This window comes from Engystomops pustulosus, chromosome 7 (assembly GCF_040894005.1).
Source record: "Engystomops pustulosus chromosome 7, aEngPut4.maternal, whole genome shotgun sequence".
NCBI classification, from domain to species: domain Eukaryota; kingdom Metazoa; phylum Chordata; class Amphibia; order Anura; family Leptodactylidae; genus Engystomops; species Engystomops pustulosus.
The window spans coordinates 118,056,558-118,121,350 of NC_092417.1; the positions used below are offsets into that span (position 1 = coordinate 118,056,558).

A 64,793-nucleotide genomic window follows, 5' to 3' on the forward strand; every position below is an offset into this window, starting at 1 on the left:
GTGAAGCGGGTGTATGTAGCGGTGTTACTGTGTGGATAGTGAGCAGCAGGACGTGTATGCACGCTGCACTCAGTGGGGGCCTCCACCAGATTTTGCGCCCAGGGGCCCCCACCAACCTTAATCCGGCCCTGTGTATAACGCACATTACCATACCTTTGGGGGGCTCTAGTTTACAGCCAGATTTACGTGTGAAATCCACATAGTTTATACAGTGATTTTTGCTGAAATTACACTGTCAGTTGTGGCATATCTGTATAATGCACATTGCCATACCTTATTGTGGCTCTAGTTTACAGCCAGATTTACATGTGAAATCCACATAGTTTATACAGTGATTTTTGCAGAAATTACACTGTCAGTTGTGGGGTATCTGTATAACGCACATCGCAATACCTTTTGGGGGCTCTAGTTTACAGCCAGATTTACGTGTCAAATCCACGTAGTTTATACAGTGATTTTCGCTGAAATTACACTGTCAGTTCTGGGGTATCTGTATAACGCACATTGCAATACCATTTGGGGGCTATAGTTTACAGCCAGATTCACGTGTCAAATCCACGTAGTTTATACAGTGAAAAGAGTCGGGGTTCTAACTACCTGCCTCAGCTACTATTCTGATGCTGCCACCCACCTGATGCCACACATCTGCTGCTAGTTGCACCATCTGCCTCCTACCATCTTTACCAGGGACTGGAATTGTCCGCCACCTCCACACAATATCATGGTGCCACTCTGCAGGCTCCTGCTGCTGCTTCAGATGCCACCTTCACACTATATCATTGTGCCACTCTGCGGGCTCCTGCTGCTTCTGATGCCACCAACACACTATATCATTGTGCCACTCTGTGGGCTCCTGCTGCTGCTTTTGATGCCACCTTCACACTATATCATTGTGCCACTCTGCAGGCTCCTGCTGCTGCTTCTGATGCCACCTTCACACTATATCATTGTGTCACTCTGCAGGCTCCTGCTGCTTCTGTTGCCCCCTTCACACAATATCATTGTGCTACTCCTGCTGCTGCTACTGATGCCTTCACACTATATCCTTGTGGCACTCTGCGGGCTCCTGCTGCCACCTTCACACTATATAATTGTGCCACTCTGTGGCTTTCCCTGTTGCTGCCATCATGTTGCTGACACCTTTGGACTCCTGCTGCTGCTTCTTCTGTCGCCACCTCCACACTCTTATCATTGTGCCACTTTGTGGCCTCCTGTTGCTGCTGCTGCCACCTCCACACTATATAATTGTGCCACTCTGTGGGCTCCTGCTGCTTCTGATGCCACCTTCACACTATATCATTGTGCCACTCTGTGGCTTTCCCTGTTACTGCCACCATGTTGCTGCCACCTGTGGGATCCTGCTGCTTATGCCACCTTCACACTAAATCATTGTGCCACTCTGTGGCTATCCCTGTTGCTGCCACCTATGGGCTCCTGCTGCTGCCACCTCCACACTCTTATCATTGTTCCACTTTGTGGCCTACCATGTTTCCTCCACCTCCATAATTTGTCATTGTGCCACTCTGCAGCCTACTCATGCTGCTGCCAACTGACCGCTGTCTCCCTGTGATTTCCATAATGCTGTTTTCATCCTCCATCACTCTATGACGTTGCCACTATGTTTGATTTTCCCCTTCATTTCATCTGTCAGAAGTATGAAATGCTTCAGGATTAATAGCCAAAAGCAGGAGTGGATACAGAACACAGAGGACAGACGTATTTGATAATAAGATACAGAGGTATTTTAGTGAATCTTAGGTCTAGGGCTTCGGGGATCTCCTGGTCCACCAAATAAACTCATCTATGAATAGTGCCCTATAAATCAACCATTTGAAACCATTTTTTTGTTTCATCAAGTTTTACTTCTTTCAAATATATACATGTATTTACATCAATTCATTTTCATTTTCTTAAATCTTCTTATATATTACAACATTTTTTCGGCTAGTGTACGTACGTCCTAGTGAGTGTGCTATCACATGAATTTTAGAGATATAAAGAAATTCACCTCATTTGGCGTTCTAGTAGTTTTTTTCTTCGCAACACTCACATGTTTGGAGGCCCCAGGGCTGAACACAGAGGACATGCAAGTATCCCATTTGCTGCTCATCTCTATTCTGGATCAACTCCTGTTTGTTTTTGGCTTTAGCAATACTGATGATGGATTATTTACCGATTGAAAGAGGACACTGACGTGTGAAAAGAAGGGCAAAATGATCAGTGACGTCAATGCAAAATTACTGCTGACACCCTCTGCACTCTTTTGGGGGGCTTTCCACATGTATCCGCGTTTAACAGAACGGGTTCTGTCGTAATCTATGGAATCATCTGATGTCAGTGTAAGAAGAGTGCACTCTTTGATGTTATAGTGGGATCTTGGCCCTCAGCTCGGTCCTTTCGAGTTGGCACAGACATTACCTTGTCAGGCTGTGTTCCCACTTCGCTTATTTGGTGAAGTTGGCCTATGTAAGTGCACATGGAAGTGAAGCGATTTTAAGAGCCGCGGCTGTCATGTGCGTGTCATACTAAAACACAGCATTGTTTGAAGACCAAACCATGCTCCCTATGCATATTTAAGCATGGCACAATGTTCTACAACACCCTATAGGCTCTCTGCAGCCAGGAAATGCCTGTTTTTTTAACGTGATTCATTTTGATTAGATTCGGGTCGAATCAAATTTTTTCGAAAAATTCGGCGAATCGGGACGAAACTAATTTTAACAAATTCGCCCATCTCTACTCACCGCATCGTGCACAAAGATATGTAGAGAATGCTTGCCTCTCTATGGAGAGGGGAGGTGGCTAGTCTAATTCAACAGGTAGAAAATGTCATGATAAATTCTACAAGAAATTACATGTACAGGCAGTCCCCTAGTTAAGAACACCCAACTTACGGACGTAACGGACCTCTGGATGTTGGTAATTTACTGTACTTTAGCTTTAGGCTACAATAAACAGCTATAACAGTTATCACGGGTGTCTGCAATTAAGCTTTATTGTTAATCCTGATGACAATCCAACATTTTTAAAATCCAATTGTCATAGAGACCAGAAAAATTCTGTCTGGGGTTACAATGATAAAATATACAGTTCCGACTTACCTACAAATTCAACTTAAGAACAAACCTACAGAACCGATCTCTTATGTAACCTGGGGACTGCCTGTACTGCAAATACCACACTCCTTTACAATAAAATGTTCCACACTGTTTTCCTAAATAAACACAATAATCATACACCTTACATACATACACTATACCAAATACACTATTAATACCAATACACTATTTATACTGTGACCCCTTAATATATTATCATTTTTACTGCATTCTCAGAATAATTGATTATATAATGCCTTTTGAATGAATATGTAAAATTTTCAATAAATTAATAGCATTAAAACCTCCTGAATTAATTACAAACAGTAACTTAATAACTTTATTTAAAGGAAACCTAGGATTTGATTGCATGCATTATAAACCAAACATACCTTGGGAATGCTATATCTACACTGATGCAGCAGCATATCTTGTTTAATCTCTGAGTTGAGTGGTTGTGCTGAATAATAAATTATAACATTCAGGACCTTGGGAAAGCTGGGTTCCATTCACTATGACACATTACACTGAGTTTCCTGAACTGTCCAGCCAGAACTAATGAACCTGTACAGGATCACTCATACAAAGCAGCTGGGGGATGGTGCAGCATTTGATTACTTTTTCCTGGCAAGCACAACACAGTGATTACATCATTCTCTGAAGCAGTGCTGCTTAATGTGAGATGTGAAGAAGACCTTATACATACTTACCTCTCATCCACGCTACATACTCTATTCCTCATGTGGCTAGCCTTTTAACTCTTTGCTCCCAATTATACTGTGTTTTCTTCACGTTTATTCACAGCACGGGGTTTTTGCACTGCATGCCACCTTCACACGTTTTTTAGCACTTTTCACCTTATTTATGTATTTATGATTGACTACTGAGAAGTTACATTTTATTAATCATGCATTTCATATATATTGTCACGTTGTTGTTACAAGACTACTGAGATGATGCACTTTATTAACCATGTCTTCTGTATATATTGTCACGTTGTTTTAACTGTTTTTAACCTATACGATTGAGATGTACTTATAACATTCACCTTTAAAAGGTTTTTTCAGTCTTATTTTAGGCACACTGAGTTTTCTAGCACAAGCACTTTATTATTGTACAAGTAGGAAGTTATGACAACCTTAAAACGTCACCTGGAGATATACATTGCAAGTGGGATCACGAGCGAGATCTCGCGATAAGTGACGTCACACACTTCTGGGATCCCGCGGGAGATAGCACTTGTGATACAGGCCATCACCAGCGAGATCTCGCGGTATCACTCACATGACTGGTATTCGGCGATAGGTAACATGAGTGTCACGGGTGGACCCGCGACCCACATCGCGGGTCGCGGGCTCACCCGTGCCTCTCGCTCCCCGCAGGCGCCGCGCCAGCGTGGTTCACCTCTCCCGAGTCCCGGCCTCGCTCCGTGTTCGCGCGGTCCCGCGCCTTAGGGCGCGCACGCGACACTTCCAGGAAATTTAAAGGGCCAGCTTGCCATTAATTGGCGCTGGCCATATTGCCCAAATCTTTATAAGCCTGCCTCTTCCTGCAAGCCCTGCCGGATCTTTGTGCCCCACAGCCTTAGAGAAAGCTCTGTTGCGATTTGCCTGCGTTCCAGTGTCTCCTGCGTTCTAGTGTCTCCTGCGTGCCTGACTCCCTCCGTGTTCCTGTGTTGCCTGACTACCTCCGTGTTCCCGTGTTCCAGTGTCCCTCCGTATTGCTGTCGTGAGTTCTGTGTTCCCGTACCCTTCTGCTTGGACCTCCTGTTGCTGACCCCGGTTTGGATTCTGACGTTGCATCTCTGCCGCCTGCCCTGACCCTGTGCCTGGACTGTTACCCCGAGCTTGACTGCTGTTTCTGTACCTCAACCTTGGCCGCCACTGCAGACAAGTCACGCCTGAGGAACGACCTGGTGGTACCACGCCGCAGCTTGTCTAACCCGCTTTGCGGCGGGCTCTGGTGAAAACCGGGTACCACTTAGACTCCGGTCCCAGGTAGTGGCTTGAGTCATCGTCTGCAGTGGTCCAGCGGATCCACATCCCGCAAGCCTGACAATGAGGAGATGTTAGCGCTCTCAGATTTATGGTAATTTAAGGTTAATTGCGTCCAGACATGTGATTGGCTGATCGGCGAATAAATTAGTGAAACACTGTGTATGTGGCACTCCCCCAGAAGAAGCCTTGGAGGCGAAACACGTGACGGGGTCCCTGCACATCACCGTGGTCTGTATATTTCACATTAGTGGTCTATCTTTTTCCTATATACATAGAACCTTTTTCCCTGTTTTTTCCTCAGACCAATGAGGCATGTAGGATATATCCTTTATCAGGAGATTATGTACTGTGATGCAAGTTGTTTGGACGGATTAGGTCCTTTTTGACAATAGTGATGTACCATTAGTGATTGTACCACTTTTCATTATGTTTTTTATCCGGGTCTTGTGCATTGTGTATTAGTCTGTTTGTTATCCTTGTGTTCCCATATTTTATCCCTACGGGAAGCTTTTTTGATTATCTAATAAAGTATATTGAATTTTGTTAACCATCCTTTGGTACTTGATTACTCACTCCACTTGATAGGGGTTAATGTGAGATTAGAAGCAGGGAGCACCAAGACAGAAGCAAAATATTCATATCATAATTTTATAATAGTTTTTTCAGCAAAACCACTCAGCAAATGCTTAGGCTGATTTACATATTATAATGTGAATTCAAACATTTGTTGATAGATTGCTTTATATCCTTAATGTTGCTAGTAAAGGTTATTGAACCAGTGGAAGGGCAATGACCGGATTATAAAGTGATTAGGTGAACTTTCCTCATAGTTCTTAAAATCAAAGAGGTTTTCCGGGAATTTTGATTAATGGTTCTATGTTAAATTTACACCATCAATCTTTTATCAGTAAGCGTACAACACCAAGCACCCTCAATGATCATCTATTCTGGTTTGACAAAATACAAAGCACGTCAATCATATTGAAAGTGAGTAACTGTCTTTGTGTCTTCTACATATGTAATTACTTAGACTTTAGAATTCATCCTCAGTGATGGTGATAAATGATTCTCCGTTATTACCTAGGGTAATATACAATAAACTCTATTTGTAACAAAGTGCAACATTTAGAAAATAAATTTAGCTATTTAATATGAAATATCGCCATCATGTGATCAAATTTATATTGCAGCTGGAACCCACTTTTTGCTGCAATAAGCTATTTCTGAATATTTTGTGATTGGCATATAATATACTGTTTGGATGTCAGTTGTCAGCATAACTAATCTCAAAACAAATGCAACATCCCCCCACCAGGGCCTAGCCTTTTCTCGGGGCCTGTAAGCAGCCTGGCCCCAGAATACCAGAGTGGCTGGCAGTTGCGGCCTAGGCCCGCTGATGTCACAGTGCTTGGTATGGGGACTGGAGGGCTGTCCTACAGCCTGGAAGGTCTCCAGCAGGTGGTGTGTGCAAGAAATATGGAGGGAGAGGCTGATGTACTTACTGGTTCTCCCTGGGGCAACCCCTTAGTGTCTGTAAGATATGTCCCTGGGTGATGGATGGGGAGCCCATGGTGGTAGACAGCTGAAACAGGGATCAGGCGGAGGCAACGTTGTGCAAAATAACTCACGGTTCCTTATTGAACAACAGCAGGCAACGGGCCTAAACGATCTCAGAACAGATGAAGGTTACTGGAGTGGTCATGGAGAGGAGTCTTTAGGAATATGGCACCAGCCTGGTAGTAGATGCCGTCTGGGATGGAGCCATGTCCAGTTGTGGATTCTGCAGCTCTGAGTCTCCTGACTCTGGTCCTGTGATTAGCTGAGTATTAGCCCTGATGGTGGACTGACAATGTCTCTCTCTCTCCATTCTGACTCTGCAGACAAACCATGCGGTCTAGAGGCCTTTTCGGACAGTGTGGTGATGGTCAGCGGTGGCATAGCATTTTTGTTTCAGTGTGTCAGCTCAGACATAGTCACTGCAGCATCATAGGAGTGACCAGGTTGGGGAATGAATGATGACCTTAGCTGAGATGCATCAAACTTAGCTGCATCTCCACCAACCAGAGGGAAGTAAAGAAAACCCATGCAACTGTGCACTGCTGAGGCTGGAGCCCAGGGTTAGGGGCTCAGGAGAGGTGGACAGTGTAGCACTAACGGTTAGGATCTTTTAGGGTGTGATGGGCAGTCATTGTGACTACTGGGGGCAGCTCAGTGACTACAGGGATAACAATTTGGCTACTGGGGGCAGCCCTGTCAGTACTGGGGCAGTAGTGTGGCTACTGGGGGACAGCCCACTGACTACTGACAAGGCCGTATTTAGTGTTGATGCTGCCTTAGGCACTTTCAGTGCACTGTGCATGAAGTGTATTCCTAAATGTAATTTAAGTGCAGCATGTGAACGTTACCACCAGGAATCTAAGTGTTTCCACTAAACCTAAGCCAATTACATCTAGTCCCACTAACCCTAAGGTAATGACCCACTAACATATTAAGTTCCCTACGTAATTAAATTGGTTTGAAGTTGTAAGAACAAGAAAGCAGTTGTACTACTGTGCTCTGGTCCAGCGCTGTGTGACAACCAGAGCTCCAGCTATTGCAGGTCCTTGCTGTGGTCTCTGTAACATTCAATCTTCGTCACATCACACTAGAGAATCTTATTTCTTATAGTCTATTTGTGTGTTTTTTTGCAAACTGTATACAGGCTTTCATATGTCTTGCACTGAGGAGAGGCTTCCATCAGCATACTCTGCCACACAGCCCTGACTGGTGGAGAGATACAGTGATAGGTGACTTTGTGGACTTTTCTCCCATTTCCCTACTGCATCTCTGGAGCTCAGCCACAGTGATTTTGGGCTTCTTCTTTACCTCTCTTACCAAGGCTCTTCTCCCATGACTTAGTTTGGCTGGATGGTCTGGTCAAGCAAGAGATGTGGTCTCCCAAACTTCTTAAGGAGGCCACTGTGCTCTTAGGATTCTTGAGTGCTGCAGAAATTCTTTTATAACCTTGGCCAGATCTGTGTCTTGCCATAATTATGTCTCTCTGCTCCTTGGGCAGCTCCTTAGATCTCATGTTGCTCACGAGCTCTGACATGCACTGTGAGCTTAAAAATTGGATTTTGGCTGCACACTTAATCAAGTATTCAATGCAGGTGCACTGGAGAGGGTCCCAATCCCATATAGTGTAAGAAAATCTTGGACTCCAGTCACACTGTATAGGTTGCAGGGAGTTTTTTATTGATACAAACTATCATACGTGACGTTTCGGTCAACAATAGACCTTTATAAAACTCAGTCTGTAAAGTGGAATCAGTAAAGGGAGGTATGCTTGTAGCAATGTAGCGCTGCCCAGGAGGAATAGCGGTCTGTGCCGCTTAGTGGAATGTGAGCGCCACATTCCACTAAGCGGCACAGACCGCTATTCCTCCTGGGCAGCGCTACATTGCTACAAGCATACCTCCCTTTACTGATTCCACTTTACAGACTGAGTTTGATAAAGGTCTATTGTTGACCGAAACGTCACGTATGATAGTTTGTATCAATAAAAAACTCCCTGCAACCTATACAGTGTGACTGGAGTCCAAGATTTTCATGCACTGTGAGCTGTGAGGTCTTATAATGATGGGTGTGTTTGCCTTTCCTAATCAAGTCAGTTTAATTGGACTCCAGTGAATAAGTAGAACCATCTCAAGGAGAACCAGAAGGAAATGGACAACATGTGAGGGTCTGAATACTTATGATCATGTGATATTTCAGTTTTTCTTGTTTAATAAATAATAATTAGGAAAAATATCTACATTGGTGTTATTTTCCTGTCAATATGCAGTGCATTGTACAATATTGGTTTACCTATGAAAGAAAAATCACAAATTTTAATCCCCTAGTGATGTTTACACAAAAAAGATCCATTACTTACTTTTGTAAATTTACTTTTTTACAATTTTACTCAGTTTTATAGCTGTTTAAGCTCCTATAACTCAGTGATGGTCAGCATAAAATTCCAGAGTCTAAGCAGATGCTTCATGATCCCTCTAGTACTATGAGAGGCTGTGTGCTGACAATGTACTTATATTTTTAGCGTGGAGGTTCATCTACACTTTCATTTAGCTTCTGAGCATTTTACTAGTATAAGACACATAGAAAAAGAGAAATTAGACCGATTAGAGATAGTGAAATGAGATGGATATAGTACACAATGACACACTCAGCTCCGCTATCTCACCTTTAACACACAGAGTAAACCCTGCTACATGCCTCCCTCCCATGCTATAAAGATCTTATTTGTAATTTGTAGAGTAAGTCTCTATGCGCTGCTTGCCAACAGGAAGTGTCTGTGAGTATCTGTGTCTGAGCTTGTCTTGAAATACGAGGGGGAGGGGCTGATGGAGAGCACACTCAATCATGCAGATAAGAGAAGCTATTTATAAGAAGAATCTGCCCTACCTGGCCATAATAAGAAGATTTACGGTTGGATCTTAGAAAAATCTAAATTCTTAGGAAAATCAAAACCAACAAGACTGATAAAGACAGGTTGGAATTATATCTGTGAAACGCTGTATTTTTGTTTATACCATTGAATTGGAAAATATGTTATTTTGCTATCCTGGGTATATTTAAGAAAAAAAAACACTTTTTTAATCTCACCAATCGGCTGTAATGAAACAAAGGGTGAAAAATGTAAAGGGGTCTTAAAGGGATACTTTCCGTACCCACTGTGTGCACATTTACACACACACACACACGGACATGGACATAAGTAGGAAAACCAAGCTCAGTGTTGTGAATTTAGTGAAGAATTGTGAGCTAACACTTACTGTAAATTCAGCATCTCATCCATGGCGTCTTTAGTTGGAGGAATTCTCTTTCATCCTCTTCTATGGAGAACAAATCAGCTTCTTACAGCCAGAACTCATCTCTGAAGATTTAGAAACAGAAACATTTCGGTTCATTTTACGTCATCTCCTCCACCCTCCTATGACAAATTTAAATGTTCTGTTGTTGCCCTAGAGATCACAGTTATGCCCCAAAGTTGCCATTAGTAACAGTGCCTGCCCCCAGTATTCACAGGGCTACTCCAAGTAGCCACAGTGCTGCCCCCTAGTAGCTAGTGTTGCTCCCACTAGCCAGTGCAGCCCCTATTAGCCAATACAGCCCCAGTCGCCAATGATGGCTGTGTAGCCACATTGCTGCTCTCAGGAGCCAGTGCTACCTCCAGTAGTCACAGCACTGCCCCACTAGGCACAGTGCTTTCCACAGTAACCACAGGGCTGCCCCAGAAGGCAGAGCAGCACCCATTAGCCACAGTGCTGCTCCCGGTAGCCAGTGCTGTCCCCATTAGCCAGTGCTGACCCCATTAACAGTACTGCCATGCTGCGCCCAGTAGCCAGTGCTGTCCCCATTAGCCAGTGCTGACCCCATTAACATTACTGCCTCTAGTAGTCACACTGCTGCTCCAACCAACCAGGGCTGCCTCTAGTAGTTGCACTGCTGCTCCCACCAGCCAGGGCTGCCACCAGTAGCAACAGTGCTGTCCCCAGTAGTCACACTGCTGTCCCTAGTAGCCACACTGCTATCCCCAGTTGTCAGTGCTGTCACCAGTAGCCGTACTACTGTCTCCAGTAGTCATTGACTGACCCCAGTAGTCACAGGGATGACTGATATACACAAAACACCTATCATAAGAAAAAACCCAATTTGAAAAAAGTAATAAAATAATAACTTTATTAAACAAAAAATGCACAGACAAAAAATGTTTGCAGGCTGATCATTTCAAAAAAATATAGCTTGCATTGTACATGGAGGGTTATCGAGGAAAGAGTTCGAAACACTGGGTAAATACAACATTAGTACAAAAAAAATGCTTAGTACTGAAACAAAAAAAGTGCTTAGTGCTAACTCAGCTGTGATCTAGGCTTGGGTGTAGTGTAAAGCGCCTGTGCTTATCCAACTAAAACCAACCTATAATCCACATAAAAAAGACAGTCCATCATAATATTCTGAGTTAAAATATCTTTAGCATACCCATTATCAGGGATCCACCTGTTGTCTACCACATGCTGCCACAAGTAGCTATACTGTTGTATCCAGTAGTCACTGACTGCCCCCAGTAGTCACAGGGATGTCCCCCATTGGCCATACAGCTAACCCCAATAGTCACAGGGCTTCCTGCCAGTAGCCACACTGCTGACATTTTTTCTCCCTCTTTGTCCATGGTGCCTAGGGTGAAATAGGGCACTATCACTATATTGACTATTGCGGGGGCACTGTTATCTTACTGAAGTTTCTTTGGAATTAATTCAGCACCAAACTGTTAGTAGTATAATATTGTAATATTTATATTTAAGTTGGTTTGTTTGTATTTCTGTTCTAAGGAAAGAGACGTGATTTAATTTTTTTTAACCTTTTACAATATATTTTTCGTTTTTTAACAGTATTAGAACCTGATAACTTATTTCATGTACTGCAATACTACTGCATTGCAGTATATGGTCATTTTATTGCTCTACAAATGGCACTGACATACACTGTAGGACTGCTACCACTGAAGTGGTTATAAAGGAAAATAATAATGATGAGTGAAGGATGTGCAGCCTTACTCTAAGCATTATTTACTCTTTTCTTCCAAAGTAAACATGAGTACCGATATGGTAGGGACTGTTTCCGACATTATAGTGCCAGTACATACACGAAATTGTTGTCTAATTATTTACTGTATACAGGCACCCATAGGCTGCAAGCATGCAACAATGTACATACATATCAACCTGTGATATTCATACCACAGTCATACTATAGGGCAAAAGCCGAAGGACAGCAAAGTTTTAGGAACTAGCAAGCATGAGGAAAGATCCTTAAACAGCCTACAGGTGTGGGATATTGGCTGGAAGCAGGTTTGAGTTTCTTCAGGGTCAGTGCACCCTATCGACAATTACTTTAGTACAATCCAATGGCCAGATAGAACAAGGTAGCAGGCAAAGAGGGGAAAGCTAATGATTGAGGCCAAATAGTATTACACGCATACCTATTTATTTCTGCTGCTTTAACCCACCTACTCTAAACAATGCAGAATGACGTCCTCTATGTATTCTTATATACAACTGGACCTGACCACAACCGTCATTCCTAACCAGACATGGCAACTACCTGGGCTTCTCATCACATCCCAGCCGGGGCATATGGCAACCCCACTTGTCCCAGTATGTCACCAAAACACAAACAATAAAAGATGTAGACAATGGAATATATACAGTTTAATAGTGTAATAGTGGAGATCATGGTAGGCAAAACAGGAAAGCACTCCAGGCACAGATCAGTATATAAGGTATTGGTACAGCTATCCAGGTACTGGAAAGAACAGGTGACAGAGTTGAAGAATGCAGAGCAGATGACACAAGTCCAAAGCTAGGTTGGCTGTCAGAATTAGCTGCTCTATAGCTGGGGAAAGTTTAGTATCCGAACAGTTAACCCAAATGAAGAGGTCTGTGCCTAACACGCAATAGACATGGACAGGTTGAAAGTGTATGCGGCTTTAAAGGCTTAGTTAAAAAAAACTGCTGAAAACGGTGTGTCATTAACAATTCTTTAATAGATGCAATTCTAGCAAGTTTAAATCATGTTAGTTCTTTGAAACAGGCCACAGAAAGTCTATCCCACTTTCTGAATCTTCATAGGGTTTTTAGTCCTCATTTTACTTTTGCCATGATCAAAGCAACTGCTCTCGGTTTGCTTGTTCCTCTGATAAGTGATAAAAGATGTCAGGAAAACTAATGAGAAATGCCTCTAGCTTCTTTCATGAACCCTGTAGAAAAGAATCTCAAAGTACTATCAAACCTACCGCCTTCTGTGGGAAGAAAAGAAGGAAGACAAAGAGATATATGCAATGGAATCAAATCAGTTGATCATTGCAAAAAGTTTCTTTCTCTAATACACAGCCTTGGATTTTCTTCTCAACCTGTTGTTCTCTAGCTATTGCTTGACAATGCAATTCTTACCCGAAGCCAATCATGCCTGTTATAAAGCTGAAAAAAAAGTTGAAATACAGATTTATAATGTCATGTTAAAGACAGTTTAAAAGAAAAACTGCTGCTGACAATAACATTCTAAAAGTTAAAACTGCACTGAGTTTGACTAATCCTAAAAAATTAAACTCAAAGGGGTTACATGAAAGTATGGCATACCCATATATAAGACGTGAAGCGTCACCTATAGCTAACGCCATGTCCATCACCTTTCATGGAAAAATGGATGAACTTTTCTTTCAATAACTTCCTTTGGCATAAACCGGTACTATTAGATAAGCACTATGCTTGAGCTCAGAACCCCTTTTAATGAATTCATCATCCTGTAGCTTAACCCCTATATGTACCTCAACATAATAGTACATCCATGTGGGTACTTCTCGTAAACAGACGTACCATCATGTCAGGCTTCTAGCACCGGCTCAACAGAAGCAGCAGGTCTCAGTGTATATCACAGCTGACACTCTGCTTTAACACCCACAATTGGAGATGTCTCAGATCGCTTGTGTAAACCCCTTACCATGGTCAAGCATCACCGCAGCTTGTAAGGGGCTTCCCTTAGGGTTCGGACTCATCCCATGCCACTTACCAAATGTGGTCCAATCCTCTTCAGGGCAGCCCTAAGGTCTTCCAAGGGCCCCAGGGCTGCCTGTTCAGTCCTTCTGGGTCTGGCTGTAAACTGCACATACATCTGCATGCACTTACTGTTACACTGCACTGCAATACTATTGGACCTAAACCAGCAATCAGAGCATCACCGATTCAAGTACAAGTCTATATAAAGTAAAATAAGTTTTAAAAAGTTAAACGTAAAAAATAAACAAATAAAAATAAAATGAAGTCACTAAAATTACACATTTCCATAGAAAAACTCAATTCCATAAAAAAAAAATTACAATTAAAAAAAACCAAATAGACAAACCCCCCCACATATTTGGTATTGTCAATAACAGTATGCATAATAAAACAGAACCATAATTGGGCCCACATAGTAATTATAGATGCTCCAAAATAATGTACCTGAAAAAATAAGCCCCCATATATCGACATTTTTTCAAAAAAATTATAGCCTGTACATTGTGACAATCCAAATTGCTTTCATTCTATGCCCTATCGTGTGCCCATATAGCAAAAATGAGATATCAGAAAACATTTAATCCATTGTAAAAGTTTCATATTTAGACCTTAATAAATATATTGTCCAAAAAAAAATTACGATTTCTAAATCGCACCTCCATTTTGTTAAAACCCTTATAAAACACCAATAAAGGTGAGAAAACTTCTTAAAAATACACGTATAGAGTTGTGTACTGTATCAGGTAAAATTACATATATTTCATGTTACACATATATATACATATATTAAAACGTTAACATCACGTGATTGGGAATGACATCACAGGATGAGGCTGATTAGCAAAGTTTTTTATTATTTATTCATTTGACGACTTGTTTTCTACATAACAAATTGCACTTCATAGCGATGGTATTGAATTGAAATTCCAAATGCTGTGAAATTGGTGAAAAAACACATTTGCTGTGTTTTCTTGTGGGCTTGGAATTCACAGCTTTCACTGTGCACGACAAATGACATGTCTACTTTATTCTTTGGGTCGGTGCGATCACGGGGACAACAAATTTGCATAGGTTTTATAATGTTTTCATACATTTACAAAAATTAAAAAATTGTGTAGAATTTTTTATTTTGCCATTTTCTGGCGCTAATAACTTTTTAAAACTTTGGTGGACAGAGCTGTGGGTGGTATCTTTTTTTGGTTTATTTTCCATTACCGGGTTAAATGCAGTGAAAAAAAGTTATTATATTTTAATAGATGGGGACTTTTCGGATGCAGCGATACCTAATGTGTTTGTGATTTTCACTGTTTATTTACATTTATATCAGTTCTAGGGAAAGGGCATGATTAGAATTTTTAGGTTTTTTTATTATAAATTTAAAATTTTTTTACTTTAACTATTTTTCAAACTCCCTAGGGTACTTTAACACCAGATTGTCTGAACGAACCGATCATATACTGTCATACTACATACATACTACATACTACAGTATGGCAGTATATGGGGATTTTCCTCCTCATTCATTACAATGTGCTGCTAAAACGAGACAGCCTTGGGTCTTTGGAAGACCTGAGGCTGTCATAGCGACAGATCGCCGTTCCCCAATGACGTCACAGGGAACGACGATCCTCTTTTTGAAGCCTAGCACCGATCGCGGGTGTTACCAGTAGGTCTTTGCTGCAATATGCAGCAAAGACTTACCAGCTATGGAGAGGGCTCGGCCTGTGAGCCCTCTCCATGCATCCACAGCTGACCCATGACGTGATATTAAGTCACGGGTCGTGAAAGGGTTATAAGCTATGTGTTTTAGACAAAGGCAGTAGGCCACAAAAATAGTAGATTATTCCAGGGCTTCTACTCCACTGATGTGGTGCTGAGACCTTGATAAATATGCTTGTAAATAATTATGTTTATTAGGCCATATGGAGAACACCAAAAAAAAGGAAAAATCCAGTACAGAACTGATGCTTTTCTACTCCTAATAAAGTTAATACAATAGTGTATAATAAACCCAAAATGCTAACCCTGGAAAATAAATCTCATCTGCAAAAAAAATGCTGTCACATGGCCACAATAACGAAAACCTAAAATTTTAAAGCCTACAAAAGGAGCCAAGGAGGAGACTACGTACAATCCTGGCAGCTGCAGGTCCCTCCTTCCCTTCTGCGTCTCGCTGTGTGGCCATAAAACAAGTAACGGCCACATGTGGGGAGTCTCTGTATATGGAAATTGGAATATCTATGTATATCCTATATATCTCATATCTCTCTATATCATCTCTATCTATATCATCTCTATCTATATCATCTCTATCTATATCATATCTATCTATATCATATCTATCTATATCATATCTTAATATTTGCTCAAAATATACTGTACTATATATCTATGGATCACTGAAAAAGGGGAATCCCTTTATTTTCTTTCTTATATAGTTAGATGTGATGCACTTATGGACTAGTATTGCGCACACGCATATTCCATTATTGCGGTTTGTGACCGAACTTGCATGTTTCCGCTGTATTTCTATAATGGAAGATGGTGGGGAAACATGTTCATAGCCCTGAAAGGGCATGTTTTTAACTCAGTGGGGCACATTTACTTACCCGGTCCAGCGGGTTCCCCGAAAGTGCATTGTCCGATGATAATGCACTGTGCCACGATTCACTAAGATCCTGCGCCCGATATCGTACATGTGTTGCTTCCCCGCTCAGGTCCACTGGAGTTCACCTGCTTCTTCCTGGTGCATGTAGTTAAATTTAAGTTAAATCCCGTGCTCAGTCCGAATCAGTCGGATCATCCACAGCACACCCCCCAATTTCTGTCGCATGAAAGTCAGTGCAGCTGCTCCAAAATCCGATTGTGTGCGACATAATCCCAGCTCAAACCCCTGTTAAATATCTGTCAAATCACGAAAAACGGCGAACAGTCCGACGAAAGTGCAATCTACGACCAAAATCCGCCCCACTGTGATATTATATGTACTGATCGTCATAGAAAACTGATACATCACAGCAATATTTCTTCACAATATTTCTAACCAATTATAGAGTCTGGTCATTAAGCTGAAAACAAGCGTCGATGATAAGGGGTTAACGTTCCCACACCAAATGGTTTGCCCCCTTTGTTATAGAAAAATCTTAATGGCTGTTTGTGCGGAGTATAAACTGCTATTATTGTATATTATATATTATTGACTCAACACAACAGAATAATAAATCTGGATTGATCTCACCCCAAGTCTGGGAGAAGGCCACAGAGTTTTTGAAGGCAACAAGAACACTGTTTCTTATGGTAATAAAATTGGTATATATTGGTAAAAAGAGGATGTTTAATCTTATGGGCATCGTTTACAAGTAAATGTGTATCTTGGGTGCGAGAAATGTCACATTTCAATAAACCTGCTTTAGACCAGATAATAGAACGTTTACAGAGAATATTTATTCCTTTAACATAAAGGGTGGCTATTTTAAGTAGCCATCTGGAGTAATAATACTTGCTTGAAAGGTTTGAGGCATTGAAAGGTTGGTGATTAGTGACTTTCTTACCAACTTACTGCGTGCCAATACCTTTAAACCCCATGAAAAAAGGTACCAGGTTGGATGCCTTACAATGACAGGGGGAAAGGAAGGTATATTTTTGCAATTTATTAAGCAAGAAAAGCTAAAATATCACATGGTCATAAGTATTAAAAAATTATAATATTTTAAATATAGTATTATAACTAAACCGATTAGACTTGATTAGGATAGGCACACATCTGTCTTTATAAGACCTTAAAGCTCACAATGCATGTCAGAGCACATGAGAATCATGAGGTCTAAGGAACTGACCAAACAAGCGCAGAGACAGAATTGTGGCAAGGCACAGATCTGACCATGGTTACAAAAGACTTTCTGCAGCCCTCAAGTTTTTTAAGAGCACAGTGGCCTCCATAATCCTTAAATGGAAGGAGTTTGGGACAACCACAATTCTTCCTCAACGTGGCAACCGGGGAGTAAAGAAGAACCCAAAGATCCCTATGGCTGAGCTTCAGAGATGCAGTACAGAGATGGAAGAAAGTTCTACAAAATCAACTACCACTGCAGCCCTCCAACCATCCACCATCCAACCTGAGAGAGCTGGAGAGGATCTGCAAGGAAAAATGGCAGGGGATGCCCAAATCCAGGTGAGAAAGACTTGTTGCATCATTCCCTAGAAGACTCATGGCTGTACTAGCTCAAAAGGTGCTTATACTCAGCACTGAGCAAAGGGACTGAATGCTTAGGACCAAGTGGTATTTCAGTTTTTCTTGTTTAATAAATTAGCAAAAATATCTAGATTTCAGTTTTTTTCTGTCAAGTTGGGGTGCAGAGTGTAGATTAATGAGCAAAAACCAAATGACAAATTTATAGGGGTCTGAATACCTTCCGTACCCACTGTATATACAGTATCTCAAATGATTTTACATATGCAAAGAACCCTGTAATTTACATGTAGAATACGCCATACTGAATTAAGACACTGTGCACCCTGTAATAAATAAGGATAGGTCATGTGTCCCCTGCTACATACTACGCACTTCAAATTGTCCATTTGTCAATTTGTTAAATTAATAAATAGCACACTGACCATGGTCAAGTGAACTTTATTATTTTTATGAGCTTTTTTTGAGTGAAATCACATTGCAGCTAGTCAACATATTGAGGGCAAATTCCCACATTGTTTTTTGATGCGTTTTTGCTTCATCAGAAACTGCAGATTGATCATGCAGTGATTAATCTGATGCAGCAGCGATATGTCTAATTCTACTTTGCAATGGTCTAAAGCATAATCCATTAATGCATCTACCCCAATGAGCTTTCTTTAGTGATGCTTTATGCTTGGTCACCATCTAGTGGTAGATATGAATATACTGTCTTATCGAGAACAATCTTACTGTATAGATACTCTAGCTAGCTCTAAAGACAATCCCGACATTCAGTGAGAATGTAAGCACAGTTCTGAAGTAAGATATTTGGTGATCATATTTTCTAGCTCTTATACAGTTGGTTGCATTGTAAATGCTCAGTACATCAGCCTCATTTTTAACCCCCTTAACGTCTTGGTTCTTTTTTGTTTTCGTATTTCCGTTTTCAATCCCCCCCTCAAAAATCTATAGTTTTTTAAAAAATTTTGTGTACAGAGCTAAATGATGTCTTTTTTTCTGCATAACAAATTGTATTTTATAGTGACAATATTTATAATTCCATGCCACACTTCTTTTATTTTTTGGGTCAATATCATCATGGGGATACCAAATTTATACAGGTTTTTTTTGTGTTTTACTACAGTTTTAAAAAATTTAAATCTTTTGTACAAATAGAATTCTTCATTTCGCCTTCTGGCACTAATAACATTTTCATAGATGAATTGATGTTCCCATTGCTACCATTTGAAGAACTGTATGACCTTTTGAGCACTTTTTATGAAAATGTTTATGTGTTGCAAAATGGCAGTTTTGAACATTTGGGTCAGGCTTCTGGGGTAGTGGACCCACTGATGATGAGGTAAACCCGATGATGAGGTAAGCCGATACCTGGGACCGGAATCTAAGTGGCACCCGGATATCACCAGAGCCTGCCGCAAGGCGGGTTGGACTTGCAGCTGCAGGATCCATCTGTAGTCCCTTGCATAATATATCAAAGGAATGGGAGACTCTTCTGATGGAATTGGTACTTCTCAAGCTTGGCATATAGGCGATTGGCCCTTAGGCGTCTCAGAACTTGCCGTACATAGGCTTGATGGGACTCAATGTCCACAGAGAACACTAGGATATCATCTAGGTAGGCCACGTAGACCACAACACAGGTATATAGTAAGTTCCTGAATATGCCTTTGACAAATTCCTGGAACACCGCTGATGCATTGCAGAGTCCAAAGGGCACAACAAGGTATTTGAAGTGCCCTTTTGAGTATTAAAGGCGGTTTTCCATTTATCACCTTCACGTATGAGGTTGAGGGTGATGTTTTATGCCCCCTGCAGGTCCAATTTGGTGAAAACTTTGGCACCACGTAGACAACCAAACAGTTCCGTGATCAAGGGTAGTGGGTAGCGGTTCTTCACTGTGACCTTATCGAGACCGCGGTAATCAATGCATGGACTAAGAGAACCATCCTTCTTGGCCACAAAGAAGACTTGCATATAAAGCCCTTCTGTAGGTTCTCCTTTACATAGGCCGACATGGCTGCGGTTTCGGGAACAGATAAGGGGAACACTCGACCCCGTGAAGGAGATGAGCCCGACATCAAGTCTATTGGACAGTCTACACCTATCTCAAGAACGTAAAAAGTAATTTTAACAAACTTATATAGTAAAATAATATCTTTATTGATTAATACATACATAATACATACAACAAACTAATAACAGGCTGATCTTATCAAAACGAACAAGGATTCTCCCACAATGGAACAAAAATACATAGGCTTATGGTACAGGGTGATAATATGGGAAATGTCATTGTTATATAATAATCATATATATAAGTGTGGGGGAACCTCATGCAAAAAAATTCAATACTACTGGGTAAGACTTGTGCCAGCACAAAAAAGTGCTTAGTGCTAGTGCAAATAGATCGTTAGTATTAATGTAGCTATAACGAGATGTTGCTCCTCATAGTGCTCCATAAAACGGATATCAATTTGAGTGGCCAAAAAATGGAAAAGTTACAGCAGCACAATCCTTAGTAAAATAAAGGTAAAACTTAGGGTGCTATCCTATACTCTCACCAAAAAGAGTCTATGAATATCAAAAGGAAAAACGGCAGCACTCCATTGTGAAACAAATGGTGTTTTTATTCCACCCTCTGCAACGTTTCAGCTGTATCCCAGCCTTTGTCAAGCAATTTGTGAGGTGTGACATTCAAGTATAAGTAGGCAAAACATAGTGACATTATCAGAGCAATTAATTTATTAAACATACAAAGTGCACAATCGCCATTCATATAAGTTACTACATACAGATTATACACTCACCGGCCACTTTATTAGGTACACCTGTCCAACTACTTGTTAACACTTAATTTCTAATCAGCCAATCACATGGCGGCAACTCAGTGCATTTAGGCATGTAGACATGGTCAAGACAATCTCCTGCAGTTCAAACCGAGCATCAGTATGGGGAAGAAAGGTGATTTGAGTGCCTTTGAACATGGCATGGTTGTTGGTGCCAGAAGGGCTGGTCTGAGTATTTCAGAAACTGCTGATCTACTGGGATTTTCACGCACAACCATCTCTAGGGTTTACAGAGAATGGTCCGAAAAAGAAAAAACATCCAGTGAGCGGCAGTTCTGTGGGCGGAAATGCCTTGTTGATGCCAGAGGTCAGAGGAGAATGGGCAGACTGGTTCGAGCTGATAGAAAGGCAACAGTGACTCAAATCACCACCCATGTCAACCAAGGTAGGCAGAAGAGCATCTCTGAATGCACAGTACATCGAACTTTGAGGCAGTTGGGCTACAGCAGCAGAAGTCCACACCGGGTGCCACTCCTTTCAGCTAAGAACAGGAAACTGAGGCTACAATTTGCACAAGCTCATCGAAATTGGACAGTAGAAGATTGGAAAAACGTTGCCTGGTCTGATGAGTCTCGATTTCTGTTGCGACATTCGGATGGTAGTGTCAGAATTTGGCGTCAACAACATGAAAGCATGGATCCATCCTGCCTTGTATCAACGGTTCAGGCTGGTGGTGGTGGTGTCATGGTGTGGGGAATATTTTCTTGGCACTCTTTGGGCCCCTTGGTACCAATTGAGCATCGTTGCAATGCCACAGCCTACCTGAGTATTGTTGCTGACCATGTCCATCCCTTTATGACCACAATGTACCCAACATCTGATGGCTACTTTCAGCAGGATAATGCGCCATGTCATAAAGCTGGAGTCATCTCAGACTGGTTTCTTGAACATGACAATGAGTTCACTGTACTCAAATGGCCTCCACAGTCACCAGATCTCAATCCAATAGAGCATCTTTGGGATGTGGTGGAACGGGAGATTCGCATCATGGATGTGCAGCTGACAAATCTGCGGCAACTGTGTAATGCCATCATGTCAATATGGACCAAAATCTCTGAGGAATGCTTCCAGCACCTTGTTGAATCTATGCCACGAAGAATTGAGGCAGTTCTGAAGGCAAAAGGGGGTCCAACCCGTTACTAGCATGGTGTATCTAATAAAGTGGCCGGTGAGTGTAAGTGCTTTGAATATCAATGTCCATAGGTCAACTACAGATCATACAATAACATAGAAAAGTGTAAAAACTGCTTTTTGTGTTAATTAGAGTCTAAAATCACCTGTGAGGGAACCTGTGTGAAAAGTTCCTCCTGGCTGAATAACAAAGGAAGACATAGCAGATTCAAAATATAGCAGATTCAAACTAACCTGGACAATGAAGTGTGTATGGAGGCAAATAAGGAGGTAAGAAACTAGCCTCATGAACGAAGGTATCTCATATATAAGATGCCACATATACCATACTAGTCACAAATAATGGGCAACAGCATGAAAAAAAAGGAAAAAGATCAGAATCCACAAATAAAGTGGGTCACCAAAAAGCGAACCCACCAGTGTATGGTGGGATCACTATAGGTATAGAGTTAGACCATACCATGCGGTCATAATAGCAAACCACCAGACTGCATAGCCTGGTCCCTCCACTACTAGTGGAACTTACCATGGGTGAGCCCTAGTGAGTAATAAGTACACTATGCAAAGACAGCAAGTATTACAACCTGCCTTTCCTTTCTTGATAGAACACATGACATTTGAAAAAAATAATTAAAAAACTAATAAAAACGTTTTTGGAACAAACAGACTTTTATTAAAAAAAGAAAAATACATTCTCAGGAGGGGTCCATCACTTGTTTTCCCATTGTTTCAATGTGTGTATAAGCAGGGCCGATTCTAGCATATTTGCTGCCTGAGGCGAATATTAAAATGCTCCCTCCCTCCCCCGGCTCCTTGTTCAGTAAATGCTGAAAACTTTACTAACAATTAACATCCCCACAGAAAGCTCACTGACAATCTGTGGCTGACTACAGGTTCTGGGAGTCATTAGTGGCATCTAGTACCTTATAGATGACAATCTCTTTCATCAGTAGGACTTTATTCCGGGTTCTCCAATCCATGACGTATCACAGGTGAATTCACCAGACATCTTCAGCTCCGTGTAGCACATTTCCACCCAGCGTCCCTAAAAATACCACAGTCACTTACGGTATAAGGTCTCCTGGATAACAACACTGCGCTCCTAAATAATATATACCCCTCACAACACAACTGACCAGACACTCCACACATATAAAACATCCCTTCATTATATATATAAATATTCTACTGGAATTATAGCAGGCACAGCACCAATCAATACACCACACCCCTAATTTATTAATACAGACCCCCCAAAATTGGGTTTACATGATGCAAAGTAATCTATTGTATTTTATAACTAATATGTCCCGCCCTGTTATTATGTTACATGTGATTTTATATAGAGTGCTAACCTGATTAATGTAAATATATAGCACCCCCTAATGAATTTATATATATAATTTATTTTTATAGGCCCCCCCAGTATAAACAGTATCAGGTTTCGTATAAATATATACAGCCCCCCCCCATGAAAATAAGAATCTGGCCCCATATAAATATATACAGCCCCCCCCCCCCCGGTATAATCATAATCTACCCCCCATAAAAATATATACAGCCCCCCAGTATAATCATAATCTGCCTCCCCCCATATTAATATATACAGCCCCCCAGAATATACAGAATCTGGCCCCCCATATAAATATTTACAGCCCCCCCAGAATAAAAGGAATCTATCCCCCCATATAAATATATACAGCCCCCCCCAGAATAAACAGAATCTGCCCCCCCACCCAGTGTAATAAGAATTTGGCCCCTCATATAAATATATACAGCCCCCCCAGGAAAAATGGGATCTGGCCCCTTATAAATATATACAGAACCCCCCAGTAAAAAAGGAATCTGGCCTCATATAAGTACGTATAGAAGCCCCCATCCCCCCGTTACAGCAGTAATCGCCCCCTAACATATATATGGCCACATTTAATTAATAATTGTACAATAAAAATAATAAGACTTATACTTAAGTGCTCCCACGGTGCGCGGCTCCTGTCTTCACGCGGCTCTTCTGGCAGCCATGGCTCCACTGAGTGACACAGGCGGCGTGACGTCATCATCCGGCGCCTGTGTCACTGCACTGTACGGAGCGACGCCAGCAGCTGGAAAGGCACTGCGCTGCTACTCATGTAAATCACACCTGTTTCTTAAAGAAACAGGCGCGATTTACCTGGAGGTCGATTCGGGCGCCGACGAGCGCCCGAATCGCCCACATTGGAGCGGCAAAATGCCGCTCTTAAAGAGGTCCGCATTCTTCCGCCCGAGGCGAGATTTTCGCCTCGTAGCAGATGCGGCCCTGTGTATAAGTGACTTGATGACAAGTGATCTAAAGAAAAAAAGAAAACATATGTTAGTATCTCATGGTATTATTACAACACCAATACCTTACTTGGAGAAGCAAATACAAGGTATGAGTTGGACATGAAGGTGAGTCAGTCTCTAGAAAATACCACTGGTTTTAAAATCTACATTTAACCGATTAGGTTTCAGGGTATTCAACCGATAAATCCATTCCAAATCTCTCTTTTTGAGCATTTTCATATGGTCACCTATTCTCCTTAGTGGTGGAATTCTGTCAATTAAGCGAAATCTCAGTTGTCCTTACCTGTGTTCACATTCCTTAAAATGCTTAGGGACTAGAAGATCTTTCCAAACTCTAATGGTGTATCAATGCTGACTAATGCGGGTTTTAAAGTCAAGTGTTGTCTCTCCTACATATCAAAGGTTACAGGGGCACTGCAGTATATAAATTACTTAATCTGAATTGCAAGTAAGGTAATGTTTGATCTCAAAGTTTTCATTTGTGACAGGATGTGTGAATGTATTTCCCTTTAAGCATCATTGTGCAATTGATGCACATCAAACAAGGGGGGCAAGAAACGTCTGTCTCAACTTTTTAAGTGTCCCTACATCCGCCCTAACCACTTTCTCTTTCAGGCTAGGTGTGCGTCAGTAGGAATATAAGGGTAGAAAGTTAAAATCTAGGATGTTTGGAAAGGCATCTTTTAAAATGTGCCAGTTTCCTGTAATGACTTTGCTTATCTCACCACTTAGTTATGTATATGTAGAGACAAAAGGAATGCATTTTACATCCGTTCTTTTAGTTTTAGAGTGCAAAAGTGTAGTCCTCTCTAAACATACAGCTTTATTTCTATGTTCCTCAACAAGAGTTTGAGTCCCTCTTAACTGAACATGTGTTCAGTCAATATTAGTTCAAGTAGTTCCATAATCAGAAAAACGATAGCCTCCGAATAGTTAGTTTCATCAAGTTTTCTCTTGACTGCCGCCGAGCCCCTCTCAAGGCTGATAGATGTATAGAGGCTGACAATGTCAAATGAAGTCAAAATAATGTCCTCACAGGGGAATGTGTCAATGTTGTCATCATGGACAAGCTCCTGTTATACCTGCCATTCCAGGCTAGTAATGTTGGGAATGCTTAATTGTATGTGTCTCATTCCCGTGCTTCAATTTCCTTACAGCTGTTTTCATACCTTGTATAAATGCTTCGATAGCAGTGTTAGTAATCACTGGTGAAAAATTACTCTTAATATACAGATTAAAATCTTTTAACTTTAACATAGCAGAAGAAGTGACATTACTCACACATTGTGAATTTGGTCACTCAGAGAACCAGATCTCTGAAAAAGTTCTCCAGGTCAATTTCAGTCTCAAACCAATCTGTTGGTACTGTGGGACAAAAAGATAAACCTCTATTTTAGAGGGAGACTTGAGCAGGTGTTAAAACTTTGGAGGAGATGTTCATCACTAATGTCTCTCCTTTCTCCAGGTTGTTACTTTGTTTGGAACAGTTTTCCCTTTCTGATGTTTTGATTTTTCTGTATCACCAGTGTCTGGCTCCTCTCCTTCGGGTGGGTTTGTCCTTGTATGTTGAGGACTTTTGGTAACCTCTAAAAAAGAATCCAGCTGTGCAGTAGTATTAGCTTGCCCTTTATTGAGGGGTCTTCCCTTGTTTTTCCATGTAATTCCATCTGTCTCATCGATCCTGAGGCTTGTTGGTCAATCCGCCATAAGTAGATCATCCTTGCTCGAGACGGTGCTCCTCAGAGTGCTCCATAAAATGGATATCAATCCGAGTGGCCAGAGATATGAGGTCGCTCAGAGTAGATGGTCGCCGTCCGGGCTGCATCATTCCAGGCTAGCTCAATGGCCAAAGTACAGAACCGGACGACATAGTCACCAACAGTTGAATCTCCTTGACGCACGTTCAGCAGTCCGGTCTCAGCTGAAGACGCTCGTGCAGGTTCCTCAAAGACAGACCGGAACTCAGCAAAGAAGAAGTTGATATTAGCTGTAACTGGGTACTTTCTGTCCCAGAGGGGAGTAGTCCATGTTAAGGCTTTCCCGGAGAGGAGTCTGATGATGAATGCCACCTTAGACCGTTCCGTGATGAACTGTATCGCCACCAGGTCATTCCACAGGTGCAACTTTGGCCGTGGTGGCAGCCAAGGTGAGGTGCAAAGATGTTAAACAGAATCGTAGTCGGGGACAGGCAGGAGATCAGGACGGCCAGCACAGCATCAGAGTCGAGGACGTAGCAATAGGTCAAGACAGGCAGTGGAGGAGCATAGTCCGGAATGGAACCGGGGTCACAACGGGAAATCAAAATAACAGTACAGAGCATGGAACACAGCTTTCTCTAGAGCACAAGGCGCGAAGATCCGGCAGGTTGTGCAGGGAGAGGCAGGTTTATATAGAATTCTGGGAAATGGCTAGCACCAATTAATGGTGCACTGGCCCTTTTAATTCTCTGAAGCCGGCGCGCGTGCCCTAGGAGACGGGGACACGCACACACAGCATGAGGGTTGGGATCAGGAGCGGGAAGAGGTAAGCAGTGCAGGCACCGTGCTGGCATATACCGAGGGGCATGGGTGAGCCCACGACCCGAGATATGGGTTTTGGGAGCACCCGTGACAATTTGGTTGCTATTTTACGTTACAGGGTTCAACGCTGGGAATAAGCGTTTTTGTATTTCGATAGATAAGGAATTTTGGGACATTCCGATACCTTGATAACATGTTTATGATTTTATTTCTTTATTTTTATATTGATTCTATTGAAAGAGGGTGATTTGAACTTTTACATTATTTTCAACTTTTTTTATTAAATTTTTTTACTGTTTTTAAACCCCCTAGGGTACTTTTATCAAAGGGAGTCTGATTTATCCTGTACTACTGTATTGCAATATATGGAAAATTTGCCATTGACACACTGTTACAGATCTTTAGCAATGACAGGTCTAAAATAGACTCTAGGCTTTCATAGCAACAGATCATCTCTCCTCAATTACGTCACAGGGGCAACAATCAAAGCCAATATGACGGCAGCCACCATTGCTGGTGGCTTCGCCAGCAACGATCTCGGGTGTTAGTGGTGAGGATATGGGTCAACCCATAAAACATCCCCATACACCTATAAACAGACTTGTGATGTAGAGATATGTCACACGTTTTTAATAAAGATTAGAAGATTTGAAAGAGTGCTCTGTATTTTCCAATGCTAGAGCCATATAATTGATTATCATCATACATTAACATCAGATGGCTGAGGTAAATGTAGTAAATCGTGGCCATTTAACTGCAGTATGTGTTCATAATACAGGGAACCAATGATATTGGTCATTTATCATGTACATGTTTTCAGGCAGTATTCCCAGTATTCTCTTGATACATAGGAGAGCTGACCATCAGATTTCTGCTGTAGTTCCCACTGCCCTTTCCTGCAGCTACATGAACCTGGACCATATGAAATGAACGAGTTGCCTCTGTCCGTGTATTAGACTTCCCACTGCAATGGCACTGCTGTGCCATCTTCCAATCAAAGGTTATGGGATTTTAATAAAAACCCAGACACAGAAAGTACCTCTCTGGAGGGAGGAGGAAATGCAGCCCCCCTCTCAGTGACAAAAACCCACTGGGTTTAAATTAGTGAAGGCCTAAGGCAAAAAGGCCTTGGTCAGTCTATGAACTTTATTCATTAGAAGGCTGCCCGGACCTCTATGCTGTGTTCCTCAGCCAAGAAACTTCTCTCTATCTCATAGCAAGGGTATTTTGTTTCTTTTATCCCATAACTGCTTTTATGTATTCTGTGTATATTGCTTTTTTTTTTTTCATTTTAATCCGACAAGTTTATGTTTTGAGTGTATTGTACCTCTATGTTTATTAAAGTGTTCACTCTAATAGGCCTCTGCTTGTAACCTTAAAGAATCTAAGTTTACCAAAGGGATTAGGTTACCAGGTCGTTTAACATATCATATGTAGTGACTGCATGTTCTGTGAGAATCACCACCAGTGTGCATTGTCCGTGTGTTTGTGGTGCCTACGGCCTTCTTAGTAATTCGTGGCTGGTGGCAGTGAGTTGGTCTGGGTGCTGAATTCTATAGGAAGCATACTGTAGTTTTACAAATAAGTTCACACTACCGTTCAAATATCCGTTTCTACCTTCTGCTTAAAAAAGTAAAAAATAGAAATCTGTTATAAATCCCATTGAAATCAATGAAATTTTTTGGTTTTAAAAAACTGATTCATAACAGATGACATTAAATTATTTATATTGAAGTCAATGGATAGTTAGTGTCAGTTAAAGCTTTTAAAATTATGCAAATGAACCTGAGGGGTTTCAGGCTCCAGGGGAGTTAATGGAGCCTGGAGCCCCCCAGGCCTTTAGAAGCTAAAAGTACATCAGATCCTGCCAGAGTGGGTAAATACCAGTATTTCTGTATTTTTGGTTTACCCATAATACCCAGGATTGGTGCTAGCATGGATTTTGCGCCGCCATCTTCGTTGGAATCGCTGCTCCCCATGACATCATTGGAGAGCCGCGATTGGTTGCCATGACAGCCTTGGGTCTGCATCAGATCCTATGTAAAAAATGCCACATACTGCAAAAACCTAAAAATTCTAATCACCCCCCCCTTTCCTTAGAACTGAATAAATAGTAAAAAATAACAAACATGTTTGGATCATAGCAACCCAAAATGCCAAATCCTTGAAAATATAAAATTTGTTAATACCGGTGGTGAACCCCTTAAAGGAAAATGTCCGAAATGCCACTTTTTACACCATTTTACATCACATAAAATTTTTTTTAAAAGTTATCAAAAGGTTGCACAGACCTTAACAAATCCCTTAATGACTTGGCCTTTTTTAGTTTTTTCACTTCCATTTTTCACTCCCCATCTTCAAAAATCTATAACTTTTTTATTTTTCCACATAAAGAGCTGTGTAATTGCTTATTTTCTGTGTAACAAATTGCACTTCATAGTGACAGCATTGAATATTCCCTGCTGTGTACTGGGAAGTGGGAAAAAAATTCCAAATGCAGTGAAAATGTCTATTTTATTCTCTGGGTCAGTACAACATTCGTTTTTGCGACTTTAGATGGCGTTTTCATTGCTTTAATTTTTAGGACGGTGTCACCTTTTGATCACTTTTTATTAATTTTTTTATATTTTTCAAAATGGCAAAAAAGTGCCATTTTTGACTTTGGGCTCTATTTTCTGTTACGGGGTTAAACGCAGTGAAAAACTGTTTTTATATTTTGATAGATCGGGAATTTTCTGATGCGGCGATACCTAATGTGTTTATGATTTTTACTGTTTATTAATATTTATATCAGTTCTAGGGAAAGGGGGGGTGATTTGAAATTTTAAGGTCATCGGGGAGCGACAATCCGAGGCAAGCCCATGCAACACGATCTTTTTGAAGCTGACGGCAGCGGTCAACATGACAACACCCGCGATCGGTGCTAGCAAAAAAGTGCCATTTTCAGCTTTGGGCGCTATTTTCCGTTATAGGGTAGAACGCAGTGAAAAACAGTTATTGTATTTTGATAGATCGGGCATTTCTGGACGCGGTGATACCTAATGTGTTTATGGTTTTTACTGTTTATTAATATTTATATCAGTTCTAGGGAAAGGGGGGTGATTAGAATTTTTAGGGTTTTTTTATTATAATTTTTTATTTAAACTTTTTTTATTTTTATTTTTACTATTTTTCAGACTCCCTAGGGCAGTGATGGCGAACCTTTTGGAGACAGAGTGCCCAAGCTACAACCAAAATCTACTTGTATGAAGCAAAGTGCCAACGTGACAATTTAAGCAGTAACTTATTGATCCCTTTTGTATCACAGGTTTTAATCATATTGGTGTCCTGAGTTCACCAATACAATAGAAAGATGGAGAAATAGTGCTGAGCATGGTGCATCCTGGGCTGTATTGGATCACAGGAGAAATCCAGAGTAGTTTCCCCAATATATACTAGATTAGTAAATTTATTAGTAAATTCCAAACTCGCTATTGCAATCTAGATAACAAGTTATATCCGGTATGTCCCATTATAGTGTGTAAATGTATTACCCTTAAGTGCATGGGAACAATTTACACAGGAGTGGCATGGGAAGCTCCCTGTCCTTTGGATGCCACTTATAGTTCTCTGTGTGGATTTCTAAGGTCAAGTCAGACCCACATCTGACTTGACCAAGCGGTCTTTAATATTTTTTAAACGTCTGAAGGAAAACAGTGGAGGATTACTGGATTCAGGGACTCCAGAATCTGCCAATGTTTCCTTATTATTGTTGAAATTCTGTCACTGTTTAGTGTGGAAATGAATACAATTCTAGTCATAGATTTGGCCAGTAACTCATCTCTATTTTTATCGTTTGCAATGACTTAATTTTTCTAGATTACTATTTTTTGGATAACCCCCTACATTGAAATTTAGAGACCATTTTCCCCACATTTTTTTGATACTTATCATTATCAGAGGATATCATTTTAACCCTCAAAAATTGGCTCGGGGTAGTGAATTCACCATGGGGTGAGGACAACTGCTCTCGTATGGAAGGATACGGTTTCTGTCAGTCGGTTTAGTATAAAGGTCTGTGCTAAGTCCTTGGTCAGCACATAGACTAAGGTGAATTTGATGTCAGAGTCAATTGTGTTAAGAAACTCATGGAATTGAAAAAGTTCCTGAAGTGGGGCGGTTCAAAGTAGGAACACGTCGTCTATATACCTCCATTACCTCAAAACGTGTGGGATGCATAGATCAACTTCTCCTCTAGGGCAGTCATAACGATGTTGGCATAGCATGGTAGCATTGAGCCATATTGGCACCCCTTTCAACTGAACAAAAAATAGTTGCTCAAAAGAAAATAATTGTTGTCAAGTACAAGTTCTAACAATTTCATTATGAACATAATTTCCTGTTCCGTATACTGAGATTGTTTTAAACATTTTTCCACAACCCTCATGTCCAATTCATGGCTAATAGAGGTATACAGAGATACTACATCGAAAGATACCAGAATCAGATTAGAGAAGTTTTCGATCACAGTACTTTTCAGTTTACACAAAAAATCTAAAGTGAACGAATTCCCTTTTATGGCATACTCTCTAAGTACACAATCTAATAAGATTGTGATATGAGAGAAAATAGAGTCATGTCCTGATACAATTGGGCATCCTGGAGGGTACTTAAGATCTTTGTGAATTTTAGGTAGAACATATATTACCATGTATTACTGGGATCAAAAACACCCCCAACAAATTAGCTCCCCCTCATCCTATCCCCAGCCCCTTTATATTTGTGTTTTTATACTTCGTTTAAAACGATCCGACCTCTTATCAAATAAGAGGTCGGATCGTTGTACACGTCTCCTAACAGTCGGCCGTATTCATGAGGGGGCTGGCCGACACACCCCCTCAACCCCCCTGTCTGTCAGGGGCCTGTAAGACTCACTGGCAGCAGCGCATGTATTGTGCAAGCGCTGCTTTCTCTATGCGGTGCAGCGCTGTGCTGACAGCGGCTGCAGAGGGGCTTATTCACAGCGCTGGTTGAATGTTTGGCCGGTGCTGTGAATAAGCCCCTCTGCAGCCGCCGGCGAGTCTTACAGGCCCCTGACTGACAGGGGCGTGGAGGGGGTGTGTCGGCCAGCCCCCTCATGAATACGGCCGACTGTTAGGAGACTTGTACAACGATCTGACCTCTTATTTGATAAGAGGTTGGATCGTTTTAAACTAAGTATAAAAACACAAATCTTAATAAAAATTCAATAAATATAAAGGGGCTGGGGATAGGATGAGGGGGAGCTAATTTGTTGGGGGTATTTTTTCTGGGTGAAAGGTCCTCTTTAAGCTAATACGACGCTCGGCTAGGAAAAACACCATTTATACTTACATTCCAACCATTGTTGTCTATATGGCTCCTGTTCAAATTACCCTTATCCAACATGGCCGCTGCATTCTGTAAAAGTGGGGTACATACTCTACTTCCGGTTTTGCATTGGCTCCGGGAGCAGACTTACACACGGTATGTTACTATGTAGAAGACATCTAATTTACATGTTTTACATGAATGAAATTAAAGAGACGATGGGGCATTTTCTAACAAAAATGTAGCATTGGTCGATTTTAATGAGCACGGCACTTTATGTATTACACATGCACATGCACTTTTGTCTTTATATAATTACATGAGTATGTAACTGAAGCTTTTTATATATTATACTATATGTTTAGGTTTATTCCACTATTTTGTAACTGACCAATCGGAATGTGGGTTGGGCCTTATATATCCAAATGCTGTTTCTTTTGTATGCTTGAAAAAGGTGGGCATCCACCAAAACGTCACATCCTTGGAATAAAGAACACCCTGCTTTGAAACACTACACTGGAGTGCTGCTGCCTTCCTTGAAATATGATTGAATCCCCAGCCACGGGTCTACAGATATGGCACCTAGCACCGCAGCTCTAAGTATTGCTGCCTAGGATTTCCTTGTTTTAGATAGATAGATAAATATAAAAGCTATAGATCATTATATTGAAAGTGAAAGTAAAGGGTCTGATACTGTATTGGTCACCGTTATCAGCAATGTTCAGTTTTATTACCGTTTATCTTTTTGTAACAGAGGTAGATAAACTGAAATCCTAACGCTAGTGTGAAATTAACCTAAGCTAGGCATGGGAAATGGGTTTGATGTGTGGTTTATGATTGTCTAGCTCAGTATGATTGATTGGACTTTCCCTATGCTAAATAGGGATTGAACAGTGTGAATCTAATGACTGTTAATTGTCATTACTGCTGAAAAGTGATCTCTACAGAAATGGAAGCATCAGTCAATTGTGAGAGTCATGTTTTATTTATTTCCTTATAGATTTCTTCTTTTTTACATAGTAAAATTTCATGGAACTTTATTCATAAATTTAATCTCTAACATATTCTTGTATCACAAGCTCCTTTAGCGTAAGCATTTCAAAGTCAAAAGTTCTTTTTAGTTTTGTTTCATTTATCTGTAACTTTTCGCGTAACATCACAAAGTCTTTGCCTATCTTATATGCCAATGAGATCAATGTGTCTAATAATGGTGTATAATATTTGTGCATTGTGTGTTTCTCCAGAAGTTCTACTGCTTTCATCCCAAATTCATAAGCCACTTCAGCTTGATTCAGATCTTTATGACACACTACTAAAGCACACAGAGATGGCACCATTAAGGTAGGGAAATGTTCAACCAACTTTTCTTGTAGATAGATAACTTGTTGAATAATACCAACAGCTTTACTATATTGTCCTCCTCGTATACAGCTGTATCCTTCTTCCAGCTCATGTTCAATGAAAAATGCTATAAATTTCTGTGATTTTCTTATACATTTTATAGAATATAATTCCTCAAGATAATCTTTAAGGGTCACCATCCTCTTGTTAATCATCTCTTCATTGAGGTTTCCCATCAAGACTTTCTTGGGAAACACTATATCTTCCATTTCTTCCTTATAGTCTTTTAGTAAATTCCTGTGAAGATTTTCAAAGTCAGAGTATCTTCTCTCAATGAAGACTTTCTTTCCATCAAAACTTCCTGTTTTAATTATTACAATTTGGTACATCTGTAAATAAGAATTGGTTTCATTCATATTAAGTGAAAAATGAACATGGCCAGAGAATAAAATTAAAAAACAATATCTTAGTGTAATAATTGAAACGGTGCCAAACGCAAAAATGTCTGCTGCTTCATCATCTGAATGTTTACATAGGCAGCAGAAAACGAAACTGAAAATAATATGGGGAATTACAGAACTGAGCTTGGCCTATTAAAAGATGTCTATTGGGTTTTCATAAAAGATCCTGTTAATCCCCCACCCCACTTGACATGGGAGAGCTGGTCTGTAGTATAAAAGTAAAATAAAGAAAATCAAAAAGGTCACCGCATCAAAGTCCTTGCCCGCTTTGTGATTAGACACAAAATGCACTGAGATGCACCTCGATTTCACAGTACCTTTTTCCAAATGAAGGAAAGGAATGTAATGTAAATACTTGGCGTGTTCTCCTGATCAGCGTTCCTCTGGCTTTGCTGGGTGAGGCACCTGGATGATGGCTGCTGGTCGGTACGTAGGTTCTGTCTTCCGACTAAGGAATCCTGCCTCCTTGTGGTTAGTTCCGCTAATTCAGCGGTTACTCCAGCTCGTTCGCCATGAGGGGAGAGAAAATGACACGCAATAGTGCAAACAGGTTTTTTTGTAGATTGAGTTGAAAATTTATTCAGTATACTCACAAACAAGGATTAAAATAAGGCCTTCAATAAAATTATAAAACGCACGTTCGGTCCTCCTTGCCCGACTATCCAATATAAAGTTTTATGTTTAAATCACATTTAGAAAAGATGTTCATATATACAATATGGTCTCTAGAATATTTAATATTTTTTAATTCTTTTCTATTTTTATTTTCATTTTTGTTTTAAAATTTATACTAACCATACATCTCTACATATTTTTTTATATACGTTTCATTATGTATGTATCTGCTGCTTTGGATGTTTCACCCAAACGAGCTGTAATAACATAAGAATTGGTGATTGGTTTGGAGAGAGACCATTCACTCTAAATAGTTCACATCACACGCACGTCGGTAAGCCCCGGAAGAAGCCGCAGAGGCAAAACTCTTGAGTCGGGCAAGGAGGACCAAACGTGCGTTTTATAATTTTATTGAAGGCCTTATTTTAATCCTTGTTTGTGAGTATACTGAATAAATTTTCAACTCAATCTACAAAAAAACCTGTTTGTACTATTGCGTGTCATTTTCTCTCCCCTCATGGCGAACGAGCTGGAGTAACCGCTGAATTAGCGGAACTAACCACAAGGAGGCAGAATTCCTTAGTCGGAAGACAGAACCTACGTACCGACCAGCAGCCATCATCCAGGTGCCTCACCCAGCAAAGCCGGAGGAACGCTGATCAGGAGAACACGCCAAGTATTTGCATTACATTCCTTTCCTTCATTTGGGCAAGGACGTTGATGCGGTGACCTTTTTGATTTTCTTTATTGGACTTTTTGGTGATTTTGGACTTTTCACCTGTGTTCCCCTGCGCCGTCCCCCCAGCCAGCTTATCTGACATGGTTACTACTGATTAGTAGAGTGTTTGAGCCTTGTGAAATTTTAAGTATAAAAGTTAAGACTAATTCAGATGATGTCTGTATTCTCCTCCTGCATTTTGTATGCAATGTATTCCGTTCTTTGTCTTTTTATCAGGTTAAAACATATTGCTCATATAAAATAAAAGGGAGTAAGACATTCTTTTTAAAATATAATAGGACACTGAAATCTGGCAGATTAGAAGCCTGAACCTCCACCAACATTTGGATTTTCACGGTAAGAGAGTCTCCCTCAAAAATACGAATAAAAAGAAGACCTGGCACACAAATGGTCTTCTTGCTTGAACTGAAAAGTTTATTAGCAAATAGCTACATGTAGTAAATATGATGTACTACATGTAGCCGTTTGCTAATAAACTTTTCAGTTCAAGCAAGAAGACCATATGTGTGGCGGGTCGTCTTTTCATTGGATCTGTATAGTGCTCAATCGCTTGTTGACGTGCACTAGGATTTGGAGTGCCATCCTTGTATTTTTACTGAAGATTATTTGGGACAGACTGGTCACCATTTTGTAGTTTTCTCTTGGTAAGATGATGGAGTGAGAAGGAGGTGGATTTAGAGGGGGTCAGTGGCATAATAAGGCTGGTTTCACATCAAGTTTTTTGTATATGTTCAGCGTATACATCTGGAAAGGTCCTGATGTATGTGCTGATATAGTGACAGACAGAGGCATGGTTGTTGGATGCGCTGAAAATGTCAGGATTGAAAGATGTAGCAAGCTACATTTTTGCATCCTACTGTCTCTTGCTGAGCTGCGCATGCCCTCAGGGAGACAATATACTATGGGGAGAGGATGCAGCATATTGTATCCCTCCCCTCAGCCTTTCCAAGTGAATATGCTGCTCAGCAGAATAAGGGGGCCCAGTGATATAACTGTCCATATAAGGAAAGTTCCGAAAATGACTCTTAAGTACATGTGTATTGAGAGCAGGAACAGATGTATGAGTATTTCATGGGTCAAGGTCCTGCTGAGTATAAAATTTGGAGGGTGATTTTGGTGGCCATGCACATTGTCAAAGACTTCACCCATACCAAACAGATCAGATTTCCTTGCTTTTATTTATAGTAATTTACATTTATTGGCTTACCACAAACTTGGAAAGAAAATCCTCAGCTATACGGGTGGACTGGATCTGAAAAAGGAGTTTGACTGGTTTTTCATTATATTTCTCTTTATTCCAGTAAAGCTGAAGTTCTCGTGTAGTCATGAGGTGATGGTGACATGAAGAACTGTTTCCTAAGAATTGTGAAAATACATAAAATTCTCTTAGTTTTCACTGTAATGGGATACATAATCATATTTTTTCCATCAGGTACAAACCTTATGCCGTTATTTCAATTTTAAACAATTTCAAATGTGTTAAAGGGGATATATGGGCAGGATGAAGTACCCTAAAGAAATCTCCTGTACAGGTAGTCACCTTGTCATAAATATGAGTACAGTAGTGATTCAGCTTGCCATTGTCTTTTAAAATCATATGACAGGCATGACAGGCATGTCTATATGGAGTAAGGCGATATGTTTCAGGATACAGACATACAGGCACAGCTTGCATTACACAATGGAAAGAGACTAGAGATGGGCAAATTTGTTGAATTTCGATATGACCCGATTTGCCAAATTTTTGGAAAGAATTTGATTCAACCCAAATCGTATCATAATGAATCACGTTAAAAAAACAGGTATTTTCTGGCTGCAGAGAATCTGTTGGGTGTTGAAGAACATTGTGACATGCTTAAATATGCATAGGGAGCGTGGTTTGGTGTTCAAACAATGCTGTGTTTTGGTATGACACGCACATGACAGCCACCACTCTTAGAATAGCTTCACTTTTCAATTCCATGGGCACTTAAAGAGGCCAACTTCACCAAATAAGCGAAGCAGGAACGCAGCCTGACAAGGTAATGTCTGTGCCAGCTCGAAAGGACTGAGCTGAGGGCCAAGTTCCCACTGTAAAGAGTGCACTCTTTTTACACTGACATCAGATGATTCCAAAGATTACCACAGAACCTGTTCTGTTAAATGCAGATACATGTAGAAACCCCCCAAAAGAGTGCAGAGGGTGTCGGCAGTAATTCTGCAATGACGTCACTGATCATTTTGCCCTTCATTTTGTCCATCAGTGTCAGCTTTCAATTGGTCAATAATCCATCATCAGTATTGCTATAGCCAAAAACATACAGGAGTGGATCCAAAACAGAGATGACCAGTTAATTGGATATTTGCATGTCCTCTGTGTTCTGTATCCACTCCTGCTTTTGGCTATCAATCCTGAGGATTTTCATTCCTTCTGACAGAGGAAATGAAGGGGAAAACTAAACATAGTGGCAACGTCATAGAGCGGTGGAGGGTGAAAACAGTGTTGCAGGGAGACAGCGGTCAGTTTGCTGCAGCATGAGTAGGTCCGCAGAGTGGCACAATGACAGCGTGGATGTGGCAGCAACAAGGAAAGCCACAGAGTGGCACAATGATAGAGTATGGAAGTGGCAGCAGCAGCCCACAGAGTGGCACAATGATGGAGTGTGGAAGTGACGGCAGCAGAAGCAGCAGCAGGAGCCCACAGATGGCAGCAACATGGAAAGCCACAGACTGGAACAATGATAGTGTGGAGGTGGCGGAAAGCTGGTAAGCCACAGAGTGGCACAATGATAGAGTGTGGAGATGGCGGCAACCTGGTAAGCCACAGAGTGTGGAGGTGGCGGCAACTTGGTAAGCAACAGAGTGGCACAATGATAGAGTGTGGGGTGGCATTAGCAGCAGCAACATGAGCCCATAAAGTGGCACAATGATGGAGTGTGGAGGTGGCAGCAACATGAAAAGCCACAGAGTTGCACAATGACAGATTGTGTAGGTTGCAGACAGTTCTAGTACCTGGTAAAGATGGTAGGAGGCAGATGGAGCAACTGGCAGCAGATGTGTTGCAGTAGGCGGGTGGCAGCATCGGAATAGTGGCTGAGGCAGGTAGTTAGAATCCAGACTCATTTCTCAACATTTGAGGGAGGCGTCATGACGATCTAATCTGATGCATAAGGCATTGGTGAGTTGAAATCTGAACCAATCCAAGCCCAATTCATCTTGACAAAGGTCAGTCTCTCCACATTATGGGAGGACAAGCGGGTTCTCCTTGGGGTAACGATGGCCCCAACCACACTGAACACCCGCTCTAATGCCACACTACTGGCCGGGCAGGACAGCTTCTCTACTGCAAACTCCGCAAGTTGCGGCCACGCATCAAGTTTGGCTGCCCAGTAGTCCAGGGGATCCTCTACCTGGGGTGGTAAAGTGCTGTCCAAGTAGGCCACCACCTGTTGGTGCAGGGTCTGCTCCATGTCCTGCTGCTGCTGGTGGTGGCTACCCTGCTTACTAGGTGGGTGAAGGAACTTGCTCATTAAGGACTCCAGACTTAAGCTGCTGCTGATGGAGCTGCTACTGCTCCTACCCCCTCCTTTCTCCCCACTGCAGCCGTGGCAGTAGTACGTGAGCGAACACTGCCAGGAATCCCTCGGTCAGACCTGACATAGGATGGATAATGGCGCACAAAGGCAGCAGCCAACTGTCTTTTCAGTATTTCTCAATAGTACACCAGTTGTTCCTCCCCCTTGGCAGCTGGAAAAAAGTCACCCATTTTTGACCGGTAGCGAGGGTGCAAGAGGGGGGAGTCATGACCAAAAGTCATCCCTATGCTGGATGTTGACTATTCGGCTGTCAATAGTTAGGCAAAGCAGCATGCTGCGGGCCATCTGCACAAGTGACTCTGAAGGACTGCCAGCCTCCATCTCCACTGTATACTGCCATGGTGCTTCTGGGTCATCTAACTCATCTTCTACCTCAACCAGAAGCTCCTGCTCCTCCTTTCTTGTCACCTTAGTGGAAAAACCACTGATTTCACCAGACTCTGCTTGTGGTCCAATGTCCTCCTCCAGTTCAGCAGTGGAATGACGTTATCCATCCCACAATCTTGGCGATTGACAAATAACATGGCCTCTTCAAAGGGCCTGAGCAAATGGCAGGTGTCACGCATGAGTTACAAAGGGGAGCACTCCGGTCCGCTTGCATCATCAAAAAATCATTAATGGCTTTTCTCTGTTCATACAGGTGCTCTCACATATGGAGTCTGGAATTCCAATTGGTGGAAACATCGCATGTCAGATTATGTTGGGGAGGCTGTTCTGACGCTGCAACTCAAGGATGGTGTGCTTGGCTCTGTAAGAATGGCTGAAGTGCATGCACAGTTTCCTGCCCATTTTTAGAATGCCTTGTAAATGGGTGGAAGACTTGAGGAACTTGTTGACAACCAGATTCAACATGTGCGCCATGCAGAGTTCATGGGCCATTACTCCCCGGTGCAGCGCGGACACCATGGTTCCAATTTTCAGCTGTCGCAGAGAAAGCCACAAATTCATTTCTTGTTGCATGATGCGGAGCAGTTCTTCCCCTCTGTGACTTTGTTCGCCCAGGCAAACCAGGTCTAGAACTGCTTGAAACTGCTGTGCCCTGCACATGTGGTATGATGGAGCAGCACTTAGGCTAAGGTGGTGGTGGAGAAGTAGGAGGAGGAGGCGGACATTGGCGCAGGAGCAGCAGTTTGACAACGTGGAGGAGAAAGCGGCGTCTCTTGGTGTTGGTGTGGTTGGGCGGGAAGCACATTCACCCAGTGGGCTGTAAAGGACATGTACTGGCCCTGACCGTAGTTACAGCTCCACATGTCCGTGCTGCCGTGCACCTTGGAAGAAACTGATAAGCTCAAGGACTGGCCCATCTTCTGTTCTACATATTTGTGAAGGACTGGCACTGCCTTTATGGAAAAAAAAATTTTGTCTTGGAACTCTTCACCTGGGTTTAGCACAAGCCATAAGTTCTCTGAAGGGTCCACGACTTGGAAAGGGAGGGAATGCAGTACCAACAACTTGGACAAGAGCACGCTTCTGCACCTTAGGATGGCTGGACGCATACAGTTGTCTCTTTGTAATTGCCTCTTTCAACGACTGCTGGTGCCATGCGTAGCGAGAAGCAGGAGCATCTGGACCTGGAGATGATTCCAAAGACAAACACTTCCCTTCGGCAGAGGTGCTGAAGCCTTGACTGGCTGAAATGGAATGTGTGCACTAGGTGCTGCTGCTGTTTCTGTGGCGGCGGCAACATCTGTTCCACGTTTCTCCCAGGCCATTGGATGGTGACTCTGCATGTGTTGACGTAAGCTCCCTGGCCACGCTTGACTTACTGCACACCGATTCAACACATATACACGCTCGGCTCCTCTGGTGTCTTAACAAAAAACTGCCACCCCGCCGAGGTGGTGATTTTACTGCCAACACTCTGCACTGAGTGACTACTAAAGCCGCTGCCTCGCTGGCCCCCTGTACCACTGCTTACTTGGACCTCTGAAGCGGGGTTTGTACCCGGCAGCCGCTTGGTTCCCGTCCTCGTGACTTGCTGCCTGCTCTGCTGCCTGATGCGCAAGCTGACACTTTCTTCACCCGACAACGATGAATCCCTTGTAACACCCGGCTCCCAAGTGCCATCGGCTACATCATCGTCAATTTGCGTTTCCCTGTCACTGTTATTCTTCTCAATGGTGTCAGTATGCACAGCCTGCCTATTGCACGAAGCAGCAGATGTTTGCCCCACCTCTTTACTGCCAAGCAGCTGCTGACTGTCCTCAAACACTTCATCCTCACTGTATAGTGGCGCTGAGCCCAGACCACCTAGTAGCTCTCTGGCTGAGGGAAATGAACAGGACTGAGGCTGTTTGAGGACAGGTGAGGGCCGCTGATCTGCTCCTGGGCCATGCCAACTAATTGTTGTATCTGACGAACCCATGGACTCTCGGCTGGGGTTGTCAGATGTTATATTTGAGAAATTGGGTGACTTAGTCAACCAATCAACAACACACTGCTGCTAGGTGAACACGGCAGTTCTGGCCTCACAGAGTCAACTGTGCTACAACGTCCCCTCACTGTGCTGCAACCTCTGCCTGCTCCACCTGCCACCTTTCTGTCTGACATAGTGGTTAATCAACTATGTGGATTTGACATGTATCTCTTGCTCTCAACATTAGCAACACAAAAAGTATCTGAATTTGCTTTATACAGATACCCCACAAAGGACACCCTGTAATTGGAGTGAAAATCACTCTATATACTACGTGGATTTGAAACATAGTTCTTGCTCTCAACTTTAGCAACACAAAATTGTGCTATATAGATAACCCACAACTGATACCCTGGGAGAGGAGCAGAAATCACTACAGCTGCTATGCGGATATGAAACAGATTTCTTCCTAGTGGCTTCAGCAACAAAAAAAGAACTGTTATTTGGGGTATACAGATCCCCCTAAACGCACACCCTGGGAGAGTGGCAGAAATCACTACAGCAGCTGTGTGGATATGAAACATATTTCTTCCTAGTGGCTTCAGTAACAAAAGAGAACTACTATTTGTGGTATACAGATTGCCCTAAACGCACACCCTGGGATTGGAGCAGAAATCTATACAGCACAGTACAGTAGAAGCAGCTGGACGCTACAGACGGCACATGCAGTGGGAAATGCTGAGATTGCAAATGGCTGACAGTTTTTATAGTCTGTGTGATATCACATAAGCCTGCCGGTCACTGATTGGCTTACAGGTCTGCAGATGTCATTGAGGTTGTTCCTTTCTTTTTTTAGCTAAAAAAAAAGCGGAAAAAAACTTTGTTCCCAGGTATCAGCATAAAAACTTTGGATCCGTGACGAATAAAATTTTCAATGAAATTCGTATCGAATTCCACTTCGTTCGAATCGATTCCCCGATATCTAAAAGAAACCAATGAATACGTCCAATAGCTCTCTACATGCATCTTTCTTTTCACTACATGGAATGAATCAGTATGGACAATTACAGGTAAGTGCCCAGTTCCTTGGTCTTTATACTTTGTGCCACCTTGTCGTGAATGCAGTCATATAGCTGTTTATGAAATTGGACTCCAGTACAGCTGGAAAAAGAACTTGTATTCATAATATAAATTAGTATTAAGAACATCCTGGATGTAGTCATGGGGCATTGTCCCACTTTCAACACAGACCTGCTTCTCCTTTGCAGTTTCTTCTTCACTTTTATATCTTCACAGTAATCACTTTCTTAGGAACGAGCAACTTTATTCAAGACCTTGGATTTCATGTTTTGCGGACACGCTCATCCATTCTAAATCATTAGGGGCCTCTTTTGGCCGGCATATCTGTCCTTCCTAGCAATATTAGTATTTTGTTACATCTCACCTCACTGCATGTTTGCACGTGTGCCACTATTCACTTTTGTTTTTCACCTCTCACCTTGTCCAGCACTTGTAACATCTCTGCCACTATCAGTGGCTCTTCTTGAATTTTTAGGTATTTAGTTATGTATGATGTCAGCATTCACCTTTTATGACTGTACTTTAATATTATTGTACACTTCAGTGTTTTTTACCATTGTTTACATTATGTTTACACTTACTATTGTTTACATTATGTTTACACATACTATTGTTTACATTATGTTTACACTTACGAGGTTTTTATCATATTGCATACTATCTTTGCACACTTTATTACACAATCTGGGACCAATCATTTTTATGTCATGAGGGACATTTTATATTAGTCTAGTTATTGGCTCCTCTGCACGTGGATTCAGTATTGTACATCCAGCCTTCCCCAGCTACGCTATCTATTCTGCACAGGCACACTTGCCCCTTACTTTCGGCATCGCGACAGAACTCATGCGATAGGCGCAACTTTTTTCTTCGGGCATCAGGTGCGTGCGCCAGTTTTTTCTGGCTTCGATCTACGCATGCGCGGTGAAGCTCTATTTCGAGCTCCCACGATCTTTAGGCAGGTCTCATCTACCGTTTGGCGCATGCGAGCATATTTTAGACGCCAGTGCGACTGATAGACATTTCTGGGGGCTAATCAGTCGCCAGCTATTTTATTTTCACTTCCCTTTGTGTGTCGTCATGTCTGCAGGACACCTGTATCCTAATTGCTCTCTATCTTCCTATTGGTTCAGAGTGATATATAACCCATGACTCACCTGAACTTGACACTCCCCTTGAGAAAGCCAGTGGGCGAAACACGTGTTGGGGCTTCACGGTATCCTGGTATGGCAATGACTTTCTAGTATTGTTTTAGAGCTGTCCATGTAAGCAAGCTGAGGCTTGTATATAGCTGTCTTCTACCTCTAGTTACTAGGTCTTCTACTCCATACAGATTCATTTTATTCCCTATGGCACTTTGCTTATTCTACATGTGGCTATGCACTGTTTTTATTCATGTATTCCCATTGTACAACTACCATGCTATGTAAATTTGTTGTTATTAATAATTTTTTGCATAACTAATAAAATTTATTTAATATTTATAATTGCTTGTGAACATAGTACCAATTTGTATTTTTTGATACCTCCTTTGCAGTTTGGAAAAGCTTTGACAAAATTCCCATTTCTATTAAAATGCTGGAAAGTTTTTGCACGGGGGAGATATACTAATAGCAGGGACCTCAGTTCTAAAAGAGTATATGGGTTCCTTGACTACCAAATGCTAATTTGATGTTATATTTTTTGTGTTTTCACAGAAGATTGCATGCTGGTTAAACCTTTCAACCTTACTTGGTGCACTAAGATTTATGACAAAACAACCTGCCAGACATGTCCTCTCTCCCTAAGACAAACATTAGTCTTTAATGCCAGAAGTAATAGCAGGTCATTATAAACTCATGTAACTGAGGCTGTTAAGAAACATGCAGATATTATGGTTACATTATTCTCCTTATCTCCATTTTCAACACAATTGGAGAAGAGCTCACTGGATAGAAGGTAGTTCAGTGCCAGCTGAGTACACCAGTCAAGGTTTTAACTTTCACTAACTTAAAGTAAGAAGCTACCTAACCTTCTCCCAGTTATAGCATTGTTAAATCTCTAGCTTTATCGAAACATATCGATAAGCTAGGTAACAATCCACTGAATAGAAGTCTGATCATCGGACCTAGCTTACAGTGGTCCAACTTATTCACAAGGTTGCAGTCTTAGGACTTTAGGTGTGGGAGTGGTGGTCCTGGGGAAAATCTGAAGAGATGGGAGCACCTCGAACCACCCCCTCATGAATACGCCAGACCGCTGTAAGCTAGGTCCGAAGATCAGACCGATATGTACTGGAGCGTTTCCTAGCTTATGAGTATGTTCTGATAAAGCTAGAGTTTTAACAATGCTCTTACTGGGGGAGGGCTAGGGAGCTGCTTATTTTAGTAAATGCTTTCAGAGGGTTTTTAATCGCTTGACAGGTCCCCTTTAAAAAAAAAAAAAAAATTCAGAAGAAGTGTTTGAGAAATTATTGTATCAGTTTATACATATGAAAAAAGACATATGTCCATGAAGTTCAACCAGGGAAGGAAAGGGATTGGATAAGGAAGGGATTTAGGGGAAACAATTTTATTTAGGTGTAAAAAGGCATCTAGACCCTTTTTGAAGCTCTTTGCTGTCCCTGCTGTGACCAGCGCCTGTTCCACAGTTCTCATAGTAAAAAACCCTTGTTGCCTCTGGTGACCTAACCTTGTTTTCTCCAGACGCAGACAGTGCCCTTCGTCTTTTGATTTGATTTAATCTGGAACAACTTACCACCATATTTTTTGTATGAACCATTCATATATTTAAATAAATTAAACATATCCCCTCGTAGTCGTCTTTTTTCCAGACTAAATAAATCTAGTTGTTTTAATCTATCCTCATAACTGAGGCCCTCCATCATTTTTACCCCTTATCATTTTTGTGGCTCTTCATTGAACCCGCTTCAGCTCCAGGGCATCCTTTTTTATGGACTGGAGCCCAGAACTCAACAGCATATTCCGGGTCAGGCCGAACCAATGCCTTGGTACGTACACTCTTGGTACACTCTTATTACTTCCCTATGATTAATTTATCAACAAGAGTGATGTTGCTCTGCATCTCGCACACCTAGCTTGTCTGTAAATCGGAATCAATGACAGCTCAGATTGTCATCTTTTATGGTTTTAGGTGCTAACTAGAGATGAGCGAACATGCTCGTCCGAGCTTGATGCTCGTTCGAGCATTAGCGTACTCGAAACTGCTCGTTGCTCGGACGAATACTTCGCCCGCTCGAGAAAATGGCAGCTCCCGCCGTTTTGCTTTTTGGCGGCCAGAAACAGAGCCAATCACAAGCCAGGAGACTCTGCACTCCACCCAGCATGACGTGGTACCCTTACACGTCGATAGCAGTGGTTGGCTGGCCAGATCAGGTGACCCTGGGATAGACTAGCCGCTGCCCGCGCTGCTCGGATCATTCTGTGTCTGGATGCCGCTAGGGAGAGAGCTGCTGCTGGTCAGGGAAAGCGTTAGGCTGTTCTATTAGAATAGTGTTAGGCAGGAGTGATTCTCCAAGAACCCAACAGCCCTTCTTAGGGCTACAATAACGTTCTACTTTTTTTTTTTTTTATTTGCATCTAGTACCATTTTGTGAGGAATTAGCAGGGGGACTTGCTACCGTTGTGTTTAGCTCTTAGTGGCACACATATCCACCTCAAACACCAAAGTGGGAAAATTTAGTAGGGGATGGATTTCAATTAGGCACAGTCTGCCATTTTTCCTTTTTTATTTTACGTTTATTTTGTTTAATAACTCAGTGTCATCTCATCTGGCATAGTAGTGTGCTTTCATACTTGGCTAGAAAATAGCCATAGGAGAATCCAAACGGCTTACTTACGCCTACAGTAGCGTTATATATTTGATTTCTGGTTGATCTGCTGGTGGCTGTACTTGCTGCAGTGCATCTACTAGCCAATTGTGAGCAATTTGTAGTGAGACTTGCGACCGCTGTGTTTTGCGCTTAGTGACGCACATATCCATTGCAAAGACCGAAGTGGGAAAATTTAGTAGGGGTTGGATTTCAATTAGGCACAGTCTGCCATTTGTCCTTTTTTATTTTACGTTTATTTTGTTTAATAACTGTGTCATCTCATCTGGCATAGTAGTGTGCTTTCATACTTGGCTAGAAAATAGCCATAGGAGAATCCAAACGGCTTACTTACGCCTACAGTAGCGTTATATATTTGATTTCTGGTTGATCTGCTGGTGGCTGTACTTGCTGCAGTGCATCTACTAGCCAATTGTGAGCAATTTGTAGTGAGACTTGCGACCGCTGTGTTTTGCGCTTAGTGACGCACATATCCATTGCAAAGACCGAAGTGGGAAAATTTAGTAGGGGTTGGATTTCAATTAGGCACAGTCTGCCATTTGTCCTTTTTTATTTTACGTTTATTTTGTTTAATAACTCAGTGTCATCTCATCTGGCATAGTAGTGTGCTTTCATACTTGGCTAGAAAATAGCCATAGCAATAGGATAGCATTGTTTGGTTTTAAAAACTCAAAAAAAAAAAAAAACCACAAAAAAAAGTTAAAAAAAAATTAAAGCTATAACTCTCATTTTAAAAATGTTTAACCCGAGGGCTAGGGGTAGAGGACGAGGGCGGGGACGTGGGCGTCCAACTACTGCAGGGGTCAGAGGCCGTGGTCCTGGCCGGGGTGAGACACCACCTGCTTATGAGGGAGCAGGGGAACGCCGCAGAGCTACACTCCCTAGGTTCATGTCTGAAGTTACTGGGACTCGTGGTAGAGCACTGTTGAGGCCAGAACAGTGCGAACAGGTGATGTCGTGGATTGCTGACAATGCTTCGAGCAATTTGTCCACCAGTCAGTCTTCCACGCAGTCCACCCATGTCACCGAAATCGCCACTCCTCCAGCTCCTGCACCTCAGCCTCCTCCCCCCCAGTCTGCCCTCTCCCAGGAAAATTTGGCATTTGAACCGGCATACTCTGAGGAACTGTTTTCTGGACCCTTCCCACAGTCACAAACCACTTGTCCGGTTGCTGCTGAGCAATTTTCCGATGCCCAGGTTTTCCACCAGTCACAGTCTGTGGGTGATGATGACCTTCTTGACGTAGTGGAAGTGTGTAAAGAGGTGTCCGACGATGAGGAGACACGGTTGTCAGACAGTGGGGAAGTTGTTGTCAGGGCATGAAGTCCGAGGGGGGAGCAGACTGAGGGATCGGAGGATGATGAGGTGACAGACCCAAGCTGGGTTGAGAGGCCGGGTGAACACAGTGCTTCTGAGACGGAGGAGAGTCCTCGACCAGAACAGGTTGGAAGAGGCAGTGGTGGGGCCAGACGGAGAGGCAGGGCCAGAGCTGGTGCATCAGCGCCAAATGTGTCAACTAGTGAAGCTCCCGTGGCGAGGGCTCTTGCGGCGAGGGCTAGATCTTCAGAAGTCTGGAGGTTCTTTAAGGAAACACCGGATGACCGTCGGACTGTGGTGTGCAACATTTGCCAAACCAGGCTCAGCAGGGGTTCCACCACTACTAGCTTAACTACCACCAGTATGCGCAGGCATATGAATGCTAAACACCCCACTCAGTGGCAACAAGCCCGTTCACCTCCGGCCGTGCACACCACTGCTCCTTCCCCTGTGTCAGCTGATAGTCAGCCCCCTGCCCAGGACCCTGCCACAAAAACCCCATCGTCGCCTCCACGATCCTCCACAGCATCCACCAGCGTTCAGCTCTCCATACCCCAGACGCTGGAGCGGAAACGCAAATATAGTGCAACCCACCCGCACGCCCAAGCCCTTAATGTGCACATCTCCAGATTGCTTAGCCTGGAGATGCTGCCCTATAGGCTAGTAGAGACCGAGGCCTTTCGCAACCTCATGGCGGCGGCCGCCCCTCGGTATTCGGTCCCCAGCCGCCACTACTTTTCCCGATGTGCCGTCCCAGCCCTGCACCAGCACGTGTCAGACAACATCATCCGTGCCCTGACCAACACCGTTTCTGACAAGGTCCACCTGACCACGGACACGTGGACGAGTGCTGCCGGGCAGGGCCACTATATATCGCTGACGGCACATTGGGTTAACTTGGTGGAGACTGGGAGCGAGTCTGACCCTGCGGCTGGTCATATACTGCCGACGCCGAGGATTGCGGGGCCTACCTCGGTCCAGGTGTTTCAGGCCTACTATGCCTCCTCCTCCTCCCACCCCTCCTCCACCTCCTCCTCCGAACTACCATCCGTGGGCACGGCGCCATCAGTCGGTAGCTCTAGGCACAGCAGCAGTGCCGTCGCTAAGCGACAGCAGGCGGTGCTCAAACTGCTGAGCCTAGGCGATAAAAGGCACACCGCCCAAGAGCTATTACAGGGCATCACGGCGCAGACTGATCTGTGGCTGGCACCGCTGAACCTGAAGCCAGGCATGGTTGTGTGTGACAACGGCCGTAACCTGGTGGCGGCTCTGCAACTCGGCAGACTGACACATGTGCCATGCCTGGCCCATGTGTTAAATCTGATAGTTCAGCGTTTCCTCAAGACATACCCCAATCTGTCTGATTTGCTCACGAAGGTGCGCCGCATCTGTGCGCATTTCAGGAAGTCCAGCACAGATGCTGCCACTCTCAGGGCAGCGCAGCGCCGCCTCCAACTGCCCGCTCACCGACTGTTGTGCGACGTGCCCACGAGGTGGAATTCAACACTGACCATGTTATCCAGAGTTTACCAGCAGCGCCGAGCGATTGTAGACTGCCAGATGTCAACTTCCACCAGAACTGGTAGTCAGGTCAGTCAGCTTCCTCAAGTCTACAATGAGGAGTGGACGTGGATGTCTGATATCTGTCAGGTGCTGAGTAACTTTGAGGAGTCAACACAGATGGTCAGTGGCGATGCCGCCATCATCAGCCTCACCATCCCGCTGCTTGGCCTGTTGAAAAACTCTCTGATCAGCATGAAGTCGGAAGCTTTGCGCTCGTCACAAGAGACGGGGGAAGAAGATTCCCTTGTTGATAGCCAAAGCACCCTCAGGTCTGTTTCTCAGCGCATATCGGAGGAGGTGGAGGTGGAGGAGGATGAGGAGGAAGAGGAGGAGAATGTTGGCGAGACACAAGAGGGGACCATTGTTGAGTCCTTCACTGTTCAGCGTGTATGGGCAGAAGAAGAGGAGTTGGAGGAGTTGGAGGAGGAGGAAATGGACAGTCAGGCCAGTGAGGGGAGTGAATTCTTACGCGTTGGTACTCTGGCGCATATGGCAGATTTCATGCTAGGCTGCCTATCCCGTGACCCTCGCGTTCAAAGAATTTATTCCAGCACCGATTACTGGGTGTTCACTCTCCTGGACCCACGGTACAAGCAAAATCTTTCCACTCTCATCCCTGCAGAGGAAAGGAGTGTGAGAATGCATGAATACCAGCAGGCCCTGGTGCACAAGCTGAAACAGTATTTCCCTTCTGACAGCGCTAGCGGCAGAGTGCGTAGTTCTGCGGGACAAGTAGCGAGGGAGAGTAGGCGAGCAGGCAGCTTGTCCAGCACTGGCAAGGGTACGCTTTACAAGGCTTTTGCCAGCTTTATGTCACCCCAGCAAGACACTGTCACCTGTCCCCAGTCTCGGCAGAGTAGGGCTGATCTTTACAGAAAGATGGTGAGGGAGTACGTAGCTGACCATACCATCGTCCTAAATGATCACACAGCTCCCTACAACTACTGGGTTTCAAAGCTGGACATGTGGCACGAACTGGCGCTGTACGCCTTGGAGGTTCTTGCCTGCCCTGCCGCTAGCGTCTTGTCCGAGCGGGTTTTCAGTGCAGCTGGTGGCATCATCACCGATAAGCGTACACGCCTGTCGACTGACAGCGCTGACAGGATGACGCTTATTAAGATGAATAAAGCCTGGATTTCTCATAATTTCCAATCTCCACCAGGTGAAGGAAGCTCAACCTGAATAATTGATCCACTCCTCCTCCTCCTCATTTTCCTCCTTCTCCTCCTCTTTGTACAGTAAAGCAGAGGAAACTGGCTATTTTTTGACAGGGCCCACTGGCTCTAGCTATAGTACTCTATGCATTTAATTTTTCTGGAGGGCCACCTACCCGGTCCTCTGTTTTAAACAATTTTTGGGAGTGCCACATACAGGCACTCAATCTATTCCATTTTTCTGGAGGGCCACCTACCCGGTCCTCTGTTTTAAACAATTTTTGGGAGTGCCACATACAGGCACTCAATCTATTCCATTTTTCTGGAGGGCCACCTACCTGCTCCTCTGGTTTGAAAAATTTTTGGGACTGCCACATACAGGCACTATCCAAATTAAATTGTCTCCATAGCAGCCTCCACACGTTGTCTCCATTGCTACCTCCAAAAGTCGTCCATATAGCTGCCTCCATACATCGTCCCTTTATCAAACGAGGTGTGTCAGGCAGAAATTTGGGTTGTTTTCATGGATTCCACATCAAAGTTGTTAACTTTGTCGCCACCCTGCTGTGTAATCCACAAAATATACTTGCAAACTTTTATCATTTACCGATATTATTTCAGCGCTTCTTGCGCATCTGTTTACATTCCCCTCACCTGGCATATCCTAAACTTATAAGAACGCTACTACACTTTATCTTATACAAAAGGTTCTTAGAAGTGCTGTTTGGGGAGTAGCCTAGAGACAGGGGCTTGGATTGGTGAAAGCTCGCCTGGCAGCGGAGCGCCAGCTCCATGCCAAGATCCAACTAACATAGTTTTAACTGCAGCACCTTTAATCTACTACTAGTTCACTGCCTCCACACATGGTCCCCTTATCAAACGAGCTGTGTCAGGCAGAATTTTGGGTTGTTTTCATGGCTTCCATGTTAACTTTGTCGCCACCCTGCTGTGTAATCCACAAAATATACTGGCAAACTTTTATCATGTACCGATATTATTTGAGCGCTTCTTGCTCACCTCCTTTGGTTCCTCTCTGCCACCCATTGGTTTGAAGCCTGAGTCCATTTAGGGTATGTCGCCATGCCACTCTCTAGCCTGCTGCCGCTGCCTCTGCATGCCGTCCCCTATAGTGTCAGGGTCAATTATTGCATGTTTTAGATGCTATCTAGCTTCATTCTGTCACTCTGTCATGGCCATGCTGTTGCCCATAATTTTGGCATAATGGTGCGATTATGCAGCCTCAGAGGCATCCATGCATGCTGCCCCTGCTGTTTCCTGTCCATTTCCGTGGTGTTTCCATCCTTTTCTGAGGTTCCCAGGTGTTTGGCCAAGCTTCCCTGTGCAGAGCCTTGGTCCCCTTGAAAAATGCTCGAGTCTCCCATTGACTTCAATGGGGTTCGTTATTCGAGACGAGCACTCGAGCATCGGGAAAAGTTCGTCTCGAATAACGAGTACCCGAGCATTTTAGTGCTCGCTCATCTCTAGTGCTAACATAAGTTGATTTGTGCAGGGTTTAATTGCTGGACACTTAAGAATTTCCAATGACAGGTTAATAACTGTAAGTTTCAGGCCATCTTTGAAATTTTGAAACTCCATAAGAGAGTATTTAATAAAAAAAATCCAGTTGTTTATTACCTTAATTATAATAGGTCAAATTATGGACACACGTGTTCAAGGTTGTTCTGATATTTGTAGCGTGACTGTAATGAGCTGTCAACCCGTATTTACATTACATAACCAGGACAGATGTATGTTCCCATGGAGAAATATCCATATTAAATAACAATTCAAACTGAAAAATGACCGTATGTACTCGAGTATAAGCCAACCCGAGTATAAGCTAAGGTACCAAATTTTACACAAAATCTGGAAAAACCTATTGAAAAAGGTGAAAAAGGCATCGGTCACAGCCTACAGCCAATATATAGCTAGCTAGTCCCCTTCCCCCCAGAATATAGCTAACCAGTCCCTTGGCCCCTAATATATAGTTAGCTAGCCCATGCCCTCTAGTATATAGCTAGCCAGCCTATACCCCCCAGTAAATAGCTAGCCAGCCCATGTCCCCTAGTATATAGCTTGCCCCCTGCCTCCTAGTATAGCCTGCTAGACCATGCCCACCAGTATAAAGCCAGCCCAGGCCCCCTAGTACATAGCCTGCCTGCTCATGCCCCCAGTACATAGCCATCCAATGCCCAGTAAAGCCTGGTAACCCATGCCCTCTATTATATAGCCAGCCAGTAAGCAAGATAAGGACCTGTGGTTGGCGTATAGAGTTATTATTTTATAGACTCAAGTATAAGCTGAGTTTGGTTTTTTCAGCACATTTTGTGTCAAAAAACTTGGCTTATACTAAAGTATATACTGTGATACAGAAATCATGATGCTGAATTAAATAAGTATTATGCAAAGAATGTTAGTTGAAATTGGAATCTCCATTTAAATGGTAATATCATAAAATGGTGAGAAGAAATGAAAAGCCTATGAATAAAAACCTAATAAATTACATATAACAACATGTCATGGTAAACAAATAGTAAAATAAATCACTCACCTGAAGGGTTGTCACTCTGTGCACCTTCCTCAACTGTCTCTTTTGTTTTGGTCTGGGAGTTTTCAGTAGTTTCTGGTAAAGGAGGTGAATCAATTATTATTTGATTATCTTCTTGGGACCCATCAGCACCCATGTATTCTTTATATAAAACACACTTATCTGAATGGCTTCTAAAGTGTGGATTTTTTGCCCCAGATGATACAGTTTCTTTTTTCTCCAAATTTTCTTCTTCTTCTGGAAAGGTTGGTGAAAAAAGTATTTCATCCTTGGAGTATTCATTCATGTTGTTCTTTTCTAAGAGACCCACAAGTTTGTTACAGTCGCTTTAAAAATGACAAACTTTATTTGCTTGTTTTTGTGCCATCTGTCGGTGATGGTGGTTAAGGTTTATTTAGACGCCTTATTTATTTGGAGGTGATCCTAAATCAAAGACAAAAAGGTTTTTAATGTTTTCAATCCCGCACCCTAACATGATTCTATGTCATAGGATGCAGGTAGTTCCCACAGCTTCTGAGCCTGGGCAGTACGCGGCAGCCAGGATCCCGCAGTAACAGCCAAGATCACGACTATCGCGATTATTATTATTATCCTCATTAGAATTTGGGTTTTCACGATTTTCAATGTTTTTTTTTTAGAAAAATTACACCCACAATTCTGAACCTCCTAACAAGCGAAAAAGAGAGATGATGCATAAAAAGCACCACCGATATAAAGCATACATTTGGGAAATGTTAGTAATAATTTTCTTGGGTCCTATGACTATCTGCCTGAATAATTTTAAGAATTTTTTGTCAAATTTTCATAACTAAACACAAAAGATATCATCAAAATTTTTCTATTAATTTGAAGTACAATGTGTGAAAAGAAAACAATCTCAAAATCCTCTGGATATGTTAAAGTGGTACAAAGTTATAACCTCCTATAATGACATTGGCAAATTTTGAAAAAATCAGCCCTGGTCCTGAGGCCCTAAAATGGCTTAGACCAGAAGGGGTTAAAGATTAACTGTAACTGTATTTTTTTTTACAAATAAGCTCTTGGTATGTAAAATAAGTTTGCCCATTATCTTTGTTAACTATATGTAGCAGTTTCTTTGCTTTCCCCTCAGATTACCTCAGTGCTGCAATGGCTGCTTCCATGTGCTAACAAGCCCTGTGAATCAGTAGTTTGTTAACACTAAGTTCCTCATGCTGTTTCAAGGGAGGGGAGGAGCTGCTGCTCCCCGCTCACAGAGGAGGAGGCCATGTGACATGTGAGTGAATGTAGCAGAGTTGGAAGTATACAGAACAGTGAATGCAGATGTCTCCTGCACAGAATAGTGGGGTACAAGATCTTCCTGTTCCCTATCAGTCCCTCTATCCCAGTCTGTGATTCTACAGAACTTTATTTGTCTTTCTCTCTCTCTCTGCACCTCATGCTGCTCCCCTCCCCACCTTGTCATCAGCAGTATCAGCTCTGTGCAGATTTACTGTGTGGATTTACTGCTAAATTACTTTGAGAGAGAACACAAGGCATCATGGGATCTGTGGGGAAGCTATCTGGCCTCAGCTTGAGGTCAGAGACTGACAGATATTAGTCTCCGCCCACTTCACCTCAAATTTTTGTCAAACACTTTCAGAAAATGCCATAACTTTGGAAAGAAAAGGGTGAGCAGCACAATGTAGGCATCAATCTGTTTGTTTTCACAGGGGGAATCACTTATAACAATTTGGTAAAAATCACAATAGCTTTACAGTTACGCATTTAATGCTGAAACATAAACTAGATGCCTGGGCTGCAAAAACATTAATGTTAACAGATGCCAGGTACATAATATGACCTTAGTGCCTCTTCTAACAAGACCTCTTCTATACACCTGATAAAACATCATCACACAGCATCGTGTCCTGTTCACGCCTGTCACGATGGAAAAGAGAGGCGGAAGACATGGGAAGTCTTGCACATGTAATTTTTTTTTCCCTAAAGCCCAATGTGCTTAGGGGCAGTATATATAAAATATATCTATCTATACAAGATGACGATGACGTTATCCGACACCTGGGACCGGAGTATAAGTGGCACCGGGTTTTCACCAGAGTCCGCCGCAAAGAAAGGTGAAGAAAGGTGGTTTGAGTGCCTTTGAACGTGGCATGGTTGTTTCGTGCCAGAAGGGCTGGTCTGAGTATTTCAGAAACTGCTGATCTACTGGGATTTTCACGCACAACCATCTCTAGGGTTTACAGAGAATAGTCCAAAAAAGAAAAAACATCCAGTGAGCGGCAGTTCTGTGGGCAGAAATGCCTTGTTGATGCCAGAGGTCAGAGGAGAATGGGCAGACTGGTTCGAGCTGATAGAGAGGCAACAGTGACTCAAATCGCCAACCAAGGTAGGCAGAAGAGCATCTCTGAACGCACAGTACGTCGAACTTTGAGGCAGATGGGCTACAGCAGCAGAAGACCACACCGGGTGCCACTCCTTTCAGCTAAGAACAGGAAACTGAGGCTACAATTTGCACAAGCTCATCGAAATTGGACAGTAGAAGATTGGAAAAACGTTGCATGGTCTGATGAGTCTCGATTTCTGTTGCGACATTCGGATGGTAGGGTCAGAATTTGGCGTCAACATGAAAGCATGGATCCATCCTGCCTTGTATCAACGGTTCAGGCTGGTGGTGGTGGTTTCATGGTGTGGGGAATATTTTCTTGGCACTCTTCGGGCCCCTTGGTACCAATTGAGCATCGTTGCTGACCATGTCCATCCCTTTATGACCACAATGTACCCAACATCTGATGGCTACTTTCAGCAGGATAATGTGCCATGTCATAAAGCTGGAATCATCTCAGAATGGTTTCTTGAACATGACAATGAGTTCACTGTACTCAAATGGCCTCCACAGTCACCAGATCTCAATCCAATAGAGCATCTTTAGGATGTGGTGGAACGGGAGATTCGGATCATGGATGTGCAGCCGACAAATCTGCGGCAACTGTGTGATGCCATCATGTCAATATGGACCAAAATCTCTGAGGAATGCTTCCAGCACCTTGTTGAATCTATGCCACAAAGAATTGAGGCAGTTCTGAAGGCAAAAGGGGGTCCAACCCGTTACTAGCATGGTGTACCTAATAAAGTGGCCGGTGAGTGTATTTGATAAATGTCGGGGACACAGTCTAGTGAGTTGTGTTTTGGGGGGTAAATATTATTTAAATGCACTGTGCGGGACATTGTTAACCCGGTGACTTAAATGACTATGGTATTTTTAGAAAATATGCAAGTTTTCCAGGAAAGGAAAACCAAACCCCTTTTAGCTGCCTTGTAAAGCAGCTCCCCTGACATCAAGCATGATCTACAAGAGGCATTATGACATAATGCAGGATTAAAACCAAACCAGTATATCTATTCTAGAAGAAACAGACTCCCAACTGTAGACAGCACTGTTTCAACCTGATTGGGTCTCCTCAGTACAGCGTATGGAACAGGTTTGGCTGGGTGAGAGGCTTCTGACTAGGGTCGAGAAGTAAGAGTTCTCTATACAGAGAAGGCCACCATGTAGGCGAGTGGAATCTTATAGCAATAGATACTCCTCTTGGGGGATTCTGGGAAAATAGGCAAAGTTTTCCAGGATGGCATAAGGAAAACCATGCATCTTTTAGCTACCTTGTAAGGCAGTTCCCTTGACTGGTTTGGTTTTAATCCCACATCTTGTCATAAGGCCTCTTGTAGGTCATGCTTGATGTCAAGGGAGCTGCCTTACAAGGTAGCTAAAAAAAGGCATGGTTTTCCTTATCCCATGCTGGAAACTTTGCATATTTTCCCAGAATCCCCCTAGTGGAGCATCCATGGCTATAAGACTCCACACACCTACATGGTGGCCTTTATTGTCAGTCTCCGTGAACAGAACTCTTACTTCCCAACCCTATGGTATTTTTAGGGACACAAAGTTGAGATGTGCTGTATGGATCTAAATATATCTGGTGGAAAACCCTGTAATGTTAAGTTATGTCAAGATGATGCACATCTGAACCCAAAGGAGAAGACAGGTCCCCTGTGAGGCACATCAGACTCACATCAGTATATCTGGCTTCGGCACCTCATCTTGCAATAAGGGAAGTGAAGCCTGGACTGTATCCCGGCTACACTGCGCATTCATTGTACCTATGGCACTTGGGCAATGAGGTTGGGGTGAAATGCTCCAGCTTCACTTGCCAGTGACTGTCCACAAAATTCCCTGACATAACGTAACCAATGTAGCAAGGGAAGTAGAAGGGATTCATTTCTTATATCACTGATAGTGCCTAGAAATTTCCTGATCCTGGACTAATATGATATGGGTAACATTTCTATGAGGCAGAAGGGTGGGCCTTGAAGAATAATTTTCACTTTTTTCACATTTTCACAGTTAATCCAGATGAACTTGAAATGCGTTTCAAAGCACAATTCAGTTGTAGCTTCTGAACATGGGGTATTCAGACAAAGACAAGTTTCTTAGATGTACTCAGTATACAAAATAACACATTCTCTCATTCATAATTCCAACCTGTCCCTATCAGTCCTGGTGTATACAATTTTGGTTGACCCTAGAACCAACCCAGTATCTTCTTAGTTTAGGGTCAGGGAAGACATCTTGGTCTTCTATCTGAGGTTGTGCTTAGCTGCTCTCTGCCATTAGCCCCCCTCCCCCCCCATTGCATTTCAGGATGAGCTCAGACACACAGACCCTTCCTTCTGGCACGTGTGGAGAGTAAAGCTCGAGACAGATAAGAACTTTATCCGGGGTAGAGGGAGGAGATCTGATAGTATGTTTTATAGGTGATGTAGCAGAGCTGTGTATGTGTACGGATGAAGTTGGAAATATAAATAACGGTCCCCAATGGGGTGCTCACCATAAACCAACTTGTTTGTTGTGCATGTAACCCTTAGAGGGGTGGAAGTTCCAGGATTAATCGATGTCCTGACACGGTTTGCAGCTCCCCAAGCCGGAAAACAGTACCGATTCCCAAATAATTGGCTGGTTGAACATAGTACAAAAGGATAGGAAGGCTAAGCCGTATGGGCGCTGACTGGATATGAGTATAGGAGTATAAATGACAGTTAATACTGGCTCCACTCCAATTTATTAACATGAATAAGTTATAAAATTAATATAAAAGGGAATAAAATCAGAATACATAAAGTAAATAAAGTCCTAATGTGTTTTGGGTTGTATGACCCCTTTTCAAAGGTAGAACTAACATGATGTCTGTAACACATAATCTAACCACATTGTCAGCACACAGCACTAGATATATCATAATGTGTATGCTTAGAGAGTCCCTGCCCACACTATGGAATTTTACACTGACCATCACTGAGTGATAGGAGATAAAACAGCAATAAAAGTAAGATTGTAAAGTAAGGGGTTGCAAATTATCTTTGTGTAAACATCACTAGGGGATTAAAATTTTAGATTTAAGGTCCAACATTTAGCAGGACATCTTATTAAAGGTTATCTGTGCCTCCTCTAGATCCCCCTCATATTGTGCCCTCTTCTTTTGGGCCCTTTCATCTCCCCCCTAACATTGTGGCTCCCTCATCTCCCTTTTATACCGTCTGCTGCTATGTACAACAGGCCTGCAGGTGATGACATCATATAGCTCCTGTCAAGCCTGATGAAAACAGCAGCAGAAAGCTCTCTGCAATAATAATAATTTAAACTTTATTCGTGTCTAGAAGATGCAGATAGAGTTAGTTCATTCCGGTGGGGGCAGAGTCAGGGTGCGGAGCCAGCGGGTATCAGTCGACCAGCCTGACCCCGAGAAGAAAGCTCCATAAAAATGTTCCTACGATAGGCAGTCCATTATTCACACTGTCCATAAATGGGTCTCCTTAACCAGCTGCTGAGTAGGCAAGAAGTATCCCAAATGGGAAAATTCAGTAGGTACCATTATAATTCACCATTTTATTGTAATGGTTTAGATTTAATGCCATTCAAAAAGCAATAATATTGGAAAAATACATTCAAAATATTAATTTCTTTTCTGCACTTTAAGTCAGGCATTGGGGCACATTTACTATGGGCCGTGCGCCAGTTTTCTGTTGGACTTTGCACATTCTTTTTAGTGCAAACTGCTTGCATAGGCATTTAAGAAGTGTCAATGCCACATTGTGTTGCATGCGACACAAATTAGGGGTTATTTCGGTGCTCAGTCGGACCATGTGTCAGATTTAACATGCAAAGTCCGACAGATTTGTGTCCCCATGTTAAAGGTGCACAAAAAAAAAAGGTGGTGCACTCTGTCGGAGCAGTGCAAGGGGCACCAGATTCATGAAGAACATGCGCTAGAAATCCTGAATCTTGCACACCCTGCACTATAGACAGGCAAACTGCATTTAGTGCAGTTTGCACTGTTCTTAGTAAATGTTCCTCATTGTTTATATTTAATTACAAGCTGTAGATCCCGGCGTTGCCAGGATAGTATATAGCTGCTCTAAGCTATAACAAAATAGAATTGGTTAAAAAAAATATAATATATATATATATATATATCTGTCTATGCATCCATTTCTCCCTGTCTGTCACTCACTATCCCTATCCGTCTCTCTGTCTCTCACCCACTTACTCTTCCTGTCTCTCACTCACACTCCCTGACACTCTCTCAGTTACTCTCCCTGCCTGTCTCTGTCACTCACTAAAAATTTTGGCTCAAAACCTAGTCTATGGCATTCCAGAGAGCGACTGTAAACGCGATGGTGCAGATTCCTCTAGCAGACATACATGCACACATACAGCTTTACATTTTAGATGTGCAAACATCTCTAACAGTTGCACCAAACTTGTTGTTTTTTTTTAACCTCCTTTATCTACACACTGGAGGAAAGTTCAAAAATCACAATAAATCTGTCCCCTTTTCTCTACTTGTGCTTAGTGTCACAATATAATTTAAAGTTGTAAAATTTTATGTGCATAAAAGTTATGGGACTCTAGGTGTATAACTTACATGGCGGCAATAAAGTATTACTAACTCATGTAGGCCTAAAAAAGTTTTTAAAATCTTAAGTTTCAGTATTTTGTAAATCCGTTAATTGATATCCATTAAAGGGTTTTTTGTTTATTAAGTAGATTCTTAAGACATAGTTTTGCCCTTATACAAATCCCTGGTCAGACCACACATGGAATATTGTGTACAGTTTTGGGCACCAATGTATAAAAAGGACGTAGAAAAACTGGAATGGGTGCAGAGAAGAGCAACCAAGATAATTAGGGGAATGGGGGACTAGAATACAATGATAGATAACATAATTTGGGATTATTCAGTTTAGAAAAAGGACAACTGAGGGGAGACCTCATTACAATGTACAAATACCTGAACGGATAGTAAAGGGATCTCTCCAAAGATCTTTTTTATACTTAGGCCTGTGACTAGGACAAGGGGGCATCCTCTACGCCTAGAGGAGAGGCATGCCTCAGAAGAAGCAAACCAGCGAAACCCTGAGTCGGGCGATAACTTGGCGTCCTCGTGGATTTGTTATGCGCATTTTTATCTGGCTCTACTGTATGTGAGTAGATTTTACAAATAAAATTACTGGATTTTGGAACTGTCTACGCTATGTCTGCATATTCTTTTCTCTGTATAGCGGAGTATGCTACCAGGAGATTTTGAGGATTAAAAAGACACTTAAGCAGTTCCGTGTCTGTATGGTGCCTTATCTAAAGCTTGTAATCAAATGCTACATTTCAGCAGTAAATTAAATAAAAACAGTGGAAGAAAACAGAGTTAGTGATGCATAACATTTAGAAGGAATCAATATTTTGCCACTTACCTTTTGCTATGGAAAATGCAGATTGATATGCATGTCATCAGCACAACTCGCATTGTTTGATATTGTTTGCTCCACTGGGAGCAGGGTTGAATGCACTGACTTGAAACTTTGTAGAAAAGGAGGAAGTGAAGGTTCCTGTTCCTTTTTGTGTCAACCTGGTTGTTTACCAAGTAGTATAATTATATATAGCCATAACAAAGTGTTCTGTCCATGCCAGCAACCTTAAACCCAAGAAAATATGCACAGTGTAAAACCAAACATGTCTCACTGCTTCAAACTGCCTGCAACAATCAATCATAACCATTAAAGTTGCAGCAACTTACATGTTTAATAATGGGTTAACTATTGAATAGTATAGTAAATAAACCAAGCTACCACCTCCGCTTGTTGTCCAAATTAATCACAGAAAAAGCCACAGGGGCACATTTACTAAGTTGCTTGCGTCAGTTTTCTGGCAGACTTTGCACATTCTTTTAGGTGCAAACTGCTTGCATAGATATTTATTCAGCACATTTGTGTTGCACATGACCGTTCTGTGGCACGGCTGCACTATTCTTCACGCAACACAAATTTCTGCACTGGGGAGGCGTTCAGGTGGGGAGGCGTTCCGGTGGTCAGTCGCACCGTGCGCCAGACTTACCATGGAAAGTCCGAGAGAAATGTGTTGCATGCCCTATGTTAAAATTGAAAAATATGTGGTGCACACTGTCGGGACATCAGGAAGTGCCAGATTCATGAAAAAAGTGCTCCACAAATCATGAATCTGGCACACTTTGCACTATAGTGCAGTTTGCACTGTTCATAGGAAATGTGCCCCACAATGTTGGCAGATTGGAAACCTGTTCTATTTAGAACACAGAATAGGTTTCCAGTCCACCAATACCTCTCCGATATATTCTCTTTCGTGTCCTATTCACACTTGCAGCACTGAACCTTCTCCGTATTAGCAGGATCTCCAAGATTTTTTTAAAACCGATAAAGCAAGATAGATTAATGGCATCTATCTTAATTTCGAACATAAAATCCTAAAACAGTAAAACAGCGCTTTTCATTTAAAATCTGAGCCAAACAGGCATGTGCCCGACCCTGGGTTTCGCTGATTAGAGCTTCTTCAGGGGTCGTCCTTGGCTCACATGTGTTTATTTTTATACATTTTTACAATTTCAAAAACCTTTACATATGCTTACTAAAATAATGCATAAAAGTAAGACTACATGGTGTTCCACCAAATCTATATTATGATATTAAGATCTTTTTGAAAAAGGCCTGGTAAAATTGCTTATCCTATATTTTAACATTAGGAGAGACGCACCTTTTTCTTAGCCAATCTGAAAGGCGCCGACTATGGGAGATTCAATGTGCAAGTCTCAAAATGTCTAATCAAATCACATCAACTAGCCGAAACAATACCTCCTTTATTTTTCTCTTTTATTATAAGTGCCTATTCTCTATGGGAATTACAATGAAAAAACAGGACTGGAACTGCAAGTATACAAATTTCTACATACAACTATCAAATGGAAATGGAAAGGTGATAGATCTAAGAGTTACCTGAATGGACTCTGATCTAATATTAATGTCCAGTAGATACAATATTTCCAGTAGATACAAAATGTATTTTCTGTCTTCTCTAAGCATATAATTGTGTGTTATAACTTATCTTGCACCCTGACAGAATCCTCTGGGGGATGCAATTCCATAAACAACATGTGTCTTGCATGAGCTGCTCACTCCTCAGCTCTCAACCCCCATCTTTGTTCTTCTGTACATCTCCTCCCTCCTGCCCCTTCACAGAGCTCACAGTGTGGTGAGCTGAGATAAGTAAGAGAGAACAAAGAAAGAAAAGACACAGGTGGCAACCCCAGTGCAATATGAGAAATAAGAGGGTTATGCATAACAGCAGATATCGTAGGTCCAATGTAGATGGGGTGTGCTGCGTCTTCCCGGGATCCTGTACTGGGTTGTGCCGAATAGGGAAATCTCACGGAAAGTGTACTAGCAAAAACTGGGTTGGTTTAAGATGCGCTGCCCGTAGTTAAATTGATGCAACACAAGTTTCTTTTAGGGAGACATTTATTCATATAGGAAGTGGACTACGCGTTTTGATGGTGGTCTACCCCCTTCATCAGGTCCATAAAAGTACTCTAAGTGGGGTGGTCGGGGACCAGCGAGGAGCCGTGTTGGTATTAGGCTGGTTCAGTGAGCAATTGGTTTGGAGCTGCTTACCTGGCGTGCTGCGCGTGGTCCTGAAGGAATCCGGCGGCCGTAATAAGATGCAACTCCAAACTTTATGCTCCATTAGTCTGACGGATCGAAGAAGGGTCCAACAGACACTGAGACCCCCACTAAAAAGCAAGTTAATCCCTATCCCGTGGATATGGCCTTACTTTAGTTTAATGCAACAGCAACAGATTTTGGTGGACTGGCAAACTAAAACGCAACAGCGCTTTACAGATTTTGATGCCACTTCAAATCATAATGTGACAACACCTTTCAGATTTTGATTCAACTGCAAAGTAAAATGTAATAGCAACTTTCAGATTTTGATGGATTGGCAAACTATACAGCAACAGCTGTGCAGTGCAGTGCAGCACTGGACAAATGTCCCTCATGGAGTCCTAGTCATTGGTGGTGAAGTGCTGCTGGTCATTTTGACTCACTCTGGTGTTCTGGAACCGTTATTCCACAATTGGCAGCTACTGCTGACCCACCCTTTCCAGCATAAATAAAATGGAATTCTACCTGGTTGGTACATCACATGAGGCGGTGGGTGGGCAGGCAAAAAGTCCTCTGCATTAAAGGTAGGCAAGTATGGTGTGAACGTTAAATTGGAACACAAGGCACACGCTTTAAGCAGCAGTTCAGTTCTTTATAGTTGACCATAAACCTTTGCACCACCAAGTTGAGCACATGTGCCATACATGTGACGCGTGTCAACTTGGATTGCACACACTTCAGTGGCAGCAACCATTCATCTGTCTGCTCCTAGATCCCAGTCCATAGCTCACAGGAGGTGTGTGATCTTTTGCCCAGATGGATTTAAACACAGCCTTCTGCCTTTTCCCCATGGCTTTTCTAAGTGCTGCTAAGGGTGCTTGCTGACTGGGTGAGGAAGCAGGGAAGGAGAAAGTTGAGTAGGAAGCAACTGGAGGCAAGGAGTGATGTCCAGCTATTGTGGGTAGGAGCAGAATGTGAGCCAGAGTGCCTCCTGCCTTGGTACCAGACGCCTCTACATTAACCCAGTGGGCATTTAAGGGGATGTTAACTCTGCGGGTATCTGGTCATACATGGGGTTTGCACCTCCTTAGATTGTAAAAGGCTTTGGAGACTAAGCAAATGACATGTGTTCTGTTTTCTGCACTATTTATCTTCAGGAACACTTTTATTATCCTGTATTACAACATGCTATTCACTGACAGGAGCACTTTTATTATCCATGTATTGCTGCACACTGTTCAATGTAAAAAGCACTTTTATTATCCCAATATTGCTGTGTGCTATTTACTAACATAAGCACTAGAGATGGGCGAATTTGTTGAAATTCGATTCGACCCATTTTGTTTTTTTTAAATTTGATTCGACCTGAATCGAATCACGTTAAAAACAGGTATTTCCTGGCTGCAGAGAGCCTTTAGTGTGTAGTAGATCATTGTGCCTTGCTTAACTATGCCTAGGGAGCGTGGTTTAATCTTCAAACAAGTTTTAGTATGACACGCACGTATGACAGCCGCCGCTCTTTGAATCGATTCACTCTTCAATTCCATGTGCACTTACAGAGGCCATCTTCATCAAATAAGTGGAGCTGGAATGCAGCCTGACAAGGTAACATCTGTTCCAGCTCAAAAGGACTTAGCTGAGGGTCAAGATCCCACTATAACAGCGATGGCGAACCTTTTAGAGACTGAGTGCCCAAACTACAACCGAAATCCACTTATTTACCGTGAAGTGCCAACATACTCCTACCTGTTCTTTCACATCTTTCAATTATATTGGTGGTCTGAGGCCACCAGTTAAAAGAAGGAGGGCAAATTCAGATTATCATTGTAGCTTCTTTCTAGGGTCTCTCTGTAAAGGAAGAATGGTCTGGTTCAGCATGATGACCTCCAAAGATAATGCAGTTCTGTCAAAACCTTCTCACTTTTCCCGCAGTTCCAAACAGCCAATGAAGTGTCGAAAGGCACTGAAAGCAGCATCTCTTAATTTTCCTGGGACTGCAGGAAGATTCAGTGTTTGGTGAACTCTGTCCTGGGGTGTTGGCCTGAGTGCCCCTAGAAAGGGCTCTGAGTGCCACCTCTGGCACCCGTGCCATAGGTTCGCCACCACTGCACTTTAACATCAAAGAGTGCACTCTTTTTACACTGACATCTGATGATTCCATAGATGACGACAGAAACTGTTCTGTTAAATG

The 64,793-nt window shown here is 42.4% G+C and overlaps 1 protein-coding gene across 3 annotated transcripts; it reads right to left on the bottom strand.

Annotated features, from left to right (window-relative positions):
- Positions 1-32,990: 32,990 nt before the first annotated feature.
- Positions 32,991-60,491, bottom strand: SNX20 (sorting nexin 20). Of its 3 annotated transcripts, none has more exons than XM_072114295.1 (4): positions 60,386-60,491; positions 52,607-53,026; positions 36,388-36,536; positions 32,991-33,754 (listed from the first exon to the last, which is right to left on the bottom strand). In XM_072114295.1, exons 2-4 carry the CDS (start codon positions 52,887-52,889, stop codon positions 33,074-33,076), a joined length of 1,113 nt encoding a protein of 370 aa, XP_071970396.1. In that variant the 5' UTR covers positions 52,890-53,026; positions 60,386-60,491; the 3' UTR covers positions 32,991-33,073. The 3 variants fall into 3 exon arrangements, with proteins under 3 accessions (XP_071970396.1, XP_071970397.1, XP_071970398.1); XM_072114296.1 differs by having other exon boundaries at positions 52,607-52,900; positions 60,386-60,483; XM_072114297.1 differs by lacking the exon at positions 60,386-60,491 and having other exon boundaries at positions 52,607-52,678; positions 52,762-52,893.
- Between the last annotated feature and the right edge of the window lie 4,302 nt (positions 60,492-64,793).

Coding starts and splice junctions, on each gene's coding strand:
- SNX20 (XM_072114295.1), bottom strand. CDS start 52,889: ATGAATGAATACTCCAAGGATGAAATACTTTTTTCACCAACCTTTCCA. Junction 36,537..52,606: donor ACAGAGTGACAACCCTTCAG/GTGAGTGATTTA, acceptor CACAATTCTTAG/GAAACAGTTCTTCATGTCAC. Junction 33,755..36,387: donor ATTTTCTTTCCAAGTTTGTG/GTAAGCCAATAA, acceptor TCTTATTTACAG/ATGTACCAAATTGTAATAAT.